Genomic DNA, 72,089 nt, shown 5'->3' with positions numbered 1-72,089 from the left:
TTTTATCTACTACCTTCCTTCAAAACACAGAGCTCCAAAGCAGAAAAGAATCTGACTTTTTGTTGTTGTTGTTCCAACTCTGGTCTGGTATCCTCATCACTCTAATTTTTCCAATACTCTCCTTTTACCTTCTATGGGAACCAGGAAAATCAATAAAAGACAAGAAAATCAGAGGAGATCATAAGAGAATTTGTGCTGAGCAAGAAGCAAAGTGATCTTTAAACAACCTTATCTAAGTGTACAGGAACCAAAGGATAAGGGGGGTCGGTCTTCTGACGAGGGTCACAGGCGACAATGAAGAACTTATATTGGACGTTGTTACTGTAGCTGCAGTTAGGATAGCTTCCCGCAGTGAGATTGCACTGAGTCAGGTTGACACGGTTTGAACTCTGGTGACAGTTCATCGTTACGTTATCCTTACAGGTGATGTTGGGCAAATTACAGACAGCAGTCACATCTTGGAAGGAGCTGTTCAGAAAGGTGTTTGTAGGTTTACAATGCCGAGTGTAGTTATTGACACCACGCATTGCCGTGTTGCATTGGAGAGGACTTGGGAGTATGTGCTGAATTTCAAACCAGCGAGCCTTTGTGAGACCTCGTGGCACAGCACAAAGTGGACGTACTGACCACCACATTCCCAGCAGCAGTAACAGAAGAGAAGAACGTCCCAGAAGATGTGGCCCCATCTTTTCTGTGCAAGGAGAAAGAAAATAGATCATAGCAGTAGAAACAATAAGAGAGAAATTATTGCTTATAACCATTCAGATTTTTACTCTGCCTTTTAAGATTTAAGCTCTTTTTTTTTTAAACCATCTTCTTTCCCACTTGAGTCTCACAATTTTTAAGAAACTAAAGCCCAGTGAGGAGGAATTTGAGGTAAGACAACCTTTACTTGAGAAATCTGTATGCAGATCAGGAAGCAACAGTTAGAACTGGACATGGAACAACAGACTGGTTTCAAATAAGAAAAGGAGTACATCAAGGCTGTATATTGTCACCTTGCTTATTTAACTTATATGCAGAGTACATCATGAGAAACGCTGGACTAGAAGAAACACAAGCTGGAATCAAGATTGCCGGGAGAAGTATCAATAACCTCAAATATGCAGATGATACCACCCTTATAGCAGAAAGTGAAGAGGAACTAAAAGCCTCTTGATGAAAGTGAAAGAGGAGAGTGAAAAAGTTGGCTTAAAGCTCAACATTCAGAAAATGAAGATCATGGCATCCGGTCCCATCACTTCATGGGAAATAGATGGGGAAACAGTGGAAACAGTGTCAGACTTTATTTTCTGGGGCTCCAAAATCACTGCAGATGGTGACTGCAGCCATGAAATTAAAAGATGCTTACTCCTTGGAAGAAAAGTTATGACCAACCTAGATAGCATATTCAAAAGCAGAGACATTACTTTGCCAACAAAGGTCCATCCAGTCAAGGGTATGGTTTCTCCAGTAGTCATGTATGGATGTGAGACTTGGACTATAAAGAAAATTGAGTGCCAAAGAATTGATCCTTTTGAACTGTAGTGTTGGAGAAGATTCTTGAGGGTCCCTTGGACTGCAAGGACGTCAAACCAGTCCATCCTAAAGGAAATCAGGCTTGAATATTCTTTGGAAGGACTGATGCTGAAGCTGAAACTCTAATACTTTAGCCACCTGATGGGAAGAACTGACTCGTTTGAAAAGACCCTGAATCTGGGAAAGATTGAAGGCAGGAGGAGAAGGGGATGACAGAGGATGAGATGGCTGGATGGCATCACCAACACGATGGATATGAGTTTGAGTAAGCTTCAGGAATTGGTGACGCACAGGGAAGCCTGGTGTGCTGCAGTCCATGGGGTCTCAAAGAGTCGGACACAACCGAGCAACTGAACTGAAATGCTTACTCAAAATACCTACAATGAGAAGCTACAGTTAACCTTCCATATCCACAGGTTCCCCATCCTCAGACTCAACCAACTATGGACTGAAAATATTTGAAAAAAATTCTAGAGAGTTCTAAAAAGCAAAAATTTTAATTCACTGTGTCCCAGCAACTGTTTACATAGTATTTACATTGTATTAAGTATTATAAGTAATCTAGAGATCATTTAGGAGAAGGCAATGGCACCCCACTCCAGTACTCTTGCCTGGAAAATCCATGGATGGAGGAGCCTGGTGGGCTGCAGTCCATGGGGTTGCTAAGAGTCGGACACGACTTAGTGACTTCACTTTCACTTTTCACTTTCATGCATTGGAGAAGGAAATGGCAACCCACTCCAGTGTTCTTGCCTGGAGAATCCCAGGGATGGGGGAGCCTGGTGGGCTGCCGTCTGTGGGGTTGCACAGAGTCGGACACGACTGACGTGACTTAGCAGCAGCAGAGATCATTTAAAGTATAGGGAGGATGTGTGAAGATTATATATTAGTACAAATACTATGCCATTTTATATAAGGGGCTTGAGCATCGGGTTTAGGTTCCTTGGCAAGTCCTGGAACTAATTCCTGTTGAATACTGAAGGACTACCCATAATCTATGATTAATGAATGCTATATCTTTTTGTCAGTAACTTCAACAAATGGGAAGCGCCATGGTGGCTCAAACCGCAAGGCGTCTGCCTGCAATGTGTGAGACCCGGTTCGATCCCTGTGTTGGCAAGATTCCCCTGGAGAGGGAAATGACAATCCACTCCAGTACTCTTGCCTGGAAAATCCCATGGATGGGGGAGCCTGGTGGGCTACAGTTCATGGGGTCGCAAAGAGTTGGACACGACTGAGTGACTTCACTTACCTTACCTTCAACAGATGGGAAGCAATTGCACTGCCAACTGAAAACATGCTCGTATATTTAAAAAATGTTCCGACAGCTTGAACTTAAAGCCATCCCCTTATTTTGAAATGCTTTTCACTCTCTCCTTCAAACCAATAGTTTCCCTGCACAAAGACACAGGAAGCCCGGGTTCTCCTTCTACGGACTTAGTGCTAGTGTACTTTTCCGTTCAGACAGAGCACATAGGTTTAGTTCTGTCCGCAAGGCTAATTATAAAAGCAGGTGATGGAGGGAAGAGATTAATCTACCAATTCCTTCATAACAAAAGATTTTAGGTCTAGAAGTGTGAAACTTCTTTAGTAACAGAAGTCAATGGTTAAAGGAGGATGAAGCCCACATGGAAATAAGGATCACTCTTCTACCTCCAGGAAGCAGAAAACACTATTGACTGAGGGAGAATGGGGACAAAGTCCTACTGGCCTACCTATATTTCCAAATAAAAACAGACATGAAACATTCAGTTTTCAACAGATTCTGGGTTTTGTGCCCATTTGCTCTTTCCCAATTGGAGAAGGAAATGGCAACCCACTCCAGTGTTCTTGCCTGGAGAATCCCAGGGACAGGGGAGCCTGGTGGGCTGCCATCTATGGGGTCGCACAGAGTTGGACACGACTGAAGTGACTTAGCAGCAGCAGCAGCTCTTTCCCAGGTATTTCAGTGTGTTCTGAGAATAGCTGACAAAGACTGTTTGCTCAAATACAGATTCAGTAAACACTAAAGAGGGATTTCACCAGCCTGCTGGGGTCCACTTTCTCAGCCGTCTAGTTTATGAATCACACTGGCAAATGCTTCTAACAGTAACTGGGTGAACCTCTTAGCTTTGACTGCTTATACACTCACATCTGCTCTTTTAACAATAGCCAGAGCCATTCCTCTTTTTCTAGAATGATTTTCCCAAGCCAAACTAGTTTGGCTCAAAAGAGGATGTTGAGGGTGGGGAGGGTCAGTTATGGAAAATTACCAGGAAAAGCACGATAAACAAAAGTAGGGTTGTTACGCAACTTAAGTCTTTGCCTTCTCCAGTTGGCAAGAGTTTGTAGAGATTTGGTCATCATCTTCTTCTGGGTACAGCAAGGGAGACATTCTTACAAATGGAGGTTTCCCTTATAAATGTAAATATTTCTTGTTACAAAAAGGTAACTCCTACTAGGTTTTCAGGATTTTCTCCTTGTCTACTGTTTTTTAGAAAACAACCAAGTTAAAATAATATGCCAAAGAGACATTTTGGGGTGGCAAATTCTGCTCCCCTACAGCTCACTTGAGATTTCCCCAGGCCCCCAAACACTGTTGAAAATCGCTTTTACTGCCCCTCCTAAATAAGCCTGTGTCCTTATCATTTGGTGTGCTGTCACAGAGTAAGAAAGTTGAGGATCCCAAGGTTCCACTAAGAAAGTTTAGATAAGAGGTTGCTGGCGAAGTGTCTCAAAGAATTTCACAACTCAGGCTGAAGGTGGGTTAAGGGGGAGAAGATAGAGGAAAGGAAAACACGAGTTCCCAAATGTCAGTTATGGTTGCAAAATCTTGACAAGTTATGGTTCGTAAATCTGGCGATCATCCTGTTTTCCTGAGGAAGTGTAGCCCTCCTCGGATTTCCCTTCGGTTCACCAATTCTGCGGTCACGCTTACAGCCTATGTTCTAGGCAACAGGCGTTTCATGCTGGCGGCTCTACTCAGCTGCAGACAATAAGCAGCGGAGTAGGAATGTGGGCTGGAAGAGGGCAAGGCAACCCACTCCAGTATTCTTGCCTGGAGAATCCCAGTCAGAGGAGCGGGGTGGGTCACAGTCCGTGGGGTCGCAGAGTTGGACACGACAGAGAGGCTAAGCACAGGAAAGTGGGACCCCTAACTGTAGAAGAATGGAACGTTTACCTTCCTTCCCATTCCTCAGCCCCTCCAGTCCGCAAACGCCTCCCCACAGAGCTCCGTACTGTCTCTGCTGAAAAGGGACTCCCTCGCCCAAATTCCCGGATAAAGCTACCAAAAAAGGAGGAGAGGAGGAGATGAAGGAGCGGGAGTGTGAGCCTACCTCGGCCTCAGAACAAGTCTGCAGAAATGGGCAAGACGGTGGAAACAGAAGTTTTTCTCACCCGCTTCTTCTTCCCTGCAACGACAACGTCGAGTCGGGAGAAGATGCAGAGAGGTGGAGAAGGGTCGGGGTGCGAGGCTTTTTGTAGTTGGGACAGCGCCCCACTTCCACGAGGCGCTTCCCGCCAGGACCCGCCTCCAAAGCAGGCCTCAGAGCAACCCCCGTTCTAGGCGGAACTGGTGGTTTTCTGACTGGGCTGAGGTTGAGCTTGGAGGTCCGAGCTTGGAGGTCCAAGCCCGACGCTCACTGGCCAAGAGGACACGGGCTGAGGTGGCCGCAGACCGCAGGATCCTGGCCCCTGCTCCAGGGAGCAAGGCTGCCTCTCCCAGGCGTCTGCTGGCAAGAGTCCAGTAAGCCAGGCGGTTTGACCCCGCACACATAACCAGCTCCAGCTACCGCATGTTCGATCAGTGTACATCTTTTGTAAAACAGTTCAGAACGTGGGAAAATTTGCACAGAACAGAGCTTTTTTGAACCTCAGACGGCAACCTAAATTCAGTTAGACCATCAAACTCACAAGTTCTTCAGATGGTTGGAAGAGTTAGTGCTCACTTCCCCTTTTCTGAAAACCGTACCCAACAGGACCGTTTTCGAGATAACAAAACCATCTTTGTAAAGGGGTAAGGTCTGGAGAAAAATACCCTAGAACACTTAAAACGATGTGAGAAATTGGAGAGCAAGCCTCACCAAATGGTTGCAACCCCCCAAATATTCTTTTCCTTCGAGCTGGAATTGAATCAGCAACGTAAGGTTGTCCATACTCGAAAGTACTACAGTCCTCCGCTCTACCAGCTGAGCTATCGAAGGAAGCACCAGTGTGAACTACTTAGAATTTTCTATTGAGAACATTGATAAACAGAGGTTCTGGCACAATAGCCTACTAGTTGCCAATGTGTGGATAGCCGACCATTTTAGGAGAAAGTCCTTCATCCACACTTGTACGGACAACCCCTCTAGAGCTGGATTTTCCTGCTTCAGAGAGGGGCTTTCAAGCAGGCCTAACCTGTGAGCTTTTCCCTGGCGTACCTAGAGCCTGTGGATCTCGAGGCCGCCCCAAGCCGTGGCGATCTGCTGGTCTGTTGTCTTCACTTAACGCCCTGCCCTGGGCCTCCTGGCCTGACGATGTGTGTCTAAAGTGGGAGCAGACACCCGGGCATTGGAAAACTAAGGGCTGAGGTGGTGTAACACACAATTCTGATCGCGCAACTGCGAGCCCAAAAGGGCCGGTCTTAAAGCTCTGGCCTGGGCCTCCCTTTTCCTCACTTCCCATGCTCGCCTCCAAGATCCAGGAGCGTTTGCACAAGTGAGCTGCTTCTCCCTTCCGCTTACACGTCCACAGACTAGCGGAGGGAGAGGCTGTGACGTATAACACATGGCTAAGCCCAGGGTTACTATGAGAATTGACTCTTGGAGAAACTATTTTAAGGTTTTCAAAGAGGTAGTCACAGATTCTTTGAGTCAATAATAAATTTAGTGACACGAGTCTCGACCCTGATTTTCCTGCTGAGATACTGAAGTGTTCGAAAACCCAGTGAAACATGGAACCTTGTCGGACAGCCTATATTCTCCCAAACGCTTAATCGCGACAGTGGACGCTGGGGAGAGGACTTGGAGCAGGACTCCAGACCTGCTCAGAGCGGGTGTAAGGCTTCACTGCTCACCGCCCTTGTGTCCCGCCGCGGCACGGGCCGCCCCCACGGCTCTTGCTGTGGTCCCGCAAAGCCAGGGCGTCCTCGGAGCCTTGGCAGCACTTGCCACAGTTTGTAACAGACTACCACAATCAGGGCGGCAAAGCAGCCCTTGCCCCCTACTACTGGAAGCTAAAAGTAACTGTTCTGCTCGGGTGTTTATTTGGGACATCTGGAAACTGGCGGGAAATTATAATTAGCGGAATTTCCGCTGGAGTTCAAGTTTCGCGAGAGAGGTGGGTAGCTGGTGAAGGAGATTTTAAAAAGAGTGAAAGTTCTGATGAGATGGATGAAACTGGAGCCGATTATACAGAGTGAAGTAAGCCAGAAAGAAAAACACCAATACAGTGTACTAACACATATATATGGAATTTAGAAAGATGGCAATGACGACCCTGTATGCAAGACAGGAAAAAAGACACAGCTGTCTATAACAGACTTTTGGACTCAGAGGGAGAGGGTGGGATGATTTGGGAGAATGGCATTCTAACATGTATACTATCATGTAAGAATTGAATCGCCAGTCTATGTCTGATGCAGGATACAGCATGCTTGGGGCTGGTGCATGGGGATGACCCACAGAGATGTTTGGGGGAGGGAGGTGGGAGGGGGGGTTCATGTTTGGGAACACATGTAAGAATTAAAGATTTTAAAATTAAAAACTAAAAAAAAAAATAAAAAATAAAAGTTAAAAAAAATAAAAAATAAAAAGAGTGAAAGGATTGCCCAGTAGGCCCCAGCAAGATTTGAACTCGTGACCCCTGGTTTACAAAACCAGTGCTCTAACCCCAGAGCTATAGGGCCCTACAACTGATTATCATCCCTTGCTCTCTAAAACAGCTTTTATGCTGGACCTTTATTAAGGTGTCTGTGTGTACTGGGCAAAAAAACCTGGACGTCGTTTCAATCTGTTGTTGCTCAGCCGCTCAGTTGTTTCCCATTCTTTGCAACCCCATGGACTGCAGCAGGCCAGGCTTTCCTGTCCTTCATCATCTCCCTGAGTTCAGCCAAACTCATGTCCATTGAGTGATGGTCCATTGGTGATGCCATCCAACCATCTCTCCCCTTCGCCTCCTGCCCTCAATCTTTCCCAGCATCAGGGTCTTTTCCAGTGAATTGGTTCTTTGGATCTGGTGGCCAAAGTATTGGAGCTTCAACTTCAGCATCAGTCCTTCCAATGAATATTCAGGGTTGATTTCCTTTAGGATTGACTGATTTGATCTCCTTAGAGTCCAAGGGACTCTCAAGACTGTTCTCCAGCACAGTTCAAAAGCATCAGTTCTTCAGTGCTCAGCCTTCCTTATGGTCCAACTCTCACATCCTTGCATGAATATTGGAAAAACCGTACCTTTGCCTATCTGTTCCTTTGCCAGCAAAGTGATGTCTCTGCTTTTTAATACGCTGTCTAGGTTTGTCAGAGCTTTTCTTCCAAGGATCAAGAGTCTTTTAATTTCATGGCTGCAGTCACCGTCCATGGTGATTTTGGAGCCCAAAAAAATAGTCTCTCACTGTTTCCATTGCCTCCCCACTTATTTGCCATGAAGTGATGGGACCAGATGCCATAATCTTATTTTTCAGAATGTTGAGTTTTAAGCCAGCTTTTTCACTCTCCTTTTTCACCTTCATCAGGTGGCTCTTTACTTCCTCTTCATTTTCTGCTATTAGGGTGGTATCATCTGCATATCTGAGGTTGTTGATATTTTTCCTGGAAATCTTGATTCCAGCTTGTGCTTCAGCCAGTCCGGCATTTCGCGTGATGTACTCTTCATAGAAATTAAATAAGCAGGGTGACAATATACATACTCTTGACATACTGTTTTCCCAATTTGGAACCAGTCCCTTGTTCCATGTGTGGTTCTAACTGTTGCTTCCTGACCTACATACAGGTTTCTCAGGAGGCAGGTAAGATGGTCTGGTATCCCCATCTCTTTTAAGAATTTTCCACAGTTTGTTGTGATCCACACAGTCAAAGGCTTTAGCGTAGTCAAAGAAGCAGAAATAGATATTTTTCTGGAATTCTTTTGTTTTTTTCTATGATCCAATGAATGTTGGCAATTTGATCTCTGGTTCCTCTGCCTTTTCTAAATCCAGCTGGTACATCCGGAAGTTCTCAGTTGAAGCCTAGCTTGAAGGATTTTGAGCATTACCTTACTAGCATGTAAAATGAGTGCAATTGTGCAGTAGTTTGAACATTCTTTGGTGTTGCCGTTCTTTGGTACTAGAATGTAAACTGACCTTTTCTTGTCCTGTGGCCACTGCTGACTTTTCCAAATTTGCTGACATATTGAATATAGCACTTTAACAGCATCATATTCTAGGATTTGAAATAGCTCAGCTGAAATTCCATGCCCTCCACTAGCTTTGTTTGTAGTGATGCTTCCTAAAGGTCCACTTAACTTCCCACTCCGGGATGTCTGAGTCTAGGTGAGTGATCACACCATCATGATTATCTGGGTCACGAAGATCTTTTTTGTATAGTTCTTATCTGTATTCTTGCCACTTCTTCTTAATCTCTTCTGCTTCTGTTAGGTCCACACCACTTCTGTCCTTTATTGTGCCCATCTTTGCATGAAGTGTTCCCTTGGTATCTCTAATTTTCTTGAAGAGATCTCTAGTCTTTCCCATTCTATTGTTTCTATTTCTTTGCATTGCTCACCTAGGAAGGCTTTCTTATCTCTCCTTGCTATTCTTTGGAAATTTGCATTCAGATGGATATATCTTTCCTTTTCACCTTTGCCTTTTACTTCTCTTCTTTTCTCAGCTATATGTAAGGCCTCCTCAGACAACCATTTGCCTTTTTTGCTTTTCTTTTTCTTGGGGATGATTTTGGTCACCGCCCCCTGTACAATGTTACAAACCTCTGTCCATAGTTCTTCAGGAGCTGTGTCTATATAGGATCTAATCCCTTGAATGTACTTGTCACTTCCACTGTATAATCATAAGGGATTTGATTTAGGTCACTATTGGAACTCTGTAGTCTCTTGTTGGGGACAGCACAATATGGGGTCAGTGACAGGAACTACCACTAGCTTAAGAATGCAGAAATTTGCCCAATCCAACATAGTCTAATGCAGTGAAAGTTTTCCACCCTCCACCCTCTGCACATTGTGAAAACCAAGAAGGGAAATTCTACATAGGGGAAATTGTCGACCACAGATCTCTCAGACTAAATTTTGACATCCACATTTGGTTTTCTGTTTGACTTAGGACATGCACCAAGGGGCAACTGCCTGCCCCAAGTTCATTAGATTAGGGATTTCTCCACAGCTCAAGTCTTAGTGCCAGAACAGGCATTCGTTAATTCGTTCATCCCTTTATTGGATAAACACTGAACTCCAATTCTGTGCTAGGCGGAATGAGACCTCTAGATTTGGTTTTTACTTTGAAGCCAGTGGCACAGTCTTGTGGTATAAAAGAATGTTCGTTTTCATGCAAGAGAACAATGAGAAGCAGCTGTGCCGACTGTGAGAGAGCGGTAACAGCGCTAAGGTTCACAGACCTGCAGAGTGAGCCATCACAGAGGCAGCCTTCAGGAGGGGATGGAACTTGAACTGCACTTTGAGGGCTAGTTAAGACTTACACAAGTTTGGGGACTGAGTAATCCTTGGTAGAGAAAAAAATTATGAGCAAAGTTGGAGAGAAAGACCTTGGCATTTAAAGTGCCAAGGCAGAACACTGGCTGGGGCAGATGCCAGCCCTTGTGGAAGTGAGGTATTTTAAAATACGTTAGCAGGAGACTTAGAAAATTCTGGAAGGAAGTTATACCCCTTTAAAAATTGAACAGGGAAATTCACAAGGCATGAATGTGAAGATTGGATTGAAAGGGAGAGAAAACAAAGTCAAGGGGACACCAGAGACTGGCCATGGTACATACTGTCAAACATAAAATGTAGGAGAATTATAGTTATGGGATTGGAAAGGAAGGAATAAATGAGAGAGATACAGGCAAGGGAAAGTCTGCTGAAGCTAGATATGAATGAAGAAGAAATAAGAGACAATAAAGAGGAAAGAAGGATGATTCTCAAATATCATACTTTGAAGAAGCAAAATGATACTGAAAAAAGAAAATCTAAAGGAGAGATGGGTATCTGGAGAAGGCAGAGGGGTGAAGAAATGTTAGAATTTAGGCAGGCTGGATTTGAAATGGAGATGGAGGATATAGGAATTTATGACAGCTAGGGTACCCTTGTGTCTAGAGTTCTGTAGATTGTTAAGTCAAGGTTAGATCAAATTACAGAGGTCATTCATTGAGTCAGAGCCTGTAAGAATTATGTGCTCTTGAAGGAAGAGAGTACAAAGAGAAAACAGCAGACACCTGAAAATAAGCTTTCTGAATAGCCCCATTGCAGGCCTTTGTCCAGAGAAGGCAATGGCACCCCACTCCAATACTCTTGCCTGGAAAATCCCATGGATGGAAGAACCTGGAAGGCTGAAGTCCATGGCGTCGCTGAGGGTGGGACACGACTGAGTGACTTCACTTTCACTCTTCACTTTCCTACACTGGAGAAGGAAATAGCAACCCACTCCAGTGTTCTTGCCTAGAGAATCCCAGGGATGGGGGAGCCTGGTGGGCTGCCGTCTCTGGGGTCGTACAGAGTCGGACACAACTGAAGTGACTTAGCAGCAGCAGCAGCAGACCTTTGTCATATGAGTGTGTCCAACATTTTTTTTTCATTCAACATTTTTAAAACATTTTCCTTACTTTTTTGTAATTTCAATATTATTAGTAAGATTGTCCTAGAAAACTTGCTTTCCCACCTGGCAGCTGAGAGTGAGGATGTGACCTAGCCCCACCAATCAGATGCATCCAGAGAAGATTTCAGTTTAGAGGTGTAAATAATCTTCTTTACTCCTCTAATCCAGGAGTTAATAATTCCACAGGGAAGTCCCATATTTGTCCAGTGATGAAGGCGTCAGGTTCTTGGGTTTGGGATTTCTTAAATCTATAGATTATTGCTTTTCTTCCATTCTGGAAAATTCTCATCCATTATCTTTTTAAGTTTTTTTTTTCCTCTACTTTTCTTTCTCCATTCATGAAATGAATTAAATATATATTAGACCTTCACACCCTGTCCTTCATCGCTTAACCTCTCTTTCATATTTACTGTCTTTTTGTCTCCATACTCACAATCAACTACTGCTGTATTTAACCAGCTGTTAAATCTACCCACTGAGTCAACTGTAATTATAAATTGTAATTTTCAATTTTAGACGTTTTGCTTCTTTTTCAAAACTGCTAAGCCAAATTCTATAACTTCATATTATTTGCAGATATCTGCCAGCTTTTTAAAAATCTCTTTAAACATAGCAATTATATTGTTTTAATATCTATGATAATCTGTATTATGCTATCTGTTGCTTATAGTTGATTCTTACTCATGTCGAATTGTTTCCTGTGTAACTGTTCATCTTTGAATGTATACTGCTCAATATCTTTGCAAAATTATAAGCAGTGAATTTTGAGGTCAAGATGAAAGTTTCTCCCTGGAACAAAAAAAATTACATAGCTTTTGTTTCACATATGTACCTGAACCATTACCAGCCCAAAAGGACTCTAAAAAAGGTTCATGGTCAGACATTCCTTGTGCCCCCAAGATGATGTAAGGCCAAACTGCAAATCAGAGAAAAAGCATACCTGTGGTCCTAGCTTCCCAGTAAAAGTTGAAAGCTCTTCTTTTTATTTTCCCTTTCTAAGCTCAGCTGATTTCTGCTGAGCTCCACAACAGTTACTGTAAATGAAAGGTTAATTTCTTATTCATTCTTATCTTGTGGGCATAGCTCTTTGGGGTCCCAACTTAATATTTGGAAGAGTATCTTAGTGAATTTCCACTTTTCCTGGGTGCTGAACCTTGACATCTGCCCTTCCTTTTTCTCCCACCCAAAGGTGCTGCCAAAACTATAACCCAATTTTGCAGTAATTAGCAAATGTCTTAAGAGCTACAAAGATTAATGCTTTCCTTACCTCTCAGATTTCATCTTTTCCTTAGATTCTGGCTTATTAGTCTCTTGTTATCATATTAGTACTTTGGTGCCTTTACAAAGATTTGGTAAAATCTTATCCAATATTTTTATCATTTTTCCTCAAGGAGGTTAGTCCAATTTAATTAGCCCACAAGTACTAGAAAGGAGATTAGAGTGGTAGGAGCTATAACATCAATCGTATTCTACCACATGGACTGAGAAGCAGAGAATGCATTACTCTATAAAGGGCCTAAGGGAGAGAAAGCACAAAAAAGAGAGCAGTGATAGTAAAAAAGGAAGCCTGTGTACCTTCCAAGTCCCTAGTTATGACTCACTCCAGAGGCCTCACTGTGTTCCCTCTTAGAATCTATGAGACTTCCCTGAATTTTTACAGCAATTTTCCCTTCTATTTTAGGAAAAATTATTTTCAACTTAAAATACTCCTAAATAACACTGAAGGTATTAATACATGTCTCTACATTATAGCTTTTATCTTCTAATATTTGGATCAATATTTATCAAATGGCAGTTATATGTTGGCCACATATACAGACCTCTACTCCAGTCAACTTGGTCCACTTATAATTCCCCAAATATAACTCACACCTTTTCCAGTTGTGATCACTTGTTTATGATTTCTTCAACTAGAATGATTTTTCATTTCTCCATACCCGTCAAACACTACTTATCCGGAAAGATTATCTCAATGTTCTAATTCACAATATCTGCTTTTTTACCAAGTAGATTTCATCTCATTTCCCCTCTGAAACCTATGAACCTCTTTCATCTTTGCTATTCCTTCTTCTTCACACTCTCTCTCAGGATTTTGAACAGGACCCATGTAATGGAGGTGTTCCCTAGCACCCAGAAGTAAGCATCCAGAGTGCCATTACTCATTCAACTACACTCAGGCAGTTATGGAATTATCAGACTGTTCTCTCCCTCCCGAATTTCTTCATCTTATATGATATACTGTTGAAAGAATGCACCCTTTTATTTTTTTAATCTTCCAGAATTACTTCTAAATTCTGTTTTCCTATCTATGTCCACCTTTTGGAAATGCTACAAAAGATACAAAGAAAGAACTGAATGAGATGGAAAAGAAAAAGGGAAGGAGATTCTACTACACTTAGTTATAAACTGCTTTATCTTGTTTTTAGAATTCAGTGTGTTAGTATACCATCCGCAGTTTTAGTACACTATCAGCAGTATGTGAGCCAAGAACTTTCAGATGTACAAGCTGGATTTAGAAAAGGCAGAGGAACCAGAAATCAAACTGCTAACATAAGCTATATCACCAAAAAATCAAGGGAATTCCAAAAAAACCCCACAAAACATGTACTTCTGCTTCATTGACTACTCTAAAGCCTTTGACTGTGTAGATCACAACAAAATGTGGAATATTCTTAATGAGATGGGAATACCAGATCACCTGTCCTGACTTCTGAGAAACCTGTATGCAAGCCAAAATGCAACTGTTAGAACTGGACATGGAATAACAGACTGGTTCTAAACTGGGAAAGGAGTATGTCAAGGCTGTATATTGTCATCCTGTTTATTTAACTTATATGCAGAGTACATCAGGCGAAATGCTGGGCTGGATGAATCACAAGCTGTAATCAAGATTGCTGGGAGAAATATGAACAACCTCAGATATGCAGATGACACCACCCTAATGGCAGAAAGCGAAGAGGAAGTAAAGAGCCTCTTGAGGAATGTGAAGAAGGAGAGTGAAAAAGCTGGTTTAAAACTCAACATTCAAAAAATGAAGGTCATAGCATCTGATCCTATTACTTCAAGGCAGATAGATGGGGAAAATGTGGAAACAGTGTCAGATTTCATTTTTTTGGTCTCCAAAATCAGTGTGGATGGTGACTGCAGCCATGAAATTAAAAGACATTTGCTTGGAAGAAAAGCTAAGACAAACTTAGACAGTGTATTAAAAAGCAGAAACACACTTTGCCAACAAAGGTCTGCACAGTGAAAGCTATGGTTTTTCCAGTAGTCATGTATGGATGTAAGAGTTGGACCATAAAGAAGGCTGACCGCCGAAGAATTGATGCTTTCAAACTGGTGCTAGAGAAGACTCTTGAGAGTCCTTTGGACTGCAAGGAAATCAAACCAGTCAATCCTAAAGAAATGAAACCTGAATATTCATTGGAAGGGCTGGTGCTGAAGCTGAAGCTCCAATATTTTGATCACTCATTGGAAAAGACCCTGATGCTGGGAAAGATTGAGAGCAGGAAGAGAAGGAGGCAACAGAGGATGAAATGGTTGGATGGCAACACGGACTCAATGGATATGTGCAAACTCAATGGATATTGTGCAAACTCAATGGATATGTGCAAACTCAATGGATATTGTGCAAACTCAGGGAGATAGTGAAGGACAGGGAAGCCTGGCGTGCTGCAGTTCATGGGGTCGCAGAGTCAGACAATACTTGGCGACTGAACAACAACAAGCAGTTTTATGCACTGTATTCTCAGCTCCTTGAGGGGAAGGTTGTATGGGTTTCCAAAATACCTAACAAAGTGACCAGCACACAGTGGTATTAATAAATACTTGAAATGGAAAGCAAACTACTACACAGATATGTTCAGAGTAAAGGATATTATTGCCCCCAGAAATCTGGAACCCAATAGATTCTTGTAGTTTCCTCTTCCCGAAATTGTTGGTAAAACAAGCACTGAAAATCTCTAAGGGACTTCCAGCTCTCATCTAATTTAAATTCCAGGATACTAATCTGAATTCAGGGGCCAGTTCTCATTTTATATGATCACTAAACGGTGTACCTAACACTAACAGAGATAAATGCCCCCCCGCCCAACACACACAGAGCGTCCTTACAGGAAAGAGGAGAAGTTACCTAAAAATAAACACATGGTTACCTATTGAGACTGAGAATATATAAGATAATGTTTATAACAAAAGACTGGGTGAAATCCGTTTAATGTGGCATGTACATTTAGCCCTGCTGGGGCAGATTTCCTTTGAAAAATGTCTGATCTCCTTTCTCAGGCTAATTCATAATTTCAGACCCTCAAGCAGACACACTTTTCAGTGAGAGAAGCCCCACCTAAAAAACTCATTTGCCTAACAGGGCAACCTTTGTTTCCTACACATTTGTTCAGTGGAAAGTATGTCTTCCTGAGGGTCTGGCATCACACATTAGGACTGTGAAGGAAAGTCAGGCATTTCTCAAAGGAAATTTGCCCTAGTAGGGTTGAATACTGGAAAAGGCAATGGCACCCCACTCCAGTACTCTTGCCTGGAAAACCCCATGGATGGAGGAGCCTGGTGGGCTGCCATCTATGGGGTCGCACAGAGTCGGACACGACTGAAGTGACTTAGCAGCGGCAGCGGCAGCCGCAGGGTTGAATACATATGTTAGGAAAACAAGGAACACTTTCAATCTAATTTTATGGAGCCAGTATCATGCAGATGCCAACAACAGACAAAGACACTACAAGAAAGGAAAATTACAGGCCACTCCCAATGCAAAATGCTAACAAACTGAATTTAACAGTATATTAAAAGGATCATCAAAATGACCAGGTAGGATTTATCTCTGGGATGCAGAGATGATTCAACATGTGCAATCAATCAATATGATAACCTATACTAACAGAAAAAGAGCCACATGACCTCTGTGCTATGCTTAGTCGCTCAGTCATGTCTGACTCTTGCGACCCCATAGACTGTAGCCTGCCAGGCTCCTCTGTCCATGGGATTCTCCAGGCAAGAATACTGGAGTGGGGTGCCATTTCCACCTCCAGTCCAACTCTTTAGGACACCATAGACTGTAGCCCTCCAGGCTACTCTATTCATGGAATTTTCTAGGCAATAATACTGGAGTGGGTTGCCATTCCTTTCTCCATGACCATCTCTAGATGCAAAAAAAGCGTTTGCCAAAATTCAGCATCCATTCATGATAAAAAAAAAATACTCTCACTAAAATAGGTATAGAAAGGACTTATCTTGACACAACAAAGGTCATATATGAAAATTCCATAGCTAACACCATAATAAACCTGAAATCTTTCCCTCAGAGATCTGATACAAGGCAAGGATGCCCACTCTCACCACTTCTATTCAACATAGTACAGGAAGTCCTAGTCAGAGCAATTAGACAAGAAAAAGAAATAAAAAGCATCCAAATTGGAAAGAAGTAAAATCATCTCTGTTTAGAGATGACATGGTCATATATGCAAAAAATCCTAACTACTGAGCAACAACCAAACAAACCTGTTAGAACTAATAAGTGAACTCAGTATAGTTTCAGGATATAAAGTCAACATGCAAAAATCAGTTGCATTTCTATACAAATAACTATGCAAATAGGAAATTAAGAAAACAATCCCATGCACAACAGCAATAACAACAACAAAATACTTAAGAATAAACTAAAGAGGTGAGAGCTTGAACTTTCTGACCTGTATCAAACTCAAGGACATCACTAGTCAAGTTCAAAACAACATCTGATAGCAAGTTCTAGCTACAAGCTTGTAGTTTCAAAGTGTCCCCCACCCATTTCACAACTGTGTTATCATTTCAAACCCCAATCAATCTTTATGAAATAAGCACCCTCACTTCTTCTAATTCTTGACAAACAACCTGTGTAACCCCACACTTTTTGCCTCCCTAAGCTTTCCTCATTTTGTAATCCAGTGAACACAATTCAAGCGCTTTTTTGAATTTGTGCCTCCTGGGCTGCTGTCTTAACAAACCCTCAAAAAAGCATTTTTTTTTGGTCTCAACCAGGTCTCTGTTCCTGGAATTCTTGGTTAACAAGGAATAAGAAACAAAGAAAACATAAAGAGGGATCTTATTGTAGGATGATACAAATGTTTTAAACCTTGATTATAGTGATGATTGTACAACTTGATAAATTTACTAAAAGAGTCATTAAATTGTACACTTACAAGGATGAATTTAGGTATATAGACCATATCTCAATAAAGTTGTTTTTAAAAAGTATTGATGGGAATAATAGAAAGAAAATAGCAGTCAAGAGACTTAATCTCCTTTGTTTCAGAAATTACATTTAACATAAGTGAAACAAATACTGTTGTTAAAAGAAAAATTGCTAGATTGAGTAAAATTAGGTCTAACTCTATGCTGTTTATAGAAAACATATTTTAAATGTAAATATGTGTGTTAACAGAAATAAGCAATAAACAACAGAAATAGAAAAGAGTTTGATCTGTGCCAAACCAAAGATTATAACCCAGGAGACACAGATTCAATAAGCTCTTGAACTGTGTTGCAGTGGCCTACAAAATGGGAGAAGCTTACATAGCCAAAAACTGCAAAGTTATGTAAGTTGTTTGTCAGGGTTTAGGATTAGATCTGGCAAGAAATAACAGTGTTTGTTAAACAAGGATTGCTGCTGCTATTGCTAAGTCACTTCAGTCATGTCCGACTCTGTGCGACCCCATAGACGGCAGCCCACCAGGCTCCCCTGTCCCTGGGATTCTCCAGGCAAGAACACTGGAGTGGGTTGCCATTTCCTTCTCCAATGCATGAAAGTGAAAAGTAAAAGTGAAGTCGCTCAGTCATGTCCGACCCTCAGCAACCCCATGGACTGCAGCCTTCCAGGCTCCTCTGTCCATGGGATTTGCCAGGCAAGAGTACTAGGGTGGGGTGCCATTGCCTTCTCAGACACTACTGGCCAACGACTAATCTTTCAACTATGTTCACAAAAAAAAGGAAAAGGATCTTTTCTAAACACAAATAACATATATTTTATAGGAACATCCCAAGTTACTTAAACCAGACTTGTTAAAAGCCCTGTTTACCCTTCTCCCACTATTCCATCTTTTCTCCCATTCTCCTGTCCAAGAACTCCTCTATCCAAGATTAGACAGTAAATGGTGTTTTCCCCAGCTTCCCACATGCCTAATGTAGGAATCTCTCTTTTTTTTAATCTTTGCCTCACATTTTAATCTTAGGTACAACATTATTTCCCTCGTCCTATTTCCTCTTTTCATATTCCAGTTTTTGTCCAGTCATAGAAAACCTCCTCTTCTTTCTCTCTTGTTAAAAATAGTACAGTTCTAATTACAGCTTCTAAGCAAAGTGTAGAAAACATCACACATGCCAAATCCCACTCATAATTCAAGTCACCCATGAAGGGAGCACAGCTGTAACCTAAGGAAGAGTTTGTTATCAGAACATAAGATCTCTGCGGGCAAGGATTTTGTCTATTTTGTTGGGCCTCCTGCCTGGAAAGTAGAAAATGACAGCCCACTCCAGTATTCTTGCCAGGAAATCTCCATGGACAGAGCAGTCTGGCAGGCGGCAGTCCACGGGGTCGCATAGAGTCAGACAGCACTGAGCACTGAGCACACACACAAGAGCGGGGCAGCCTACAGACTAAATACTATTAAGTTCTACCAATTGTTTTACTTCTCACTGCGTTGGTAACCTAAAGTAAGTAAAAGTAACAGGAAGCTCCTCATATCTAAATTTTATCTCCCTTATATTCTATCTTTTTAGAGTCACTTTGAGTTTATTTCCTCTTTGTAAGAGACCAAGAAGGGCCATCTGTGTTCAACAGATAACGCCAGTTCGTTAACTCAAGTACTGTTTTAATCTGAAGAAGGAAAAACTCTTTGCCAAGACAAGTTTAAGCACCTATACTCATAAGAATATCTATTAACCATCCCTTTTCAAGGTTAGGAGTGCACTTATACATACCTATGTCAAGAAAATGCCATTATACATTACTCTCAGTAACATTACTCTCAAGCTTTCAAAAATGCTTTGAAATCCTTTAGAACATCACAAATTTATCAAACCTACTTCTCAGGTATATACTACTTATCAAACAAAATCTATACACCTGGCTTTTTTCTTATATAACAAATTCAATTATACCTAATGACATAACCAAGTTTGTCACTGAAAACTGTGACAAGTTTTCCAGGAAAAGGTTTTCCATGTTTTTCATACAAATGCACTTTTCATTTACCACCTGTTTTGAAGTGAAGGTCATTCTACAGAGATTAAAAACAGAGCCAGACAGACACAGGTCTGACCCTTCCTAAATGACTACCAGTAATTGGTCCCATCTCTCAAAGCGAGACAAGTTCCTTAATATTAAATAGAAGTCTTCCAATGTTTCTCTCTCCTCTAAACCTCAGACCATGTTTTAATAGATCTTTTGTTCAAAAGGATGCAAAGCACATATTCCAACTAGTATTATGTCTCTAAACTTTAAGATCTTTAATTTTCAAGAAATCAATTTAAAGCCAATAAACATAATCTTGATATTTCAACATACTCCAAAAGAAACCTCTGAATCCATTTTCACATAAGTTTACCATTACACTTACTAAGTCATAAAAGCTTTAAACTGGCAAACTATGCTTTAAATGTTACAAACCAATTAAATGTTTAATTATAAGAAGTTGAATGCTACACTTGACTGTTAAACTACTGGGTTCCAAAGTTAAATAAGTTATTATGAAGAGTACAGAAGGTGTGGTCAGAAGCTAGCTGCAGAAAAAGGGAAAAAACTTGAGAAACTCTGTATCATGACTAAACCATAATTCAGAGCAAAATGTTTATGTCTGTTGTTAACATTGAGGGTAGAAATAAAACACTCTGAACACCTGAAAAAAAAAAGGCATAAGCAACCATATGTACTTGTTTCCTAGGTTGCTAGATGATATTAAAAACTAAATCTCAAAATCATCATAAAGTCTGATAAATGAAACTACAGTAGACAGACTACACATTTAAAAGTTTTGTAACTTTAGCAAGAATTCAGTGAAGACTTATTTTTATAACACTGATTCGACTACTTGATCAAATCATTCTAAACGGTGGTGGTTCGGGGACAAACCAGAGAAAACGCTGAAAAGTGTAACTCAAGTCAAATATACACAAGGAGGTTAAATCACCTTAGAAATATTTCACTTGAAAAAAGATTCCAAAATGGCTAATCAGAGACACTAACATACTTAAATTAGTTTAAAACACTGAAAGTTATTTTATGTTAAATCAATGTTTTGATGTAAAGAAGTATCACCACTTAAAACAAGAATAAAATAAAATGGATAGTGAACTCCATGTATCTTTTTCTTCACCTATACTTGTGAGGTCAGCTGCTAGAAGCTGATGACAAGCTCAGTCATTCTATAAATTTTATGACAATCAAAGCAAAAACTATTAAAGTCAATACTTCCCAATCTACAATATTTTACCTTGACTGTTAAGTTTGAGTACAGGACAGCAAGATGGATGGTAATCTAGATTACACTTCTGGGGTTTTCTCAATTTCCAGGAATCTTATCTCAAATCCCCAATTAATCAATCCTCCTAATTCACAATTCTGATAGAATATATGATACATTCTAAAGTAAAACTTTAAGGTTGCTAAAATAAATTCGGCATTTAGTTTCCATCCAAATTCTGAAATTAGCTCACTAGGAAAAATTAAAAGAATCAGTTACAGTGTGAAAAACTCATTGAAAATCCATATTCCTCCAAATCCTCTTACTGCTCCCTGTAATTTTAAACCAAGTATTACTTGAAATTTTTGTAATTTGAAAAACTTGTAACTCTTAGAACTCTGAAACTGTCCATTTTTTTCAACTAATTTCTTCTTAAAATCAGTGAACTATGAAAGTCATATTTCACAAAAAAGTAAAATACTATGAGTTCTATTTTAATAAATTAATTTTATTCATGCTATTAATATCTTATGAAGGACTATTGTAGAGTTGCTGCTGCTGCTGCTGCTAAATCACTTCAGTCGTGTCCGACTCTGTGTGACCCCATAGACGGCAGCCCACCAGGCTCCTCTGTCCCTGGGATTCTCCAGGCAAGAACACTGGAGTGGGTTGCCATTTCCTTCTCCAACACATGAAAGTGAAAAGTGAATGGGAAGTCGCTCAGTCGTGTCTGACTCTTAGCGACCCCATGGACTGCAGCCTTGCAGGCTCCTCCATCCATGGGATTTTCCAGGCAAGAGTACTGGACTGGGGTGCCATTGCCTTCTCCGAGATTGTAGAGTTAGGATCATACTATTTTATTACTTTCTATGTTAGATGTTAAAAAATATTTCTAAATAATTACACATAGTATACAAACATTCATATAATGTAGACAAAATGTGTAACTAACACCAATGAGTGTGTGTGTGTCTCTGTGTTAAGGGGGAACATTCGCTTCCAGTATCATGTGTAATAAATGTTTAGCAATCCACCTACAAAGACACGGTTGCAGTTCTTCCATTACAGGCTGATTGCTGCTAGCAGATGCTATTTTGAGAACAGCTGGTGGTGTCTTTGAGTCCCATACAGTTAAAACAAGCAAACAACAACAACAACAAAATTCTAGTTCTTAGATTCAGGAACATGTCTGAAACCATATCCACAATGGCCACCCAGCTCCATTTTGAATGCCTAAACCACAGTTACTTCATTTTGACTTAAAAATCTATTCTTTTCTTTAATGGTTAAAGGCAGATGTACAACCCATATTTGACAGGTCGTAAGACAGACTGTTCTAGTTAGCATAAAGTTCAAGCCAAATTGTGTATAAGCTAGAATAATGTGCCTATACCTCAATATATGAATTTTTTTCCATCATACAGATATGTTAAAAGTAAAAAATGGAAAACACATACTATGAAAATCTTTTAAAAAAAAGCTGATGTAGCTACCTCAGTCCAGTTCAGTTCAGTTCAGTTCAGTTCAGTCGCTCAGTCGTGTCCGACTCTTTGCGACCCCATGAATCGCAGCATGCCAGGCCTCCCTGTCCATCACCAACTCCTGGAGCTCACTCAGACTCACGGCCATTAAGTCAGTGATGCCATCCAGCCATCTCATCCTCTGCTGTCCCCTTTTCCTCCTGCCCCCAATCCCTCCCAGCATCAGAGTCTTATAAAACACTAAAACTCAAAGTCTATCACTAAGGAGTTGATAAAATCTACAGAAAACAAGGCAGCCACTGAACTTATGTTGCAGAGTGATAATTTGGACATGGAAAAAATACAAAATATATGAAGTCAAAAAAACAGTTTATACAAGTACCCACCAACAGATATGTGAGATATATGTGTGTGTATATCTATGTGTGCATGTGTGTCAGTTGCTCAGTCATGTCCAACTCTTTTGCAATCCTATGGATTGTAGCCTGCCAGACTCCTCTATCCATGGGATTCTCTAGGCAAGAACACTGGAGTGTGTAGCCATTCCCTTTTCCAAGGGATCTTCCCAACCCAGGGATTGAAACCAGGTCTCCTGCATTTCAGGCAGATTCTTTACTATCTGAGCCACCAGAGAAGCCCATATATTACCTGTATGCATATATGTAATGGAATATAACTCAGCCATAAAAAAGAATGAAATATTGCCACTTGCAGCAATGTTAGTGGACCTAGAGAATATTATGTGCAGTAAAAGAAGCCAGACAGAGAAATACAAATACTATATGATATCATATGTTGGGCCCTAAACAATAATACAAATGAATCTAATACAAACTGATAACCTTCTTCTTGTCACAGAAGGTAGTGCTTCTGAGTTTTCAAAATTTCCAAAGGGAAGAGAGGATTTTTTTAACCTAATCCTTTGAAAAACAAAATCCAAGTAATATAAAGATTCTATTGTTATGCCAATTTTATTGAAATGTGTTTGTTGGTGGATTTTAAATAAGATAGGAGTTAATAGATGGGTTATTCCAAACTAATTGCAAAGCAGCTAACATATATACCTTGCATAGGTTTCCTATAAGTTTTTCAAGAAACAAAGCAACTTATATATTGGTATTTTCTGTCTTCTGTGCAGTCCTGGGATTCATGAACAATTCAGCAGCAAGCACCGTGACAGAGTTTATCCTCCTTGGTTTCCCTGGTTGTCAAGAGTTACAGTATTTCCTCTTTTCACTGTTCTTTGGAATCTATATATTTACTATCGTGGGAAATGGGACCATTGTTTGCGCTGTGAGGTGGGACGAAAGGCTCCATACTCCAATGTATATTCTCCTAGGGAATTTCGCTGTCCTTGAAATCTGGTACATTACCTCCACTGTGCCCTATGCTAATCAATTTCCTCTCAGAAACAAAAACCATCTCTTTTGTTGGCTGTTTCCTCCAGTTACGTTTTTTTTTACTTCCCTTGGTACAACTGAGGCATATTTGCTCTGTATCATGGCATACGATCGGTATCTTGCTATCTGCTGCCCATTGCACTACCCAACCGTCATGACCCATCAACTCTGCTCTGTTTTGTTGTCTCTTTGCTGGGTGTTTGGGTTCCTCAGTTATTCTGTCTCCACCGTGCAGCTCTCTCAGTTGCCTTTCTGTGGGCCCAACACCATCAATCACTTTGTGTGTGACATGGACCCACTGATGGCCCTGCCCTGTGTCCCAGCTCCTGTCACTGAGATTGTCTTCTACGTCCCGAGTTCCCTCATTATCATGCTAACTCTTCTGTGCATCCTCGGCTCCTATACCCTTTTATTGATTACTGTGTTTAAAGTCCCTTCAGCAGCAGGCCAACAGAAGGCCTTTTCTACTTGTGGATCACATCTGACAGTGGTGTGCTTATTCTTTGCGGCTGTTTTGGCAATGTATGTGGGCCCTACAGCTGATAACCCAGCTGAAATTCAGAAGATTATAACTTTTGTCTATTCCGTGGTGACTCCCTTCTTAAACCCCCTGATTTACAGCTTAAGAAACAAGGGGATGAAGGCTGCACTGAAGAAAGTCCTGAAAATAGAATGAACATAAACTGATCTACATGAGAACAAGCAAACCATTGCCCAGGCATAAAAGATTAATTTAAAAAGACTTCATATACTGCTGTTAATTTTCCAGTGCACACAGTAAAGAAGACTTTTTTAGTGGATTCCATCCATGTTTTATTCTTCAACTAACCTGGCAGAGCTAAACCACAGCTGATTCAGATTGCATCCCAAGTATAATAACAATATTTTCAACATGAATAACTTCTTAGATAGTAATATGAGGGCACTATATTAGTCCTATTTCACACACTGTTTAACTTTTGATTATTAGGGGAAGGAGGTAAAGCTAGACTAAGAGAAGATATCCTAGGTGAATCATCATCAGTGTACTGAAGCCATTTCTTAAGACAGTACAAGATCCTTTAAAGTGAATAAATAATCTAATTTAAATGTCTGATGCATACATAACCAAAGGATTTAGTAATAGAAAAAGTTTCTATCCTCTTAGCTCCTCATGATCCAGAATCTTCCAGATTAGGGACAGACTGAAAGTTTCATACTTATATAAGTTATGTTTTAACATCATTTAAAATAGCAATTTTTTCAATTCAACAAAAATTTATTGAGCATCTACTTTATTCTAGATACTTTCATAAGCATTAGAGATACACTATGACCAAAATGGTCAAAACACTCTATGTGTGGAGTTTATTTTCTAGTGAGGGACAGACAATAAAAAAATAAAATAAGCAAAAATATAGTTATGTTGGAAAGTGATAAACAATATGGAGAAAGGGAAAGGGAGACAGGAAGTGAGGGAGAAAAGGTTGAAATTTTAAATAGGACCATCAGGGAAGGCCACCAGGAGAAGGTATCATTTAAACAGAAGCTTGAAGGAGATGAGGGAATGAGCTGTGTGCATAGCTGAGGGAAGAGCATTGCATGCAGAGGGAGGCAAGTTCTCCATAAGATCCTGAGGCAGGATTGTGTTCCAGTAACAGCAAGTAGTTTGGTTTGGTTGGAATAGAGAGATTAAGAGGGAAATATCAAAGATGAAGTCAAAGAGAGCATACAGAGGGCCAAGGTGTACAGGCCCTTGTGAGCCATAGTAAGGATTTTAAATTCTGAATGAGATGGAAAGCCTTTCTGAGAAGAGTTTTGAGCAAAGGAGTAGTAGACTCCCATTATATTTTTAAAGGGTCATCACCATGGTTGTTTCATTGACAACAGACTAAATAGAGGCATGGGCATTTTTAAAATTCTTTATTTCTACTTGTCAAATAAAACTTTGTATTTCTTTTAAAAGGAATTTGTATCTGCAACCTTGGGGATATATATTGGGGAGGAGTAAAAGTCAAGGAACTGGTTTGCCCAAGAAGAATGGAAAGTCCTCCTAGACCCTCCACAAGGAAATTCCAATTCTGGAATGATATTTCCATAACAAACTGGAGAGATAATGGAGCTAGGAATCCACTCCTGAGGCTCTTCAATCACAATCATATTATGATTGTGTAGATATTTGCAAAATATTTTCCTATTATTTCATTCTCATGTCAGCCCTATGGAGAACACAAAGAAGATATGTATCTAATATTTGAAGAAATGAACTCAACAGGCTATTACAGCTAGTAAGTAAAAGCACTCAGGCCAGGACCTTGATTTTCTGTGTCCTAGCTTTCCATCTCTTAGCCCACCACTTTCTCTTTAGGTTCAACTCTATTCAAACCCAGTGCCCCCTTTTTAATCCCAGGTCATTCCCTTTCACATGATGCCTGAATAATCTTTTACACCATTTCCCTGCCTATCCCAGGTCTCTTTCAAAAGTCTCCCAGATGCCTAAAATTCTAAGCCTGGTTTTCTATATACAACATTATCTAAAACTCAGCTTCAGATGTCAGTTATCCCTACAAATATCATTCTTAATCCTTTCTCCAAACCATGCTCAAGTAATTCCTGATCAAACTGAAATCTTTCCCAAACTTAGAAGCTCCTTCAAACATACCTATCCTTAACCCAATCTTTAATGATCTATACAGTGGTTGTCAACTTCAGCATGCAGCCGAATCACATAAAGGTTTGTCCAAAAAGGGGGTTTCTGGGCCCCACACTGAGAGTTTCTGACTTACTAGGTAGGGGTGGGACCTGAGAATTTGTATTTTAACAGGCTCTCACGTGATGTTAACACTGCTGGGACAGGGACATTTTCAGACGTTGTTCTGTCCTTATACATCCTCACTCGTAAACTCAGTAGTGTTCTCTGCTTGAGTTCTTGCTATGATTGAATTCTTCCCCTCAGGTTCTTTGCCTCTTGCTTGTTCTCCTTAACCTGATATCAGGGAAAGAAATCATACTTCCTGCCTCTGAACCATTTACAGTGCTAAATTTTCATTTTCACTAATATTGTATTATGTCAATCAATAATATTACACATCCACTTTTACAAAAAACTCAATTTTTTCAAACAAATATGTTCAAATTATCCTTAAAATTTTAAAGGGAGATTCTTTCTTGTATGTAAAATATAACAAATTTAAGTAACTTTGTATAGACAAATAATTTTTTAACTTAAGTCCTTACAGGTTAAATACCAAGAATGAAATGGATGTACTTTGGAGAAAAGATCGCAGACACAAACATACATATACACACACTCTTAAATGCACACACATTCTTTCTTTCTCTTTCTCTCTCTTTTTTTTTTAATCTCCTCTCTCATTAACCTGTCCCACTCTCTACCTCCCTTCCTGCATGCAGATCAGTTCTTTAGAGGAAGGTTATCGCCACAAAGAAAATTTTCCTGGCTTCTCTTGGATATTTATCCAGACCTCTGTATCTCACTAGTTAAACCGCTGGGGAAATACAAACAAATATAGGGAGGATTAGATGGATGCACAGAGATACATGCATAAGGAACCAGGTGCCTACCAATGAGCACACTAGGGAACTATAGATCCTATTCAAGAGGGACTTGCAAACTTAATAATCATTAGCATGAAAAATACACTTCATCTTGTTCAGAATACTAAAAGAAATGAGTCTCTGGAGCCACAAATGCTCCTATCCATGCATGAATGAGCTTTTAGATGGGGTAATGAGGACAACCTTGTGGCTAGAAATTCTCTCACATCCTCCTCTTGGAGGCAGAAACATCATCAGGTACGTAAGGAAAGTCTGCCTGCATCCTCCTGTACGCCCACTGCTGTAAGAGCACGTTATTCTTCCGTAAATCTGTTAGCTCTTTATTCTTTATCGGAACAATGTGTTAAGGCCTGCAGTTCTCTTCTCCCAACACACTCCTAAGGAGTTCTTGGGTGAAATATTCACATTAAGGGCTCACTCTGGTATCACAAAATTCCCACTATATAACTCACTTAAGGAAAATAGTGCTCAAATGTCTTGTATATTCTGGAGGGAGAATTAACTATCCTTCAGTTAGAATGCAGCCTGAGTCTTGAATCACTTTCTTTCTAATATTGGTCAGTTAAGTTTTGACTGACAAATACCTTCAGCTAGAGCAATTAAAGCAGGTTGTTATTCCTTTGGAGTTGTCAGCCAGTGACAAGTGATGAGTAGAAACTGAAAAAAGTAAGTAGGCCAGCAGACTCTTCTGTCCTTTGGATTTATCTATAGGTTAACCTTAAAATATAAATATTTAAAGAAAGAAGAATCCTTGCAATTATAATTTTTAAAGTGTTCTCCTCTGAGCAAAGTAGCTTAAATCCTAAGCAAGTGTTTGGAGTTATAGACGAGGACCTGGCTTCCTTGTTAGTTCGTACAGAAAGAACTGCCCAGGTTCCTTTTTCCTCCTCTTCTGTCTGACTATTCATTTGTTGTATCACTTGAGGTGAATAGTAAGATGTGGACTTACATTTATCATTTGAGAGACTCCCCTGACGGTCCAGTGGTTAAGACTCTGCACTTCCATTGCGGGGAGCCACAAGTTCAATCCCTAGTCAGGGGAACTAAAGTCCCACATGCCACACAGGCCAGCCAAAATAAATAAATAAATTCATCATTTGAACTTATAATAGATATACTTTGGAGGTGGAGGCAGTAGAAATGGATGCAGAGATTCCAAATTATCTGTGAAGCTCATTTATACATGTTTCTCTGATCCTATATTCCATAGTAACTAAAATTTCACTGTAGCACAAACATCAAAAGGTCATAAACATTATGAAGTCAAATGACCAAGTGGGAGTTAAGATTTATGAGACTTGATTCCAGGTCAAAAACCATGAATTGAAATTACATATCTCATATTGGTGCCAAGAACTTTCCAGTAGATGAATACAGTTAATCAATTCATGTCTCATGTCACTGGCTTCTGTCTTAAAAAGCTGAAAATATCTCACTTATGTCAAATAAAGTTTGTTATCATGCTACTGCATTCACTATGTAGATTTATCTAAGTTTAGTTCTAACTGGAATAAATGTCTTTTTTAGGTGCATGGCACATAATTGGGTATATGGTGAAACATACAGTTAAAGGAAGCTCCAGTCACATACAGTGTGACTATACAAATGTAGGTGACAATATGGATAGTTTTTATAAACCATAAATTTCAAAAAGGGATGAATTTTATTTCCTATGTTTACCATTATTCCAGAATTTGCACACTGCTAGAAATATAATAAAAAGTAAATAAACATTTATGAAATGCACAAATGAATAACATGCTACAATTTAAATTCATTATTCAACATTTTTTGCTGAAAGCCTAGTAACTGTATTTTCCAAGCAAAATGACAGCATGCGGCCTAGCAAATACAGGTATAGTTATGGAAAGCATATTTGAAATTATAACTCTCCTATAAGTTTTAATACATATGGCCATTACAATTGTGGTCCATTGAACTAAACTGCTTGGACAAAAATTAAATTTTCATGTTTATGAGTCATGCTTATAGAGGCAACCTTTGTCATCATTCTAAAAATACTGTTAATCAATACAAATATCCAAAGCTACCTTGGCAATAAAACATTTATCCTCTGAGTTTGCTCCAGGTTTGCTGAACTACTGAGAGTCAAGCCTTTTGCACTCTGAAGATTGTATAAACTGCAAAAGGATGAAACTTTGTGAGTATCTTAACGACATTAATAATATAGCCAATTATCCTACTTTTAGTTAATATATTATGGATTTTAAAATATTGATGGTGGCTTACCCAGTCAAATATTTTGATCTTTAACCAGGAAACTCTAGGACATAGAAATGAACCTATACCAATAGTTTTAGGGAGGTTTTTAGCAAGTTATCCAAGTTTATAGTTCTGTCCCAAATCCTAGATCAGCCAATATGATAAACATCTTTCTGGTCTTAGCACAACCTAAAGTAACCTCTCTATTCATTATTAAATTAAATTAGGCAAAAGCAAGATAATGAGCAGACAAGTGATATTTAGGGCTTAATTCCTAGCAAAAATGAAGTCATGCAGTTTTGCATTCTAGAGAAATTGACATGTCCAGCTGCAAGTTACCTCAAGAGCTCAGTTATGATGTGAAATAGTGCAGCTTGTGGGACGCATACCAGGAAAATGATGGCTTCCTAAAGAAATCATGTATAGAGGACATAATAGCTGCCATAAGTTATTTAAGCCCCCACCATCATCACAGTGGAAGAGGAATTAGACTTATTTTGTGTAGCTTCAACAAGGGGAGTCCCAAGTAATAAAGGAGATTTTTTTTTTCCCAACAAAAAATAATGCTTTGGGAGAACCAGCTCTTTAGGAGGGGATTAGGCTGAACTGTTCACCAAATCCAGAAGCCACATAACAGAATGTGACCTAGAGAAAAATGGATAGATGGTTTTCAAACCATTTTATAGAATCCTGGGGATCTGCAGCACCTCCTGAGAGCAGCAAAAGCAAGCAGGCTCAAGACTCTCACCCTGCATTTCCACTCTTACCTGCTTTTAACTGGACTTCTACGGCTATTTGCTTCAAATCTATACTCAACTTTATTTCAAAGTAAAAAAGATTGTCTAAAGTTTATATTTGTATGTAGGCTATCCAAGGGATAATGATTTAAAATGATTAAAATGTTAAAAGATGAAACATTACTAAGACTCAGGGTTATAGCAATATTTGAAATGAAGTGGGATTTGTTTCAAACCAGTCTCCAAATAAGCCGGTGTATCTAGAAGTTACTGGTTTTGCACATTCGCGTAAACTCGTTAAATCTGATATTCCATTTTCTTATCTATTAAAACAAAACAACAACAAAATAGGATAAAGCACTCTCCTCCCTACTGCTCAAAGGGGTATTGAAAGTGAAAGCGAACAGTGAAAGTGTTAGTTGCTCAGATGTGTCCAACTCTTTGCAACCCCAACCTTTGTACCTTTCCAAGCTATTTGTTAGCAAAATCTGCAAATGTTCATGATTATTCATGCTCTGTTAACTTCCGTTTCTCTAACAGCTTTGGGATCCCAGAACACAACAATGCATTTTGTGACTGAGTTTGTTCTTCTGGGTTTCCCTGGTGAAAGGGAGATGCAGATGTTGTTCTTCTCATTAATCCTGGTGGTCTACCTCCTGACGCTGCTGGGGAATGGGGCTATTGTCTGTGCAGTGAAATGGGACAGGCGGCTTCACACACCCATGTATATCTTCTTGGGAAACTTCGCCTTCCTAGAGATCTGGTATGTTTCCTCCACTGTCCCAAACATGCTGGTCAGCATCCTCTCTGATACCAAGACCATCTCCTTCACTGGCTGCTTCATCCAATTCTATTTCTTTTTTTCACTTGGTACAACAGAGTGTTTCTTCCTATCAGTTATGGCCTATGATCGGTACTTGGCCATCTGTTGCCCACTGCATTACCCCTCCATCATGACTGGGAAGTTCTGTGTGGTCCTAGTCTGTGTTTGTTGGGTGAGTGGATTTCTCTGCTATCCAGTCCCCATTGTCCTTATCTCCCAACTTCCCTTCTGTGGACCCAACATCATCGACCACTTTGTGTGTGACCCAGGCCCGTTGTTTGCACTGGCCTGCATCCCTGCTCCTTCCACTGAGCTTATTTGCTACACCTTCAACTCAGTGATTATTTTTGGCCCCTTCCTTTCCATCTTGGGATCTTATACCCTGGTACTCAGAGCTGTGCTTCGTTTTCCCTCTCATGCTGGTAGAACTAAAGCTTTCTCCACGTGCGGGTCCCACCTAATGGTGGTGTCTTTGTTCTATGGAACCCTTATGGTAATGTATGTGAGCCCAACATCAGGAAACCCAGCAGGAATACAAAAAATCATCACTTTGGTATACTCAGCAGTGACTCCGCTCTTAAATCCACTAATCTACAGTCTCCGAAACAAAGATATGAAAGATGCCTTAAAGAAAGTCTTGGGATTAAGAATTCATCAAAACTGAGACATCTTTAAAAGAGAAGCAGAATTAGTCATTTATGACCTTAACTATTTATAGTAACAATGATAGAGAATGGCTACAATAAGTCATATTTTGGCTCACAATAAAGGGAAAGTCTTGTTTTTCACAGTTCCTTAGCAGGTAAAGTTCAGCTCTTCAATGATAAATGCTGAATAAACATTTTAAACATGTACAACATCACTGAGTAATTATACGGTGTTATTATATAGATAACTAGATTTTTTTATCTAAGTGTGATGTATCTTTGCTAGTTTAATCTTATCTGGTGAAAGAATCAAATGAATGTGTACTGGGAGCCTTTCAAGAATGGGTGCAATCCTCTAAATTCAGAAAATAAGTGTTCTTAAAGAAAATGGGTCAACAGGCCACCAAATAAAATACATAGTAATGGATATTATCCATTGTTTGAGGTTGTCGTCACACCAAAAACAGAATATACTTCATACCTCTATCACTTACAGATAAAGTACAAACTCTTCTTCCTGCTTTCCAAGTGCTCACTTGATAGATATTCCATTCAGTCTTCTCTCCTGTTCGTCCACGAAGGCCCTGCACTTCACAATGGTCGATCTTCTTATTTTACCTTGAATAATCTTTCTCCAAATTGTGCATTTTTACTCACAGTGCTTCCTCCTAAATCAATTGTGACAACCCCATTACCACTTGTAGTATGGAGTAACAATGCCTTAAACATATTTTTATGCTTCTCAGAAGGCTATCAGACAAAGTCTAAGAAAAATATTTAGAGGAAATTATACCGATAACAAATTCGATTTTTTGTGCCCAAACCCCGTGCTGTGACAGGAAAGTCAGAAACTAAGAGGCCAACCTACTTAAAATGAGAGAACCCTCCTTAGTTATGGCCACACTGGGAATGAAATTAGGTGTTCATAGGGAGAACAGGGAGATAGGCCTATTGGTGCTAGGCGATGAAATACTCTAATGCAGTGTTTCTCAAACCTTTCCACCACCAAAGCATGTTTGCCACCAGTGGTCAGAAAACATGGGACATGTAGAGACAATATTTCTTTTAAATTAAAAATTTAATCTTAAAAATTATACTTTTTGTTTCATGGCATATACACATATTTGGCATAATACAAAGTTATCGCCTCTGAGTAAAACTGACCCTTCCTCAGAAGATATTAATTAGGCACTTTTTGTATCCCACAGCACAAAATCACATACACTTTCTTGAAAAACACAGACTTAAGAAGACTACAGTGTCCCCCCAGAGTCAATGTAGCACGTTATTTCTAATAATCCCTATGAGCCAACCTATCAGAAATATTAATGAAACCTCCAGGCAAGAAGTAAGAAGGTCCTTAGGGGAAACATGAAAAGTTATAGGATCACATTTAAGAAAGAAAGAACTGAGAATTCCCAACAGCGGCCAAAATGATGCATACCTGAAGACCAGCACATAGTTACAACATACTCTGTAGGAAGCAGACCACCAGAATCATATGGTGCAAGAGAAGTGAAATAAGATATGCATGAGATTCTCACCCAGGGCTTCCACATTAAGACCAGTGAAGGAGAGCCTGTGCATTCCCCAGGATGATCTAGGAAAGCGTCATTCTATTTAGGAGACATCTTCCCTGCTGGGTACTGCTGCTATTATACACCACAGGTAGGCCTATTTTCCTGTACATCTGTACATATGATATACTCAAGAGATTGGTTTCTCTTTCAGCTTAAGAACCAAAAAAAAAAAAAAAAGCTCAGAGAATTTAGATCACCATGGAACTCACATTCTCCAAAATAAGCACTCTAAATGGTACCAAAGTCATCCACGTGTCTTTCCCTTCTTAGGAAGTTGCTGGGTCATCAGCAACGGTATCACTTTAATACATACTTTGAACAAAATAGTATGAAAGTGGCTCGATCCACTGGGGCTGAACCCAAGAGAAAATAGAAGTGGAGGGCTTTTCTTGGTATCCTCTCTTAGCTTCTCCACCTTTGTCCACCCATCTGCAACTTCAGGAAAAGTAGCATTAAGAAATTTTTCTAATAATAAAATCAAATCAGTGTACATGAAGACTGAGATTCACATAGGGTTTGGTGGTGAATATATTAAGTATTGCTTCTCATAATTATGTTGGAAATTATCTGTGGAATTAATTTACAATGCTTTCGCTACAGTTGAGTGATAGTTTTTCTGTAAGGTTTTGTTTTTTTGTTTTTTTTTAATGTCAAAAACATGGTCTATAGCTCAAATACTTGAAGCTTTTGAGTCATAGTCTGTGACTCAGACTTGAATTCAAGTCATCTGTTGCTGCTGTTTCAGAGGTAAGTGGCTACTCTGTTTCACCACTTTCTTGTGTTGTTAAGAAGAGTGGACACTAGCTTAAAAAGCACCAGTTTCCAACAGTAAGGAGCCATCCTTTCAAATGTCTCACCAAAATTGGCATCAATGCAAGTGAGTTTAGCTCTTCATAACCATCCCAATTTAAAAAATCAAAAAGAATTTACCTCCATCTTTGAATTGCCTTCTCTTCCTGGTTTCTTGTTCACAAGACTACTAACTGTTCTGCACATCCAGCTCAATGGGAAGCTTACGTTTGCTTCTAGATGAGGATTATAGTTCACTTTATGCATTACTAATTTAATGAGCCTGCAATATCTATATCATTATAAATATTCTTAAGACATATATATTAAGTATATAGCCTTGCTGAATAGAAGGAATTTTTTCTATTTGATTATGTTAAATGAATACTACAAATATTCTATATATACCACTTCACTTTCACTTTCATGTACCATTTTACCAAAATTATTTTTAAGGAAAATTTCCTATTAGTCAAAAAAAAGCTAAAGATATCTTGCTAAAAGATGTCTAGAGATTTCATTGTGTTAAAGCCATCATTATTAACTTTATTCTGAATTGTGTTTGATTCTTAAAAAGATATCTTCTTTGGTGATGATATTCTAAAGGAAATAAGGACAAATTTTGGAATGTTGGTAAATAATTAGTTTTAAAACATCTTTGATTCAATTGTTTTCTGCTATTTTGAAAATTGAGAGATATCATTTAAATAAAGTGGGAGTTCCATGGTGGCCCAGTGGCTGAGATTCTGAACTACCAATGCAGGGGGTCTGGGTTCAATCCCTGGTCAGGGAACTAGACCCCCACATGCCACAACTAAGAGTTCTCATGCTGCGACTAAAGACCCTGCATGCCACCACTAAGACCCAGTGCAGCCAAATAAATAAATATCTTTACATAAATAAGTTCCCTGGTGGCTCAGATGGTAAAGCGTCTGCCTACAATGCAGGAGACCTGGGTTTGATCCCTGGGTGGGGAAGATCCCCTGGAGAAGGAAATGGCAACCCACTCCAGTACTCTTGCCTGAAAAATCCCATGGATGGAGGAGCCTGGTAGGCTACAGTCCATGGGGTCGCAAAGAGTAGGACATGACTGAGCGACTTTGCTTTTCACTTTACATAAATAAATAAACAGACTAAAATACAATCTTTCAAATAGTGAATTTTAAGGGAACTTGTGATAGTAATAAGAAGAGCTTTAGAAGAAAGTCTCTTGATTATTTAAAATTTTTTTTTTGCAGTACATCTCATATGTTATATTCATCCTTCAGTTCAGTCACTCAGTATCTCTGACTCTTTACAACCCCATGGACTGCAGCACACCAGGCCTCCCTGTCCATCAACTCCCGGAGCTTACTCAAACTCATGTCCATTGACTCGGTGATGCCATCCAACCATCTCATTCTCTGTCGTCCCATTTGCCTCCTGCCTTCAATCTTTCCCAGAATCAGGGTCTTTTCAAATGAGTCAGTTCTTCGCATCAGGTGGCCAAAGTATTGGAGTTTCAGCTTCAGAATCAGTTCTTCCAATGAATATTCATCCTTAATGACATATATTTTAAGTGTATATGAAACCAGATAAATTAAGCATTAGTCGTTCAGTCATGTCCGACTCTTTGAGACCCCATAGACTGTGGCCCGCCCCACCTCCTTGGTCCAAGGGATTTTCCAGGCAAGAATACTAGAAAAGTTGCTATACCCTTCTCCAGGGAATCTTCCCAACCCAGGAAACGAACCTGGGTCTCCTGCATTGCAGACAGACTTTTTACTGTCTGAGCAACCAGGGAAGCCCTGTGATAAATTATCATGATAAATTAATCATAATGGGGTGACTAATAATGATTTTCACTGCAAACAATAAAGGATTAAATACCAAGTTGTAAATGAGCTGTGGTGCAATATGAATGTCTTTAAATAAGAGATCGCAAAATATATAAATAATTTATCTGAATACTCTTTTTTATTTTCTTCTGGTATCATAGGGGAAAAATGATAGAAAATCTCCTAATGAAAATAGTTCAAGAAAAAGAGAGAGAGAATCTGAATAATAATGCCAGAGCTAAAATCACTTAAATCTGTAGCAAGTGTCAGATTCAATCTATCTTTAAATGATAGCATATGTGTCCTCTCATTTTGAACTGAACGGAATTAATTGCCCTTATATATGAAGCTTTTACTGAAAAAAGAAAAACATAAGACAGATAATTTTTATCTCTATTTCAAGATTTCTATATTTGAAAAGAAGATGAAATTTAACAGATTTGGTCCACTGGCAAAGAAAGTTCAAGCAGCCGAGAATTATACATTTATAAAGAGTCAGGGCCAAAGGGCTTATTCAGAATAGGACAAGATTTACCCAAGATATGTTTTAGAATATTTGATACATTTTCCTGAATGAATCAAACTGCCTGCCCTAAGAAAAATTTCAAATGCCTTAGCAATAAAGTGAGTTGTCTATCTGTCTTCTCTCCACAGTCTGGAGACCATGAATAAGTCAGGAATATCCACTGTGACACAGTTTGTCTTGTTGGGCTTTCCTGGTCCCTGGAAAATGCAGATCATCTTCTTCTCACTGATTCTGTTGATCTACATCTTGACTGTAACTGGGAACATAGCCATCATTTGTGCTGTGTGGTGGGACCACCGACTCCATACCCCTATGTACGTGTTCCTGGCCAACTTCTCCTTTCTAGAGATCTGGTATGTGACCTGCACAGTCCCCAATATGCTGGTCAATTTTCTTTCCAAAACCAAAACCATATCCTTCTCTGGTTGCTTCACTCAATTCTACTTCTTCTTTTCCCTGGGCACAACTGAATGCTTCTTCCTCTGTGTCATGGCTTATGATCGCTACCTTGCCATCTGTCATCCATTGCACTATCCCACCATCATGACTGGGAAGCTCTGTGCCATTCTAGTGTCTCTTTGTTGGCTCACTGGTTTCTTGGGACATTCAGTTCCTATTCTCTTCATTTCTCAACTACCCTATTGTGGTCCCAACATCATTGATCACTTTCTGTGTGATGTGGACCCTCTGATGGCATTGTCCTGTGCCAGCTCACCCATAATAGAGCATGTATTCCATTCTGTGAGCTCTCTTATCATCATTCTGACCATTTTGTACATCCTTGGATCCTATATCTTGGTGCTCAGAGCTGTGCTTCTGGTTCCTTCCTCAGCTGGGCGGCAAAAGGCCTTCTCTACCTGTGGATCCCACTTAGTTGTTGTATCTCTGTTCTATGGAACCATTATGGTGATGTACGTGAGCCCCACATCTGGCAACTCAGTTGCTATGCATAAAATCATCACACTGATATACTCTGTAGTGACACCAGTCTTAAATCCCCTCATCTACAGCCTACGCAATAGGGACATGAAATTCGCCCTCCGTCAGGTCATCTGTGCAATGAGGATTATGCAAACCTCATGAAAAGGTTTTGTGAAACTCGATGACTCTCTTCCTGCAAGTGGTAAAATAATCCTCTTCTTCCAATCCAAACCAATTTGGTTCTATCATAATCATCATGGTACTTTTGTGAACAGCAAGATTCATCACATATTTGATTATATTCTGATGCACTTTTAGTTTCATAAATGTGGTTCCATAGGAAGAGACTGCCACCTGACCATATGGTAAAAATAACTCTTAAAAATTCTTAATATTTGCTTCCAGGAAGATTTCAACTTTTTCAATGTGAAATCTCTGGCCACACAACTTTAAAAGATGCAAATCAAATTGGTTGTTTGCTTACATGGCTGTCTAACACTTTGTTTAAAGGACACATAACACAGAGGCTTCCCTGGTGGTCCAGTGGTTAAGACTCTGCTCCCAATGCAAGAGACGCAGGTTAGATCCCTGATCAGGGAACTAGATCCTGCATACCGCAACTAAAGATCCAGCACAGGGCAACAAAGATCCCATGTGCCACAACTAAGACCTGGCATAGCCATATAAATTTTTTAAAAGACACATAACTCATAAGATGTCCATTGTCCTGAATTTTTGGCAAAACCCCACACATCGCTGTCAAATACACTAAGAGATTATTAAGCCAGTGTTACAATTTTTAGTTCATCATCTTCATCAATAGTATACAAGGGGAGGGCTAGGAGTTTGTTTGAAGCTATGAGTAAGAATATTGTTGGTGAGTTGTCAGTATGCAATCCTCATAAGGAAAATTAAAATTACATCAAGAGATCCACTCAGAGAGCTTGCCCTTGTCCCCTGAAGTTTAAGAGACACATGTTCTATCCCTAGTTCACACCTGGGGAAAAAAATATGTAAAGACTATAAAAGAGCTGGCTATGAGAGCAAGGTAGAAAGAACTGGGCTATAACTGGTAGAAACTGAATTCTCACCAGTAATATCACAAATACAGAAATTTTCGGCCTAGTTGAAACTCATAGAAGGTAACAAATTTGAAACATCTTGAAAGAGATCCCTCCCAAAAGTACTACCTGAAGAAGTAAGGCAATCCCCAAAGTTAGTCTATACGGAATGGGTCACTAGAATCCAGAAATGAAAGAAATAATAAGTAGCCAGTCAATTGCCCACATCGGGGAACTGCAGTTTAGTATGCTCCCCCTCCTCACCAAAAAAATAAAAAAATCCATGAAATAAAAATTAACATACAAACTTTTGTCAAGCCTGTAATACAACAATACTAGTAAAGGAAAAGCCTTTCTACCGATAATTCTCTCCCCTCTCAAACCTAAAGTAACCAGAGGCAGTACAGACTTGTGGGAAGGGAGAGATGAAAGAGCAGAAGGGAAAGAAGTGGATCAAAGAAGTAGAAGCCTGAGTCAGACTGTCTTGAGGAATAATTTAATTTGTACAAAAAAATAAAATTTGGTTTCAGATTGCACCTGGCTTTTGAAAATCCATGTATTAATACTAACAGTAATCAGAAACACTATCATATTTGTCCAAGATAATACCCACATGTGGAAACAAACAGAACATCAGAAAGTATTTGCAGTAGACATGGTCAGAAAACTAAAGTTTCTTTATGTTTATACCCTCCAATATCCAAATCATACCATTAAATAGTTACAAGTACAAATGTTTAAACATTGCTGTAGTTCAAAAATGGGATAAAACTCTCACCTGAAGACCAAAAGGTATCTCTTTGAAAGTCCTCCTGGGCAACTGAAGAGTACTATGCCTCAAGGGTGGGTTCAGTTCAGTTCAGTTCAGTCGCTCAGTGGTGTCCGACTCTTTGTGACCCCATGAATCACAGCACGCCAGGCCTCCCTGTCCATCACCAACTCCCAGAGTTCACTCAGACTCACATCCATCGAGTCAGTGATGCCATCCAGCCATCTCATCCTCTGTCGTCTCCTCCTCCTCCTGCCCCCAACCCCTCCTAGCATCAGAGTCTTCCAATGAGTCAACTCTTTGCATGAGGTGGCCAAAGTACAGGAGTTTCAGCTTTAGCATCATTCCTTCCAAAAGAAATCCCAGGGCTGATCTCCTTTAGGATGGACTGGTTGGATCTCCTTGCAGTCCAAGGGACTCTCAAGAGTCTTCTCCAACACCACAGTTTAAAAGCATCAATTTCTTCAGCACTCAGCCTTCTTCACAGTCCAACTCTCACATCCATACATGACTACTGGAAAAACCATAGCCTTGACTAGACGGACCTTAGTTGGCAAAGTAATGTCTCTGCTTTTGAATATGCTATCTAGGTTGATCATAGCTGAGAAGCTCTATACAGTCAGCAAAAACAAGACCAGGAGCTGACTGTGGCTCAGATCATGAAATCCTTATTGCCAAATTCAGACTTAAATTGAAGAAAGTAGGGAAAATCACTAGACCATTCAGGTCTGACCTAAACCAAATCTCTTATGATTATACAGTGGAAGTGAGAAATAGATTTAAGGGCCTAGATCTGATAGATAGAGTGCCTGATGAACTATGGAATGAGGTTCGTGACATTGTACAGGAGACAGGGATCAAGACCATCCCCATGGAAAAGAAATGCAAAAAAGCAAAATGGCTGTCTGAGGAGGTATTACAAAGAGCTGTGAAAAGAAGAGAGGCGAAAAGCAAAGGAGGAAAGGAAAGGTATAAGCATCTGAATGCAGAGTTCCAAAGAATAGCAAGAAGAGATAAGAAAGCCTTCTTCAGCGATCAATGCAAAGAAATAGAGGAAAAGAACAGAATGGGAAAGACTAGAGATCTCTTCAAGAAAATTAGAGATACCAAGGGAACATTTCATGCAAAGATGGGCTCAATAAAGGACAGAAATGGTATGGACCTAACAGAAGCAGAAGATATTAAGAAGAGGTGGCAAGAATACATGGAAGAACTGGACAAAAAGATCTTCATGACCTGGATAATCACGATGGTATGATCACTCATCTAGAGCCAGACATCCTGGAATGTGAAGTCAAGTGGGCCTTAGAAAGCTTCACTACAAACAAAGCTAGTGGAGGTGATGGAATTCCAGTTGAGCTGTTTCAGATCCTGAAAGATGATGCTGTGAAAGTGCTGCACTCAATATGCCAGCAAATTTGGAAAACTCAGCAGTGGCCACAGAACTGGAAAAGGTCAGTTTTCATTCCAATCCCAAAGACAAGGGTAGGTAGAAGGATCTAAAAAAAGGTAAGAAAAGGAATCAGAAAATGTGCTTGGAAAGCTACTAAAGACAGCTTGAAATATCCATTACAGTTCTACCTTAATTGAGCCCCAATATTTTAATGACTCAGCTGAACTTATTAGCTGAAAAAGGAACAGAAATATTTTGTATAAAACTCAGCAGGTCACAAGTATCCTACTGTTGCAACTTACTAGATGTTGAATGTGTATTTATATCTTTCATTAAGATTCAACTCACATATCACTTCCACCAGAAAAACCTTTCTAATATCAGCAGGTTCAACTGTGTCCCTCTGTAATGCATCTAGAATACACCAGATCATATTCCCTCATTGTACTTGCAAATGCTTTGAGGTAAGTCTATTATGTGTTTGCGTGTCTTTCCTTAGACTATAAGCCCTATTTTTCATTTTTATCCCCAGCATCAGCATGTTAACTAACTAGTAAGCAGGTAGTGAAAGAAACAGGTTTTGGAGATGGATGAGTGAACTAGTTCTTGATCAGTCCTCACTAGATTTAAATGCTTTAGTCTCAAAGCTAACTGGTTATTTACATTTTTAATATTTAAGAAGTTATCTGTTTTTAAAACTACATTTGGATACATGCTTTTATTGCAAAATAATGTACACTTGTCATAAATTTTTCAAACAATACATACAAGTATAAAATTAAGGGTAAATGTTCCCATCCTTCTTTCTCACAATCCCATTTCCTACAAATAACAAGTTTAATACTGGTCAGTTTCTAACATACATAAGCATGCAAATTCATACACATATAATGGTTTTAATTTCTTTAAACTGATTATATTATATAAATATTTTTAGTTCTCTTAAAATTTTATAACTTTGTAATCAAATGAATACAAACATATATGCCTCATAACTTAAAATTGTTTTCTTTGTGAATAAACAGTAGGGTTTTCCTGGTGGTTCAGATGGTAAAGAATCTGCCTGCAATGTGGGAGACCCAGGTTCAGTCCCTGAGTAGGGAAGATCCTCTGGAGAAGGAAATGGCAACCCACTCTAGTATTCTTGCCTGGAGAATTCCATGGACAGAAGAGTCTGGCGGGCTACAGTTACATTAATTTTTCCCCTATTGCTAGATTCATTTTTAAACTGCCTTGTTCTCACATAGGTTCAAGATATTAAAGAAAAACACACAACAGTTCTAGGAAGGATCTTGTTAGAGGCAATAATAAATCTATCACAAATCCATTTTTAAATTATATGATATGCCATGCATACATAAACATCTATGTAATATAAAAAGAATTTTATAAGTTTAAAGAATATGAAATTCATAAATATCTTTGAATTTCTTTATTCACAGTAGAAAAACATGGAATGTTATCCACACTTTATTAGCAGCCTGTGAACCTGTCACCAAAATCAATCTCCCTACGCAACAAAGGGGGAAAGAGAATTTTTGTGTTAATTTTCTTGCTTTTCTTTAGCTTTACCACTCATCTCTCAATAAAAATGATAGAGCAGGAAACTCCAAAGACCCATCCCTCTACAGAGAAACTGAAAATACAGGCAAAAAATTATCAGAATCAGCTTTATTAAAATTCTGGAAAATATTCAAAAATTTGCAACAATCAAATGAATATTCATCAAAAAAAAAGGCAAACAAAACATGGTAGGAGAACCTTGTGACATTTTAGCTTACCTTTGCCACATCCCCTTTGCCCAGATAGCCTCAGTTCAGAAGCATTTTAAAGATGGCAGGCCATATTCCTAGAAGGGATTCCTGGTTCCAGAGGAAACAGAATGGACCTCATTCTCAAAAGTTTCCTGTTTGTTTTGACCTATCTAGGGGTTCCCTAAAACATTTCAACAAAGGGTTTGCCTTCATTTCACCTAACTTAGAATTCTTTCAGAGAAACAGCGACATGGAGGATATTCCTCAAAAACACAAAGGCAAACTAAACAATCGCTGCCACCCAGGGCAAAGGGTATCAGTTGAGACAAATATTAGACACACTAGGGCTCTCATGGTGGTCTAGAGGTTAAGAATTCACCTCACAGTGCAGGGGAAACCTGTTTGACCCCTAGTAGGGAAGATTTCAAACGCCAAGGCCATCACAATGAGAAGCCCAGGCAGCATGACTAGAGAGTAGCCCCCTCTTGCCACAACTAGAGAAAGCCCGTGCACAGCAATGAAGACTCAGCACAGCCAAAAATAAAATAAATAAATAAATAAATATTATAAAAAAGAAAAAATAGCTGAAAACTTCCCAACCTAGGAAAGATATAGTCATCCAGGTACATGAAGCCAATAGGTCCCAAGACAGATTCAACTCAGAGAGGAGTTTATCCATTCATCTATTGATGGACATTGGGTTGTTTCCAATTATTAGTCATTAGAAGTAAACTGCTAGAAACATTTGTGTACAAGTCGTTTGGGGGGAATATCCATTTTTTCTTTTGGGTAAAAAACTAAGGGTGAAATTGCTTTATCAAATAGGACATGCATGCTTAACTTTGTAAGAAGCTGTCAAACTGTCTGATCCAGAAATTTCACTCCAGGTATATCTAAAGGAAGCAAAAACACTAATTGTAAAAGATTCATGCACCCCAAATGTTCACAGCAGCTTTATTTACAATAACCAATATATGGAAGCAGACATGAGCACCCATCAACAGATGAATGAATAAAGAAGATGTGATACACACACACACAATGAAATACCACCCAGCCATGAAGAAAATGAAATTTTGCCATGTTCAACATCGTGTATAGATCTGGAGGATATCAGCTTAGTTAAATAAGTCAAGACAGAGAAAGACAAATACTATATGTTATAATTTATATGTGAAGCCTAAAAATACAAGAAAAATGAATGAACATAACAGAAACAGACTCATAAATACATAGACCAAACTACAGTAGTGGTTATCGTGGGGAGAGGGAAAAGGGGAGGGGCAAGACAGTGGTAGGGCACAAACTTCTATGTAGATAAATAAGTAACAAGGATATATTGTACACCACAGGGAATTATAGCCAACATTTTATAATAACTTTAAATGAAGGATAATCTCTTATATTGGAGTATAGTTGATTTACAATGCTGTGTTAGTTTCAGGTATACAGCAAAGTGATTCAGTTATACATATACATATATCCATTCTTTTTCAGATTCATTTCCCATGTAGGTTATTATAGAATATTGAGTAGAGTTCCCTGTGCTATACAGTAGGTCCTTGTTGATTACCTATTTTATATACAGTAGTGTGTACACACTAATCCAAAATTCCTATCCCTTCCCCCTCACCATGCTTCTCCTTGGTAACCATAAGTTTTCGAAGTCTGTAAGTCTGTTACTGTTAGTAAATAAGTTCATTTGTACCATTTTTTAGATTCCATATATAAGTGGTATCATATGATACGTCTCTGTCTGACTGACTTCACTTAGTATGATAATCTCTACATCTATCCATGTTGCTGTAAATGGCATTATTTTGTTCTTATTTATGGCTGAGTAACAATAAAAAATTGAGTGAAAATATACAAAATACATCATTATGCTCTGGAACTGTAAGACGTTTTCCTCATGCTAATGCACAGATAGCAATGGTAAAAACAGCAGCCCAAAGGTAAGGATTCTAATTACTACTGTTTAGTATATAGTCCATGAGATCACAAAGAGTGGGACACGACTGAACGACTTCACTTTGACTTTTCACTTTCATGCACTGGAGAAGGCAATGGCAACCCACCCCAGTGTTCTTGCCTGGAGAATCCCAGGGACGGGGGAGCCTGGTGGGCTGCTCTCTATGGGGTTGCACAGAGTCGAACGTGACTGAAGCGACCTAGCAGCAGCAGCAGCAGCAGCATTCCATTGTGTATATGTACCACATCTTCTTTATCCATTCCTCTCTTGATGGACATTTATGTTACTTCCATGTCTTGGTTATTGTAAATAGTGCTGCATAGAGCATTGGTTACATGTATCTTTCTGATTTGTGGTTTTCTCTGGATATATTCCCAGGAGTGAGACTGCTGAATCATATGGCAGTGGTGGTAGTGGTTTAGTCTCTAAGTTGTGTCTGACTCTTACAACCCCACGGACTGCAACCTACCAGGCTCCTCTCTCCATGGGATTTCCCAGGCAAGAAAACTGGAGTGAGTTGCCATTTCATTCTCCAAGGGATCTTTCCAATCCAAGGATCAAATTCGGATCTCCTGCATTGCAGGTGGACTCTTTACTAACTGAGCCACCGAGAAAGCTGAATGACATAGTAGTGCTATTTTTAGTTTTTTAAGGAACCTCCATAGTGTTCTCCATAGTGGTTGTACCTATTTACATTCCCACCAACAGTGTAGAAAGGTTCCATTTTCTCCACACCAATACTGGTTTCCAACTCATGAACAAGTTATATTTTTACATTTATTTACCTTTCATTTCCCACAGCTATGTTTTTGGCTTCCATTGTATAGGTCTTCCATATCTTTTATCAGGTTTACCTTTGTCAATGGAATTTTCCAGGTAAGAATACTTGGGTGAGTTGCAATTTCCTACTCCAAAATTCTTAATTTCTCATAGCTATTATTTTTTCATATCTTTTATCAAGGTTATTTCTATTTAATATTTTTGAAGCTACTGTAAATAGCATTTTTATATATCATTTTCTGCTTACCACTATTACCTGTATATACAATACAAGATATTTTTGTATAAGATTCTTTGATCTTAAAATCTTTCAAATTCATGTTGACTTGAAACAAGACTGCCAGATATTTCTCCAGAAACAAAAGGAGTTTATTCAGGATCACTGAACTAGAATTGCAGTTCAGTGTCTACAATCATGATGACCCACATCAGCTCCCTACATGGTCAAGAGGAGAAGGCTACAGAAAATAGAGTCCATGGTCTTTCATGGGCTGAGTGCTTGCCAGGATAGAAGAGGAGCTTATCTTGTTGCTGCGCTCTACTACCGTGGCAGGGCAAGAAAGTTTCCTTTCTGGTTGCCTAACTGTTTCATTGAAGTTTATGTTTATTAATAGCTTACACTCACTTATTAATTCTAGTAGCCTTTTTGTAGATTTCATTGAATTTTCTATATAGATTATCATTTCATAGCCAATGAAAACCAATGTACTTCTATCAATGTAGATGCCATTTATTTCTTTTCTTTGTGTGATTGCAGTAACACTTCCAATACAATGTTGAATAGAAGTGGTAAACATTTTTGCCTTGTTTCTGAGTTTATGGGACAAGCTTTCAATTTCACCATTAAGTATTAATATAATGTTAGCTATCAGGTTTTTGAAAATGCTCTTTTAAGAAGTTTCTGTCTATCCAAGTCTGCTTATTAAGCTTTAATTGCTTATTATCTGTCTATCTGAGAAGAATGTAAGCTTCTCAAAGGCAGGGACCTCATCTTCTATACTGATACAAACCCAGTGCACATAAGGAGGTAAATAATTGTCTTTATTTTTTATCTTATTATTTTTAATATAAATTTATTTTAATTGGAGGTTAATTACTTTACAATATTGTAATAATTGTCTTTAAATGAATGAATGAAATGTATCAACCCCAGATGCCAAGTGATTATTTTTTTTTACATTTTCAATAGGATTTTGTTAAAAAAAAAAAAAAGCAGCAGATCAGCATTACAATTCAAGAACCTAATCTATATATGCACTTGACAATGAAGCACATCTGCACAAGGAGTGAAAAAAGTTTTCCAAAAAACCGTCAAACATACCATCTTCAAATACCCAAATTACAAATCACTTCTGCAGGCCTTTTGTTGACTGGAATCATAAACAAAGAACATATTTATTGCTGTGAAAACAAATCTGTAGTAGAGTAAGTAGTATGAATCTTGGTTGTAAAGCATAATCAGTTGAATCAAGTTAGGAAGTTGAAACTCTAATAAGAAATTTGTATGTGAGAGAGGAAAGCCTGTAAGCTGGTTGACCCAAGAACAGCTGAGATATCTAACTTGTTCAGTAAGACCAGACACAACTTTAAATCTCCATTTTTTGAAAGGAATTAAAAATTACAATTCCAATAGCGCACAAACAAACAAACAACAACAACAACAACAAAAACTGTAGAAAGCAATTAAAACTATGTTCAAAGAGTCACTTTTTTCAGCTCAATTTCAGCACTCCAAGGGGGAAAGAAATTCATGACTATCATGGATGACAACAGAATGAATGTCATTGGAATCAGTTATTTTCCCCCACTGAGGTATAAAATCTATATAGAAATTTGGTACTATACTGTAACAAATTGTACTTCTCATAGTTCTGTTTTAATTTCCTTTAAATCCTGTTTAATATAGTTTGTCTTTTTAATTGTAAAAATGTTTTCATGCTTCTGAATCTGGTTCCAGTTCTTTTTCATTTATTTTTATATCAGTATTTAATATACTGGCTACCAGTTATAATCAGAAAAAAATTCTTAGATGTCTCTTCATTATGACAGCACATTCAGCAGAAATCACTGACGTGCAAGCAAACCATAAAAGGTGCAGCTCTCTGGAAAGCACAGTTCATAGATTATTTCAGTCTGAGTATTCTTTATGATGATTCTTGATGAACCACTCTTTCAATCTTGTAAACATTATTGTGCACAGTCTCGCTACTATGTAGTTGCATGTCCTTGGAAAGGAAGACTGGTTCAGAGCTAGTGAAAGTGAGGGCAGTCTAAAGTTTTAATGGCTGATAAACTGTACATTCTGTAGGAGGAAAGCACTTCTTTTTTGCTACTTAAGAATGTGGCAGAGATGTATGCTGAGGTAGCTCAGTCAATCCTTATGTTTTCCTTTTTTTTTGCAAATTTGGTCTCAGAATATTTCTGGAAGGGTGACATTTCGAAGAAGCCACTGCTAGAACCGGCTTCCATTGCACTATCTGATACTGGGTACTTGGCTGTCCTCATCTGTAGCTTTATCCAGGCACTGGTTACTATTCACATGCTACAGGGTCAGTTTCACTGGGTCATACTCTCACAGCTGGTTGCCTTTTAGGTGGTGGCATTTGAGCATTGTGACTGGGTCATTAAGTTTGGAGACATCCAAGCAAAGGTCATCTGTTCTAATTTCTTTGTTGGCAATGTAAGAGAAAACCTGATTACCTCCCATACCATGATAGTTAAATCCCAGCTTTTTCAATCTCTTTTCTAGCCATGTTATCTAGGCTCTGACTTGTTTCCACATTTCATATCTCTCCCAAAGAGAAATAGTGATGTGAAATCTGAGAATCAGGATAAATATTCTCTAGGTACAAAGAGATTGGTCTGCATTTGAGTTTGTGCCTTAGACCAAGTCTTGATGATATAGCTCCATAATCTACCTTTGTAATACCTGGAGAAATTATAGAGAAGAAATTCTTGAATTCATCCATCCACACTTCTGCAAGTCGTCTGTTATTTTTATTGATACTCTGCCTCCTGGAAATGTGTCGGGTGTATCTTTCTGAAACACATGTCCAACATGTGAGCAAGTTCAGTTCAGTTCAGTCGCCCAGTCGTGTCCGACTCTTTGCAACACCATGAACCACAGCACGCAGGACTCCCTGTTCATCACCATCTCCTGGAGTTCACTCAGACTCACGTCCATCGAGTCCATGATGCCATCCAGCCATCTCATCCTCAGTCATCCCCTTCTCCTCCTGTCCCCAACCCCTCCCATCATCAGAGTCTTTTCCAATGAGTTAACCTTTCGCATGAGGTGGCCAAAGTGCTGAAGTTTCAGCTTTAGCATCATTCCTTCCAAAGAAATCCCAGGGTTGATCTCCTTCAGAATGGACTGGTTGGATCTCCTTGCAGTCCAAGGGACTCTCAAGAGTCTTCTCCAACACCACAGTTCAAACACATCAATTCTTCGGCGCTCAGCCTTCTTCACAGTCCAACTCTCACATCCATAGATGACCACAGGAAAAACCATAGCCTTGACTAGACGGACCTTAGTCGGCAAAGTAATGTCTCTGCTTTTAAATATACTATCTAGGTTGCTCATGACTTTTCTTCCAAGGAGTAAGCGGCTTTTAATTTTGTGGCTGCAATCACCATCTGCAGTGATTTTGGAGCCCCCCAAAATAAAGTCTGACACTGTTTCCACTGTTTCCCCATCTATTTCCCACGATGTGATGGGACCTGAAGCCATGATCTTCGTTTTCTGAATGTTGAGCTTTAAGCCAACTTTTTCGCTCTCCTCTTTCACTTTCATCAAGAGGCTTTTCAGTTCCTCTTCACTTTCTCCCATAAGGGTGGCGTCATCTGCATATCTGAGGTTATTGATATTTCTCCCAGCAATCTTGATTCCAGCTTGTGTTTCTTCCAGTCCAGCATTTCTCATGATGTACTCTGCATATAAGTTAAATAAGCAGGGTGACAATATATAGCCTTGACATACTCTTTTTCCTATTTGGAACCAGTCTGTTGTTCCATGTCCAGTTCTAACTGTTGCTTCCTGACCTGCATACAGATTTCTCAAGAGGCAGGTTAGGTGGTCTGGTATTCCCATCTCTTTCAGAATTTTCCACAGTTTATTGTGATCCACACAGTCAAAGGCTTTTGCATAGCCAATAAAGCAGAAATAGATGTTTTTCTGGAACTCTCTTGCTTGTTCCATGATCCAGCGGATGTTGGCAATTTGATCTCTGGTTCCTCTGCCTTTTCTAAAACCAGCTTGAACATCAGGGAGTTCACGGTTCACGTATTGCTGAAGCCTGGCTTGGAGAATTTTGAGCATTACTTTACTAGCATGTGAGATGAGTGCAATTGTGCGGTAGTTAGAGCATTCTTTGGCATTGCCTTTCTTTGGGATTGGAATGAAAACTGACCTTTCCCAGTCCTGTGGCCACTGCTGAGTTTTCCAAATTTGCTGGCATATTGAGTGCAGCACTTTCACAGCATCATCTTTCAGGATTTGAAATAGCTCAACTGGAATTCCATCACCTCCACTAGCTTTGTTCATAGTGATGCTTTCTAAGGCCCACTTGACTTCACATTCCAAGATGTCTGGTTCTAGATTAGTGATCACATCATCATGATTATCTGGGTCATGAAGATCTTCCAAAGTTCTTCCACACTGCCAAATCCTAAAGGAAATTTCTAGGTTTTCTCCTCCCCAAATATCCATTCCAGCATCATACATTCCAATTTCCTGAAACTAATCTCTGTCTATAGAAAAAGGCCTCCTGCCATTGTATGTGTTCTCACAGGAAGTCTGATCACCTTTCCTTCTGTCCATTTCTCTTTGGGGAATGGGATACCAGTGAAAGTGGAGCTTCCAGTTGAATCCACCATAGGTCATGTCAGAACCTGCCATGTACTCAAAAGTATCATCACTGATCACATCTATGATAGGACAGACCACTGTCTTCCTGTCATGTTTGATCCTGGCTAAGAGAGGCTCCAGCCACCCCACTGTGCATTCACAATGCACCTCTAAAAAGGTGATCACTTTGCCTTGAGACAAAGCAGCGCCTTTTAACCTAGCTCTGATCAATCCAGAACCTTGCTCCATTCAAACAACGTGAACAGGTACTTTTAATTTTTTCACATAACTCTCTAGAGGTCTTTTCAAAAAAGTCTCTTTCACTGGCATCATCTACTAGAACAATTTCTTCTAGCATGTGTCTTAGTAAGCGATTAATGATGCTATGAAGAGTTTGCAGAAGTGTGCTCCAAGCCTCATTTATGGAAAACAATCACCACACTGGTTGTAGGAAGGTTGTCTGGATACACCTTTGTTTGACACCCTTCTAACCTAACATCTGGTAAAGATCTGTTGAGTGCAATCATCTCACTTGCCATTAGATTGAACTTATTGACTTTAAACATCTCTTTCATCTTTTATTGATCCTCTTTAGGAGTGACAACTGGTTTCTGCATTTCTCCAGGCCCTTCATGGGGCTTTTGTACTGGCTCTTGAACATCCCCAGCAGGAAGTTCTCTCTCTTTTTTTTTTCCATCACATCTGTTGCATTCACTGAAGTAAAGCAGCAGGAACATATCCAAGAGTACCCAAATCCAGAGGTGGCTAGGACCATCTTGTAGTATGCAAATTTTCTCATGGCACTTTAAGTCAAAGGCAAAATTTTAAAATATATTACATATATATAAATATATAAAGATCATGAAAATTATTCCAATCGTTTCATCAGAAATCACTTTCATAACCCCGAAGTGACTTTTCAAGTGAGTTCACCTCCCAAATCCACATGTCCCGCATCTCCAGCTCTCTGCAAGCGGCGGCGGCGGTCCCGTTGGCCACAGTACAGGTGCTACTCTCGGGCCGCTGTCCACTGCGCCACCTTCTCGGCCACGCAAGTCATTTTTGACCAAATGGTCAGGTCAAATTACCTGGACCTGTCATCAATTTCCTCTTCATCTGTCTTGTTTCAGCATCTCAAACATCACTGTCTTTTGCTCTTTGTCTGCTTTTACCTTTTTTGGGTGGTGCACTCAACATCTTCCTTCAGGTGAAACTAACCCAATTTTATAGCCACTACATGCTAATCCTTTTTAAATGTAAGCCTATTTCCAGGTATCTTGCAAAGTTAGAAAAGGTAAGAAGATGTACTCTATTTCTTATTTTTAAATGGGTTTAAAAAGAGGCAGGAAAAGTAACTTCTATTGCTACTGTCATGAGTGTTTGAGTCATCTATAGTATGCCCCATAATTTTTTACACTTTTCCCAACCAAAATAAGATTTTTATTTCCCCATCACATATTTATTTTAAATAGTGACTCCATAAGATTAATCTGTGAACTGGTGATGATTTAGGTGTACCAGAATTTCTTGAGTAACATTAAAATAAGGATTTCCAGGGTCCACTTTAAAGATTCTGATTTAAGAAATTTGGCAAAAGGCTTGCAAATCTATTCTTTTAAAAAGCTCCCAAAGTAATAATGAAACAGATTTGGGAGATAGTGCTTTCAGTTCAGTTCAGTTCAGTCACTCAGTCACGTCCTACTCTTTGCGACCCCATGAATCACAGCACGCCAGGCCTCCCTGTCCATCACCAACTCCCAGAGTCTACTCAAACTCATGTCCATCGAGTTGGTGATGCCATCCAGCCATCTCATCCTCTGTCATCCCCTTCTCCTCCTGCCCCCAATCCCTCCCAGCATCAGAGTCTTTTCCAATGAGTCAACTCTTGGCATGAGGTGGCCAAAGTACTGGAGTTTCAGCTTTAGCATCATTCCTTCCAAAGAACATCCAGGGTTGATCTCCTTCAGAATGGACTGGTTGGATCTCCTTGAAGTTCAAGGGACTCTCAAGAGTCTTCTCCAACACCACAGTTCAAAAGCATCAATTCTTCAGCACTCACCCTTCTTCACAGTCTGGATAGTGCTTTGGACCATTATTAATCTTTTGGATGTCAATTAAGTAAAAATTTTGGCTCAATTTTTCTATTTCCACCCTTCTGGATAAAAAGGTGTGAATGCTCTACTCTCCGTCAGGAGTAGAGCAGAGAGAATAGACATCTTTAGGTCAGAAAAATCAAGTGTAAGAATGGATACACTTAATAGAGGTCAAAAATGCATGAGGTCAGGAACAAGGTAGGTCATCACCAATAAAACGCAAGTGCTTCCTGGAGACCAGGTTAGAAGAGTCTAATGTCCAGACATCCAGGACATTTAATTCAAATTACCATCCACTAAATCTGACTTAGCAACAAGGTCTGATTTAGTTTACTATATTAATTTTATTATTGAATAGGCAGCAATAGATCATTTTAAGTCTGCATCTCTAGGTACAAATGAATAAAGACCTATTTTTAAATGGGGAATAGAAGCAAGTATAAATAATAATTCTCATCTTGATCCACTCATGGTCTCTCACTCACTTTGACTAATTTTTGTGCACTTCTGAATTTTTCTCAATGCAGCCTTCATGTCCTTGTTCCGGAGACTGTAGATCAGTGGATTTACAAGTGGAGTCAAGGAGGAGTAGAACAAGGTTACAATATTCTGTATCCCAGCTGGATTTCCAGAAGTTGGGCTGATGTACATGACCATGAGGGTTCCATAAAACAATGACACGACTACCAAGTGGGAACCACAGGTGGAGAAGGCCTTACGTCTGCCAGCGGCTGAAGGGACATGCAACACTGCTCTGAGAACCAGGGTGTAAGACCCAAGAATGAAAAAGAAGGTGATAAAAATAATAAGAGAGCTCAATATAGAACAGGAAAGCTCAATTCCAGGGGCAGGGATGCAGGACAGAGCCAGAAGGGGACCAGGGTCACAGACAAAATGGTCAATGGTATTGGGGCCACAAAAGGGGAGTTGTGTGATGAAATAGATAGGGACTGGATAGCAGAGGAAGGCTGTTACCCAGCAGAGGCCCACCAAGTTCATGCAGAGACGGCTGCTCATGATGGTAGGATAGTGGAGAGGTCGGCAGATGGCCAAGTATCGATCAAAAGCCATGAGGGGCAGTAAGAAGGTCTCGGTGGTGCCCATGGAAAAGAAGAAATAGAACTGGAGGAAGCAGGCAGTGAAAGAGATGGTTTTGGTCTCAGACAGAAAGTTCCTTAACATATTGGGAACAGTGGTGTTGATGTAACACATCTCCAGGAATGAGAAGTTGGCCAACAGAGTGTACATGGGAGTGTGGAGTCTGTGATCCAGCTTCACTGCAAAGACAATGGCCCCATTTCCCATCAGTGTCAGGATATAGGACACAGAGAAGAGTACAAAGAGGAGGACTTGAACCTCTCTAGAGCAGGGAAAACTCAGTAGTATGAATTCAGTCACCGTGTTGACTCCTGACAGATTCATGGCTTTCTAAAGGGTGAAGAGAAAAAAATTACAATCACAAAGATAACTTTATTCTTCAATCCTCAGGAATATTTCCTCTTAAGAAGGTTCCAAAGCTCTCAAGATCCTATTATTTTATTAAATAAATAATAACCTAACTATACTACTGAAGACTGTCAAACTTTAAGAATGCTTGATATGATCTGACTTTGAAATTTGGACTTTCTCATTCCTCTTTCAGTATTTTCTCAGATACAGCAATGACAGGATCTTATGCAACAAGCAGCTTGCAGGTTAGTGACAATACTTACAAATGTAAGTAAGTATGATAACTATGTATTTTTATCTATAGAATAAAATATAAAAGATTCTTAATATTGGACACAGAATTTCAATTACTCAGATCTTTGGAATTACAGACACAAACGATACGAATTGGAAGAGAAAGGTAAAGGTAACATAAGACATTGAAATCTTTATGCATTTCATTTTTATTTTGGATCAGTGTTGCAACTCTAAGTGTTGACATCTTAACACAATCTGATAACCAAGACAAAAAAATGTCAAATGTGCTATCCTCTCTTCAGTATTCATCATTGTAGTTCAAGAAAAGTTTGAAGTCCAGATACCTACATAAAGACTTCCATCTGGTCTCATCTTTTACTTACTGAATTAAAATATTTCTTTAAAACTTTGGTCTAAGTCAAAACTCTATTTTAGAACAACTTTTTGTTTTTAACGTGAGCAATGTATCTGGTGTATCACTTAAGCATTTTTGAGGTTTTTGCCTGAGGTGTCAGAATTCTTGAAAGTCCCCTATTCTGGTTTAGGGACAGTTTCAGAAAATAACAAATACTTACAATGCTATTGTCAGTAGTTTGGTCATATTCATTTGTTTTCTGAATCCCCTCTGTTAGTGAGGGTCAGTTATTATTTGCACCAAAATGACCAGAAGTGACATGACTGAATCATGATGCTTATTCAGGAAAATATACACACAGAATACAGACCCAGACACTTTTAATAAAAGTTTTCCAGCTAAGAATGTTTATTAATGTATTAGTTATAACACTGATTACTTTCCATATCACATAAAGTTAGAGCTTTAAGAATAATCTTGATGATTGCAATTAGCGACACAATGCATGAGAGAAATTCAGAATTTTTCATATCACACTGCAAGGCTTCTCTTCAGTCTGTGAATAGATCATATATGGCAGAGCAATGCTGTGAAGAATTCCCTGAAGCAGGAATTGAGAGCTACCCAGAAGCCAAAGCAACCTTGAGAAAAGGGTGGAAATAGCAAGAAGTATTTGGTGCTAATGTGTAGGAGGATTCCAATGGCTTTAGAAACCATGTGGGAGTGAACTCACCAATCTGAGTTGCTCAATCGCCTTGCTCTCCCTCCTTGCAGCAGAGACCATAGGCTCTGTGGCAGAGCCAAACACAGCTAAAAACAGGGAGGCTTAAGTACAGGAAGGGCTTAAACATGGAGGGCTCCTCCTAACTGCTTTGCCAGTTATTTCCAGATGTCACTTTGCTAACAACTATTTTCCCCCCAAAAGTTCTGACTGGGTACAACTCCTTGATTAATAAGGACAAAATTTACATATGGCTGAGGTTCCTTCCTCATCTTCAGCTCTCTCATTTCCCTTTTTCCCAGCCCTCTTAGTTGTAAGGATGAGTCTCTTTACATTAATTCATATATCTTGAGGTGTCACTATTTTTACGGTCATACAAAAGAAGGCAGAGCTAAAAAGCACACTTAGAATTGTCTTATTCTTTTACCTCTTCTGAACCAATCTCCTTGTAGAATTCATGAGTTTGACTTCTCATCTTCTGTTTTTGCTGCAGCAAAAGGCAGGCAAGATGAAGGGCGTGCCATGCTTGGGAGCCAACAGCCCAGAGAGGGAGTTAACCTTGCTGGACACTGATACTCGTTGGGAGAGAAATTGGCATATTTGCTGCACAAGAAAGACTTGTCTATGTTGCTCTGAAACCTATTATATTCCTCCAAAGGGTTATAGTCTTCTATGAATTCCAAAAGTGATAATTTATGAGGAAAGATTGTCAATAATATTCCAAATACTCCCTTCCCTCAGGAGTCCGCTAATTGGAGCCTTTGAGACCCAGTTTCTCCAGTGATGAGGGATGATCTCATGCTATTTTTAGACCAGATGTTTATTTTGTCCTAAGGACGGGTTACTCTCATCATGGTGCAAACACTACAGCAACACCAGCTTAAACACAAGTTTTGTGTTTATCTTATTCCTTTACATTTCTTTTACTCATTTTTGAGGCTGTTTGAAAGTTTGGAATTCTTATTTGTCAATATCAGTTATATCATCTGAGTTCTCATTCTCTTTCCTATTGGACTCACTCAATAGTTTGAAAAGGATTATTCCTGTTTTTTGGTAAAAGGTCTTCTTTCCTGGGCCACCTTTGTGCTTCCAGCATGATCCTGGTAAGTATATTTCATGTTGAATGGGACCCAGAAACAGAGACAATGGTGCAAGTGGTGAGATGCCAAATTTCTAGAAGATACCTCCCCATCTAGCCTTTTATAGTATTTCAAGCTGTGCTCAGCAGGTGTCCCTAAAAGTTGGCATAATTTGTGAAATTTTCTTGCTTATTTTAGATAAAGCATTCCTGAGAGAAATGACTCAGACTTTTGGACCCCTTTCTTTTCTTTTTCATTGAAGTATAATTGACATATAATACTATATTAATTTCAGCATATTATAATGATTTAATAGTTGTATGTATTACAAAATAATCGCCACATCTACTTAATATCCATCACTGTATATAGTTATAAAAGTTTAATTTATTTATTTTTTAATTGAAGGGTAATTGCTTTATAGAATTTTGTTTTCTGTCCAACCTCAACATGAATCAGCCATAGGTGTGCATATGTCCCCTCCCTCTTGAGTCTCCCTCCCATCTCCCTCCCCATCCCACCCTTCTAGGTTGATACAGAGCCCCTGTTTGAGTTCCCTGAGACATACAGCAAATTCCCATTGGTTATCTATTTTACATATGGTAATGCAGTTTCCGTGTTACTCTCTCCATACATCTCACCCTCTCCTCCCCTCTCCCTGTGTCCAAAAGTCTGTTCTCTATGTTTCTCCATTGTTGCCTTGTAAATAAATTCATCAGTATCATCTTTCTAGATTTCATATATATGCATTAGTGTACAATATTTCTCTTTCTCTTTCTTACTTCACTCCGTATAAAAGGCTCTAGGTTCATCCACCTCATTAGAACTGACCCAGAGGGATGGTATGGGGAGGGAGGTGGGAGAGGGTTTCAGGATAGGGAACACATGTACACCCATGGCAGATTCATGTTGATGTATGGCAAAACCAATACAATATTGTAAAGTAATTAGCCTCCAATTAAAATAAATAAACATATTTTAAAAAAAGAACTGATTCAAATGCGTTCCTTTTTATACAATGTTTTCTTGTCATAAGAACTTTTTAAGATCTATTCTCTTAAAAAATTTTCAGATATACAATAAGTATTCTTAACTAAGTCACCATGCTATATATTACATACCCAGGACTTATTTTATAACTGGAAGTTTGTACCTTTTGACTCTCTTTACCCTTCTCACCACCCCACCTCAAACCTCTGGCAACCACTGATCTGTTCTCTGTATCTATGAGCTTGGTTTGGGACAGGGGGTGGGTGTTTTGGGGGTTTTTAGGTCCCACATATTTGTCTTTCTCTGTCTCATTTATTTCCTTCAGCATAGTGCCCTCAAGGTCAGGCCATGTTGTTGAAAATGGCAAGACTTCATTCTTTCTATGGCTGAATAATATTCCATTATATATACATATATATAAACATCTTCTTTATCCATTCATATGTTGATAAACACTTAAATTATTTCTATAAGTTGGCTATTGTAAATAATGCTCCAATGACATGTGGGTGTATACCCTTTCTAATTAGTGCTTTCATTTCCTTTGGATATATTCCCAGAAGTGAAATTTCTGGATCATGTAGTAGTACTTTTTTAGTTTTTTGAAGAATTTCACACTGTTTTCTGAGGTTGCTGCACCAATGTGCATACCCAATAGTGCACAAAGATTCCATTTTTTTCCCATCCTTGTCAACACTTGTTATTTCTTGTCCTTTTTATAATAGTCATTCTAACAAATGTGAATTATCTCATTGTGGTTATGATTGTAACTTCCCTAATGGTTAATGATGTTGAGCATCTTTTCATGTAAAACGTCTATTTACTATATCATGTCTTTCATCAATATTGTTTATTTACTTGTGTTACTGCAAATGTTTTGGAACTTTCATGTTGAATAATAATAATAACAGTTTGAACACCATGGGCATCTTTATCTCATTTCTATTTTAATAAAAATGATTCAAGCAACCCCCCCAAAAAAGTATATTTAGATTTAGATCTTATGCCCATTTTTAATGGAATTACTTTTCTCTTTTTTCTTTTCTTTTTTTTTTTTTTTCTATTCAGTTGCACGGGTTCTTTATCTACTTTGGAATATTAGCCCCTTATCAGATATATGATTTGTAAATACTTTCTCCCATTCAGTATATGTTGCCTTTTTCTTTTGCTGATGGTTCCTTCACTGGGCAGAAGCTTTTTAGTTTGAGATTTTATTGCCTTTGCTTTTGGTGTCACAGACAAAAATCATTATGAAGACTGATGTCAAGAGGCCTATTGCCTGTTTTCTTCTACAGGTTTTATGATTTCTGGTCTTACATTCAAGTCTTTAATCCATTTTTAATTAATTTTTGTTTATAGTGTAAGACAGTGGCCCAGTTCCATTTTATTGCATGCGGCTATCCAGTTTTTCAACGCTATTTATGGAAGAGACTATGCTTTCCTTTTTGTATACTTTTGCCTCCTTTCCCATAAATTAAACCATATATTTGTGGATTTGTTTCTGGGCTCTCTGTTGTGTTCCACTGATCTGTGTATCTGTTTTTATACCAAAACCATACTGTTTTCATTACTATAGCTATGTAATGTAGTTTGAAATCAAGAAGTGATTTCAACTAATTATCAGAGAAATGCAAATCAAAAACAAAATAAGGTATCACCTCACACCTGTCAGATGGTTATTATCAAATGAACATAAATAACAAAGTTTTCAAGGATGTGGAGAAAAAGGAAACTTGTACACTTTTGGTGAAAATGTAAATTGGTATAGCCATATGGAAAACAGTATGGAGGTTCCTCAAAAAACTAAAAATAGAACTATCCTATGATCTAGTATTTCCACTCCCAAATAAATATACAAAGAAAATGAAAACACTGATTCAAGAAGACACAAGACACAAGTATAAACTCTATATATAAAATAAATATGTTACAAGGCTATATTGTGCAGTACAGGGAATATGGGCTTTCCAGGTGGCTCTAGTGTTAAAGAACCTACCTGCCATTGCAGGAGATGTAAGAGGCCTGGATTCAATCCCTGGGTTGGGAAGATCCCCTGGAGGAGGGGACAGCAACCCACTCCAGTATTTTTGCCTGGAGAATCCCATGGACAGAGGAGCCTGGTGGTCACAGGAGGTCACAGGAGTAACACATGACTGAAGCAACAGAGCATGCACACACAGGGAATATAATCAATATTTTATAATAACTTTAAGTAGAATGCAATCCCTAAAAACTCTGAATCACTATATTTATACATCTGAAACTAATAAAATATCACAAATCAACTATACTTCAATAAAATGAAATTATTAATTAATAATTGTAGACTCAAACACATCTTTATTAATCAAAATAGGAACCATTACAGTCAACATTTTTGCCAATGAGAAATAAGTTGGTTTATTTCCATAGCATAAAAATCCATGCTTCAGGACTCAATGAATTGGAAAGCATTTTCTGCCTCCTGCTACTTTTGGAAGCATTTTTCCTTCAAAAAGTTCTCAAGGTGCTTGAAAAAGTGGTAGTCAGTTGGCAAGAGGTCAGGTGAATATGGCAGATGACGCAAAACTTCGTGGCCCAGTTCGTTCAACTTTTGAAACATTGGTTGTGGGACGTGTGGTCGGGCATTGTCATGGAGAATTGGGCTCATCCTGTGACCAATATCAGCTGCAGGCATTGCTGTTTTCAGTGCATCTCACTGATTTGCCGAGCATACTTCTCAGATGAAATTATTTCACCAAGCTTCAGAAAGCTGTAGTAGATCAGACAGGCAACAGACCACCAAACAGTGGCTGACCATGACTTTTTTTTGGTACAAGTTTGGCTTTGGGAAGTGTTTTAGAGCTTCTTTTGGTCTAACTACTGAGCTGGTCTTGCTGATTATTGTATAAAATCCACTTTTCATCGTACATCATAATCTGATCAAGAAATGGTCCATTGTTTTTGCAATGAATAAGAGATGACACTTCAAAACAATTTTTTTGATGTATGATCAGCTCATGAGGCACCCACTTATGAGTTTTTTCACCTTTCCAATTAACTTCAAATGGCAAAAGACCAAAGAATGGCTGACACTGAGTTCTTTGGCAACTTCTCTTGTAGTTTTAAGGGAATCAACTTCGATCATCCTCTCAATTGGTCGCTGTCAACTTGCATTGCCCAGCCACTGTGCCCCTCATCTTTAAGTCTCTCGTCTCCTTTGCAAAACTTCTTGAAGCCCCATGGCACTATACATTCATTAGCAGTTCCTGGACCAAATCTGTCGATGTTGCAAGTTGTGTCTGCTGCTTTAGGACCCATTTTAAACTCAAATAACTTGTGGAGTGCCTGGAGGAGGCACTGGAGGCACTGGAAGAGGTAAAAATAAGTGCCTGGAGGAGGGCACAGCAACCCATTTCAGTATTCTTGCCTGAAGAATCCCATGGATAGAGGAGACTGGCAGCCTGCAGTCCATGGAGTTGCAGGAGTGGGACATGACTGAAGCAACATAGCATGCACACACAGGGGATATAACCAACATTTTATGATAACTTTAAGTGGCATGTAATCCCTAAAAACTCTGAATCACTATATTACATATCTGAAACTAATATAATATTATAAATCAACTATATCTCAAAAAATAAAATTTTAAATTAATTTTTAAATGCAACAATAAGAAAACAAATCAAAAAAAATGGGCTAAATAGACACTTTACCAAAGAAGACATGCAGATAGCAGATAAGCATACTAAAGGATGTTTCACATCATATGTCATCAGAGAAATATAAATTAAAATAATAAGTAGATACTGCTACACCCCTATTAGAATGGTCAGAATCCAGAACATGATAAGATCAATGCTGGTGAGGATGTGGAACAACGGGAATTCTCACACAATGCTGGTTGGGAATGCAGAACAGGGGAATACAAAATGGTACAGCCACTTCAGCAGACTATTCAGAGGTTTCTTACAAAGCTAAGCATATGCTAACCATATGATCCAGCAATAACATTCCTTCCTATTTACCCAAAGGAGTCTAAAAATGTCCATACGAAAACCTGCATGCAGATGTTTATAGCAGCTTTAGTCATTATTGCCAAAACCTGGAAGCAAGTGAGATGTCCTTCCCCAGGTGAACAGATAAACTGTGGTACATCCAGCAATGGAATATTACTCAGTGCCTAAAAGAGATTTGCTCTCAAACCATGAAAAGACAGGCGGAATCTTAAATGCACATTCCCAAGTGAAATAAGCCAATCTAAAAAACCTAGAAACTATATGATTGCAACTCTGACATCCTGGAAAGAGCAAAACTATGGAGACAATCAACCATTAACTCAGGGAAGGGCTCAAAAATACCCACACAGTGGCCTTTCCACAGAGTTTCTCAAGATTCAAACCATTCCACTCAGGGTTTGTAACTTCCCCCTCAGGAAAACATGAGTGGCAGTGAAAGGCGGAAACGTTAAAAGTGCTCAAACCGTAAGATTAAAAGTCAAAACACCCAAATGATGCGGATGTTCACGCCTCAGTACCTCGGGGTTGACCGGCTTCTCTCCACATATTCCCACAGGAAAATGTCATCTGGGTTCTGCTCTCCCGCCACTGACTCCCATACGCCCTCTGGCGGCGGAGACGCGTGTGCCTGACAAGCGCGTGAAGGCCACCGTGCATCACTGGCGCCCTGCTGACCGGCGCGTGGATCGCAGTACTGGACCCCAGCTGCCTGTTAGCATCTCCCCTCTGCGGTTATGCTCTCCAGTATGAGCCGAGTGTCAGGCTGATGCCTTGCATCCCTGTTTACTGCGCCAGCACTGCGGTTTACAGATGAGAAGAATCTACTTTTCTTCCCCCCCTTCATTCTTTCTCTGCAGTAATAAATCCCACTATGGAGCCCCCAAAAAGAAAAAAAAAAATTGTTTGCCAGGACTGGATATAGTCTAAAAACCATAGAATGTACAATACCAAGAAAGAGTCCAAAGGCAAACTATGTATTTTGGGGTGATTATGATGTGTCAATGCAGTCCATTTTAGTGAGTGATGTCAGTAAAGCGGAAGGTTATCTAGGTGTGTGGGTAAGAGGCATTCGGGAAATCTCTATGCCTTCCTCTCAATCTTGTTGTAAACATAAAAGTGCTCTAAAAAATAGCCTTTGAAAAACAAAGGCTATCAGACTTATGTCAGAAATATAGTAGATATGCATGAACTCCCCAATAAAGAACTAAAAAATATAATAAAATATATACTACTTCAGAACACTCATGATACCTAAGAAACAAGGTATTGAATGAGACATCATAAACAACAAACAGATCAGACCCTAAAAAATAAAACTTTCAGTTTCGGAATAAAACACCTGGTGGCTCAGAAGGTAAAGAATCCGCCTGCAATGCGGAAGACCTGGGTTCGATCCCTGGATTGGGAAGATCCCTAGAGGAGGGCATGGCAAACCACTCCAGTATTCCTGCTTGGAGAATTCCCATGGACAGAGAAGCCTGGCAGGCTACGGTCCATGGGGTCGCAAAGAGTCGGATATGACTGAGCAACTCATTTCAGTTCAGTTCAGTTCATTCGCTCAGTCGTGTGTGACTCTTTGGACCCCTTGGACTGCAGCATGCCAGGCCTCCCTGTCCATCACCAACTTCCGGAGTAATATAATGAGAAAATGTAAGTCAGAGAAGCAGAATTTTACATAGCATGATACATCAAAAAGAACTTATTCAATTAAGTTCCCCATGGTTTTACCTAAAAAAACTTTTTACAATTTTCTTACAAAATACATGACAGAAAATACATAAAACATTTATGCTAAATACAATGAGTATAAAGAATAATTAAAAAACAAATATCCCATAGCCACTATAGAAGTCAAGAAAGAGGGCATTGTAAGAACTCTGGAAGTCTTATCATACTTTTTTCTCCCACTAATTTCTATTGTAAACTTCTTTGCTTTATAATTTTTATTTATCTACTAAAAATAGTTTAGATATACTTGTTTTAAAATTTCACTTAAAAGGAATCTTTCACTTAACATAGGCTATTTTAAATTTTTTACATACAGTAAAATTCACTCCTTAAATTGATTTCACTTTGACCAGTTTTTGCTGATGTATTTTGACCAGTTTTTGCTGATGTATTTTGACCAGTTTTTGCTGATGTGTTTTGGAAATCTGTTGTCAGGTATGCCATACATTTGGGATTGTTATACCTTCCTGCAGAAGTGACCCCTTCTGAATCATGCTGTATCCTAATCCCATAGACAGGAGACTGGTGGGCTAGTCACACAACTGAGTGACTGAGCACACACTGGTATCCTACTTTACTCTTGGTAATGTTCCTCATTCTGAAGTCTACTTTGATATTAATACAGCTACTCCACCTTTCTTTTGATTAATGTTCATTTGGAGTACTTTTTCTAATATTTTACTTTTAATTTGTTTTTTTAATTTAAAGTGGACTTCTTGTAGAAAACATATTATCTTGCTTTTCCCCCCAGTTTACATTATCACTCTTAACTGGATTCTTTAGATCATTTGTATTTAGTCTAATGGGCTTTACTGGGGACTCAGCGGTAATGAATCCACCTGCAATGCAAGATACACAGGTTCAATCCCTGGCTCAGGAAGATCCTCTGGTGATGGAAATGGTAACACTCCAGTATTCTTGCTGAGAAATCCCATGGACAGAGAAATCTGACAGGCTACAGTCCATGCGGTCACAAAAGAGTTGGACAGGACTTAGCAAGTAAACAAGAATGACAATTTAATCTAATACCTGAAATGGTTAGATTAAGATCTACCATTTGGGGACATCCCTGGTGGTCCAGTGGTTAAGACTTCGCCTTCCAATGCAGGGGGTGTGGGTTCAATCACCAGTTGAGGAGTTAAGATCCCACATAGCTCATGGCCAAAAAAAAACAAAACATGAGACAGAAGCAGTATTGTAAAAAATTCAGTAAAGACTTTAAAAATGATCCACATCAAAAAAGTAATCTTTAAGTAAACAAATAAAATCTACCATTTTGCTAACTGCATTCTATATTTATCTATTCAGTTCTTTTCTCCCTCTGTTTCCATAGTCTTTGGCTTATTTTTTATGAATCCATTTAACTCCATTGTTGCCTTATGACTTGTATCTCTTTTTTAAAGTTTTTAAATGGTTGTCATATGGTCTACAATATACATACTTAATCAGAGTCAACTTTCATACTACCTCATATGTTGTATGAAGGATTTATACAATTTTCCCAACTCCTCACTCTCACCCTTTGGGCTATTTTTTTGTCATGGATTTTACTTTTATCCTATAAAAAACACACAAAATATTGGTACTATATGTATTTCTTTCATTTCATTTCCAGTGCTTTTCATTTCCTTGGTGAAACCATGTATCTGTCTGGTAACAAACTTCTTCTACCTGAAAAAATTAAACATTACTCCTACTACAGGTTTATTGGCAATAAATTCTCTAGTTTGCATAAGAAAGTATATACTTCTTCATTTTTTTCTAACTTTATTGAGGTAAGATGATAAGTATAAATTGTACTTTGGGATATACAACATGGTGATTTATTAATAATATATGCAAACTTTATGAAATGATTACCACCTCAAGTTAGTTAACACATTTATTGCCTTAGGTAGTTACCTTTTTTGTGTGGTGAGAACTCTTAAGCTTTCCCTTAACAAATTTCAAGTATAATACAATATTATCAATTATAGTCACCATGCTGTACTTTAGATCCCTGGAACTTATTTATTTTACAACTGACAGTTTATATCCTTTGACCAACATAGCCAACATCTCCTGAACTCTCCCACTTCCTAGCCTCTGGCACTCATTATTCAGAGAGCTGGTTTGGTGAGTTCACTATCTTAGATTTCATATGTAAGTAAAATTATTCAGTATTTATCTATCTGGGTTTCACTTAGCACAATGTCCTCCACATTCATCCATGTTGTTGCAATTGGCAGACTTTCCTTCTTTTTTTGTGGCTGAACAATATTACGTAGCTTTGGATTTTTGAGTCTTTTGTGGTTTCATAAAAAAATTAGGATTGTTTTAGTTCTGTGGAAAGTGTTCTTGGAATTTTGGTGGGGTTTGCACTGAATCTGTAGATGCTTTGCTGCAGTATGTACGTTTTAACAATACTAATTCTTTTAATCTATGGACACAGGCTAGATTTCCATTTATTTGTGTCTTCTTCAATTTCTTTCATCAGTATCTTACAGTTTTCAACGTACAGATCTTTCACTCCTTGGTTAAATTTATTTAACCTAAGTATTTTTACTTTTTGATGCCTGGTGGCAGGAGTATTTCTCACCTATGGCTAAGAGAGGCTAGAGTTGAGTTAAAAGGCTGTTTCAGGATTTGTAGTTGGACCAAGGTTAGAGGGCCTGCCTCAGAGACATAGTCTTTTCTGCCACTCAGTCCTTGGACAGGCACAACTGGAGGCTAAAAGGAGCTGGAACTGGGTCACAGATTACTTCAGGATTCACAGGCAAACAGCTTGGTGGGACTGTTACCTGGGCAGAGGTGAACATGACTCCTGCTGGGTTTCTTGGAGGAATGGCACTGGTGGAGACCAAAGACAAAAATGATTGAGCTGAGCCAACAGGAAGATGAGGCTATTTCTGAATCTGCACCCAAGACCTAAGTCAGGGAGTCTACATCTGTGTGTCAGCCTGCATTCTTTAAACAGCATTCATTGGTCATGGGCTTCCCTGGGGATTCATAATCTCATCTGGATCCCAAAACTCCCACAGAGGCACTTTTGTACTTGTATTGCTGCCAAATTATTGTTGCTGATGGGGGAATATAAGGCCAGCATTATCCTGATATGAAAGCCAGATAAGGATACCACAGGAAAAGAAAAGTACTGCCAATATCCCTGATGGATATACATGGAAAAATTCTCAGCAAAATATTAGCAAACCAAATTCAACAACACATTGAAAGGATCATACATCATGACCAAGTGGAATTTATTTCTGGGGTGCAAGGATGGGTGAACATAAGCAAATTAATAATATGATACACCACATTAACAAATAGAAGAACAAAAATCATATGATCGTCTCAACAGATACAGAAAATGCATTTGACAAAATACAACATCCTTTCACGATTAAAAAGGAAAAAACTGTTAACAAATTGAATATGGAAGGAATATACGTCAACACAATAAAGGCCATATTACAACGAGTAAACAGCTAACATCATACTCAAATGTAAAAGCTTAAAAGCTTTTCTTCTAAGCCCAGAAACAAAACAAAGGTGTCCACACTCACCATTTCTAGTCAGCATGTACTGGAAGCCCTAGCCAGAGCAACCAGTCAATAAAAAGAAATAAAAGTCCTCCAAATCAGAAAAGAAGGTAAATTTTCTTTGTTTGCAGATGACGTAATCTTATATATAGGAAATCCTAAAGACTCCAACAAAAATAAAAAAAGAATTGTTAGAATTATCGATAAATTCAATAAAGTTGAAGGATGCAAAATCAGCATACAGAAATCAGTTTCATTTATATACACCATGAAATATCTAAAAAAGAAATAAAGAATCCCATTCACAGTAACATCAAAAACAATGAACTAATAAGAATAAATTTAACTAAAAAGATGAAAGATCCATACACTGAAACAGAAAGACATTGATGAAAGTAATTGACGAAGACCCAAATAAACAGAAAACTAGCCTTTCATGGATTGGGAATAATTAATACTGTTAAAATGGCTTCCCTGGTGGCTCAAACAGTAAAGAATCTGCCTGCAATGCAGGAGACCCAGGCTCAATCCCTGGATTGGAAAGATCCCCTGAGAAAGACATGGCTACCCACTCCAGTATTCTTGCTGGAGAATTCCAGGGACAGAGGAGCCTGGTGGACTACAGTCCTTGGGGTCACAAAGAGTCAAGCACAACTGAGCAACTAACACACACACCCAAAGCCATCAGGTAGATTCAATACAAGTCCTATCAAAACTTCAATGGATTGTTCGCAGAAATAGAAAAAACAACCCTAGTATTTGTCTGGAACCACAGAAAACCCCAAATGGCCAAAGCAATCCTCAGAAAGAAGAACAAAGCTGGAGGCATCACACTTCTTGATTTCAAACTATACTACAAAGCTATAGGAATCAAAACAGCATGGTATTGGTATAAAAATAGACACATAGACCAATGGGACAAAATTGAGAGTCCAAAAATAAACCCTCAGATATATAAGCACAACTAATATTTGACAAGGAAGTCAACAATACTCAATGGAGAAATGTCATTGGGTGCCAATGAAGTGTCAAATTCACTTATAAGCTGCACTGGTAACCATCAGTGAAGATTTTCTCATTGACTATCATTCACCTTTCCCTAGGAGTAATACTTACAGAACTGGTTTAAGAGGATCCTAGAAAGAAGCCCCAATTCTTTTAGAAGAAAAACAAAAGACCAATGATTAAAAATCTCATCACATTTACACTGGTTTCAAATTCCCCATTCATAGAAAGTGAAATCAGAGTAGATATTGACAAGTTGACTAGATAAGTCAAGTGAATTGCTTCTGCTATCTTGGATTTCCCTCCACAGCAAGTAAGGTCATTCCACATCATGATTAGGTCACTCAAGGCAGTTCCTACCTAGTACCAATCACCTGATTATTACAGTGAAAGACTCCAGGACATTTAGTGGATTTCATTATAAAGTGGCCAACAGACTACAGTTTCCTATATCTCCATTGCTTCATTCAAGCTAGAGGGGAAATATTTGTTCACAAGCATGTCTCAGTTTCAGAATTAGAGTCATGGGAAAGAAAACTTCCATTTATTGCACTGACCCCCACAGAAGGTGATTCCTCGATGGAATGCAATCCCTGCAGTGAAAAGCCTCCTGAAATTTGCTCAAGATTTCCCCTGGATTCTCTCTTTTCTTGACTCTAGCCACCTCATAGGAGCTAATCTACTAAAACCTGGATGAGTCCCAAAGATTGAAAAGAGGAGGCACTCCAGGGGAAGCAAGGAAGCCACTGAGACCACTTGGGGAGAGACATAGATTTTTAGAGTAACCCCTGAGAGGAAACATGGATTAAACACTGTTTCATATGTTAAATGTCTCAGCAAACAGAAAATAAACCTCTGGAGGCTCCAGGAGGGAAGTAAGCCCAGTCATCCACATAAAATGCCCTCACCTGGAGTTTTTCTCAGTCAATGAGGAGGACACGCTTTTATGTTCAGCTCTACCATACCCATGCTGCTGCTGCGCTGCTAAGTTGCTGCAGTCGTGTCCGACTCTGTGCAACCCCATAGACAGCAGCCCACCAGGCCCCCTCATCCCTGGGATTCTCCAGGCAAGAACACTGAAGTGGGTTGCCATTTCCTTCCCCAGTGCATGAAAGTGAAAAGTGAAAGTGAAGTTGTTCAGTCGTGCCCGACTCTTAGCGACCCCATGGACTGCAGCCTACCAGGCTCCTCCAGCCATGGGATTTTCTAGGCAAGAGTACTGGAATGGGGTGTCATTGCCTTCTCCGACCATACCCATATATCTCTTCAAACTGAGCCAGGAAATCCAACAGTGTATGTAAGAAAAAAAAGCACTAACTGTTCATGTTACAGCCACTGATGTGATATACTATAGAGTGCCTTTTACTTTATAAATCTGGTTAGTCATTATTCCTCTGTATCAGTATAGTGTAAACATTCTGTATGTGAACATAGAACATTTTTGTTGATTGGATAAAAAGCCATGGACCCTTTATGAAGCCTGTTTGTGAAATGAACAATTGGCATAGATCATCTGCACCATTTTTTCCTATTGTATGATTTTTATGATTATTAGAGACGATCTTTCTGAAAGCAATCTCACTTTCCAGGTAGTATACTCTTCCTTCAGACTACATGAAAGGACAGAATACCAAGTGAGGAGCACACAGAAGGAAGCTGTTTAATCAAGCTACTGTTCTTGAAGTGGGTGGACTGGTGAGTTGACTGGTCAGCTGGCTGGTCGGTTTCTTGTATTGGAAAGAAGAGTATGAAAAAACTGGCCCCTAAGTTTGTCCTCATGTAATGATTTATGAATCCCCAAAGCATAAGAAACTGTGTGTATGGCATAAATTTGTGATATTCCATTCTAATACCCTAACTATTCCCAGCAAGTAATTTTGGAGACTTTGGAGGGTGGAGTTATGAAGAACTTAATTGAGTCAGTTTATTCCATCAATGGTAAAAATAAAAATTAACAACTCTAGACTTTTCTATCAAACTTCCCACTTTTTGACCATCCCACTGCTTATCTGCATTTTCACCAAAAGCTGCAGGAAAAATAATGTCGCTGCCAATAAATCTTATAGGGCACTGCGGTAGAAAAGATGAAGTGAGATGTGAAGTTGTCAAACCTAGAGTGTCCCAAACTGTTGTTTACATTAAGCAGACATATTTCATTTTTTCGTAAAGGAAAACAGGAAGCACAGGTCTCGTGATTCTGGTTTAAGTCTGTGAACTTGGATTTATTTCTGACCTATTACAGAGAAAGTGATTTATTTATGCTTTGTAAATAAAAGTCTGGGAATCTTCTACCAAGCACCTTATTCAGTGAAGATGGTAAACAAATATCTTTTGGATTCAACATTGACTGGAAAACTGGACAGCTTTAGACTTAGATGCTCAGACTTCCTTTTCATGCTTCCTTAAAAACCACCAGCAGGAATATTCCAAATCTTGATTCATAAGTATCATCCATGATCCTCCTTTCAATTTCTCTGTTCTTTTTTGCCTTTCAAATTTCTTTATCTCCTATTCCTAACAAAGTTAGGACTGGTGATTTCTAATATACAAGGCAGGAGATCTGAATTTAACAAGAAAACTGAATGTTGAAACTATTATTTTTAGGTCTCTTGTTGTTCAGTCGCCAAGTTGTTGTTGTTGCTGTTGTTCAGCTGTTCTGTCACCAAGTCATGTCAGACTCTTCACAGCCCCATGGACTGCAGCACGCCAGGCTTTCTTGTCCCTCACCATCTCCCAGAGTTTGCCCAAGTTCATGTCCATTGCATTGGTGAGGCCATCCAACCATCTCATCCTCTGTTGCCCTTAGGCCTCTTAGTGTTTTCTTAATATTAATCAATTACAAAATTACTGTTTGAAATATATAAAGATTTATACACTTTTGTACAATTTTTAAATGTACAAATTTTAAATGCATGTACTGAAATGTACATGTCTGTCCAAATATTTGAAAATGTCCTCACTTTCTTTTCAGAGAACAAAATTAATTCTACCAGATAAAATTGCAGATAAAACCCTGTTTGACTGTAGATTCCTTTAGTTGTCTTTATCATCCAAAAAACTTTTATATTGAAAACACCGTTTTCTTTATCTAGGTAGGATCTGAATATAAAAAGCAAGATAGTTTATTTTTTATAGTATGTGTAAAAATGTGAAATTAAACACATGAATAGGGATATTTTAAAATAATAGCAAATATTTATGATATACTAGGTCTCTTGTACTTTTTTTAGGCATCACTCAAGTGGTCGGACACAACTGAGTGACTTCACTTTCACTTTTCACTTTCATACATTGGAGAAGGAAATGGCAACCCACTCCAGTGTTCTTGCCTGGGGAATCCCAGGGACAGGGGAGCCTGGTGGGCTGCCATCTATGGGGTCGCACGGAGTTGGACACAACTGAAGCGACTTAGTAGCAGCAGCAGCAGCAAGTGGTTAGAGTGATACTTTAAAAGAAAATTTTAAAGGAATTTAGGAATAGCCTCGAGTCTTGAGTGTCATGATATCTGTCACAAATAACTCAGTTGATTAGGTTATTCTGAAAAGGCAGTGTTCTGGAGTAATTTTTATCTCCATGTGTAAATCAGCTAACTCTGGTCTGTTGCCAAAGGCTTAAGATCAACTTCACGATAGCTGTCCTCAAATTATGACATTGTTGTTTTGTAACAATGTATGCTGAATAAGAGAAAGTGGAAGAGTTTGTACATGAAAATCTATAGTCAACTTTAGAAAAAGACCAAAATTAGAAAGCATCTTCTTAAGGATCAAAATTAAAAAGGAAGAAATTTTCACCACTGGTTGTACAAACTGATGTGGATCTTTCTGCATTGGATTCTAACAAAATAGTACTGAGATTTAGATCCACAGTCAATTCAAAATAAGGTGAGATTTACTCCCACTTCATTTCAAAATACCTCATATATTTTAGGGTAGGGTTTAAGTTCCCTTCAATAAAATCCTTAGGCTATGTAAGAAGCAAAGTAACTTGGGTTCTCTCACGTCTTTCTTCTTTGTAGATTTAAGACCCATGAACAGGTCAGCAGCACACATTGTGACTGAGTTTGTTCTCCTGGGATTCCCTGGTTGCTGGGAGATACAGATTTTTCTCTTCTCACTATTTTTGGTGGTTTATGCCTTGACTTTGATGGGGAATGGAGCCATTATCTGTGCAGTGAAATGGGACCCACGACTGTACACCCCCATGTACTTTCTGTTGGGAAACTTTGCCTTCCTTGAAATCTGGTATGTTTCCTCCACTGTTCCTAACATGCTAGCCAACATTCTCTCCAAAACGAAGGCCATCTCATTTTCTGGCTGCTTCCTCCAGTTCTATTTCTTCTTTTCCCTGGGCACAGCTGAATGTCTCTTCCTAGCAGTAATGGCTTATGATCGGTACCAGGCCATCTGTCACCCACTGCACTACCCCATCATCATGACTCGGAGGCTCTGTGGAACACTGGTATCTCTCTGCTGGCTCACTGGATTCCTTGGCTACCCAATCCCCATTTTTTTCATCTCCCAACTTCCCTTCTGTGGACCCAATACCATCGATCACTTCCTGTGTGATATGGATCCACTGATGGCTCTGTCCTGTGCTCCAGCCCCCATTACTGAATTTATTTTTTATACTCAGAGTTCCCTTGTCCTCTTTTTCACTATTACGTATATTCTTCGATCCTACACCCTGCTGCTCAGAGCTGTTTTTCAGATCCCTTCTACAGCTGGCCGGAGAAAGGCCTTTTCAACCTGTGGTTCTCATTTAACTGTGGTGTCTCTTTTCTATGGGACAGTCATGGTAATGTATGTGAGTCCTACATATGGCATCTCAGCTTTGATGCAGAAAATCCTCACATTGGTATATTCAATAATGACTCCTTTCCTTAATCCCCTGATCTATAGTCTTCGCAATAAGGACATGAAACTTGCCCTGAGAAATGTCTTGTTTGGAAGGAGAATTAGTCAAAATTCATGAGCCAAAAATGTGTCATACTTCCAAGTTCTAATGAATAAGGTGGAAATGTGTAAGTTCTTTCAGTGGTCTTAATAGGCTTTACTCTGAGTAGTTAGAGGCCATTTTTTTTTTCCTGGAAATGTGCCTAGCTTAAATATC

At 39.1% G+C, this 72,089-nt stretch overlaps 5 protein-coding genes and 2 pseudogenes across 5 annotated transcripts in view; 4 read left to right on the top strand and 3 right to left on the bottom strand.

The window, feature by feature from the left end:
* Window positions 1-4,951, bottom strand: part of LOC101116991 (ribonuclease K6-like) — a 5,055-nt gene extending 104 nt beyond the window's left edge. The window contains exons 1-2 of the mRNA XM_004010395.5: window positions 4,836-4,951; window positions 1-691 (exon numbers count right to left, since the gene is read on the bottom strand). The exon at window positions 1-691 is cut by the window's left edge and continues 104 nt beyond it. Of these exons, the coding sequence (XP_004010444.2) occupies window positions 219-686 (468 nt within the window). The 5' untranslated portion in view covers window positions 687-691; window positions 4,836-4,951 and the 3' untranslated portion in view covers window positions 1-218. The remainder of the gene's footprint in view (window positions 692-4,835) is intronic.
* Window positions 4,952-23,351: 18,400 nt separating this feature from the next.
* On the top strand, window positions 23,352-24,281 carry LOC101119053 (olfactory receptor 11H4-like; annotated as a pseudogene).
* A 6,336-nt stretch (window positions 24,282-30,617) lies between these two features.
* Window positions 30,618-31,610, top strand: LOC101116732 (olfactory receptor 11H6). The gene has a single exon (XM_015096758.2). The coding sequence runs from the start codon at window positions 30,618-30,620 to the stop codon at window positions 31,608-31,610; it is 993 nt and encodes a 330-aa protein (XP_014952244.2).
* A 4,827-nt stretch (window positions 31,611-36,437) lies between these two features.
* On the top strand, window positions 36,438-37,388 carry LOC101118791 (olfactory receptor 11H7). Its single transcript, XM_012181098.3, has one exon. The coding sequence runs from the start codon at window positions 36,444-36,446 to the stop codon at window positions 37,386-37,388; it is 945 nt and encodes a 314-aa protein (XP_012036488.2). The 5' UTR covers window positions 36,438-36,443.
* Window positions 37,389-47,365: 9,977 nt separating this feature from the next.
* On the bottom strand, window positions 47,366-50,600 carry LOC101116482 (polypeptide N-acetylgalactosaminyltransferase 1-like; annotated as a pseudogene).
* A 1,771-nt stretch (window positions 50,601-52,371) lies between these two features.
* On the bottom strand, window positions 52,372-53,316 carry LOC101118533 (olfactory receptor 11H6-like). The gene has a single exon (XM_012181097.4). The coding sequence runs from the start codon at window positions 53,314-53,316 to the stop codon at window positions 52,372-52,374; it is 945 nt and encodes a 314-aa protein (XP_012036487.4).
* A 17,669-nt stretch (window positions 53,317-70,985) lies between these two features.
* Window positions 70,986-71,951, top strand: LOC101118279 (olfactory receptor 11H4). Its single transcript, XM_012181095.3, has one exon. The coding sequence runs from the start codon at window positions 71,007-71,009 to the stop codon at window positions 71,949-71,951; it is 945 nt and encodes a 314-aa protein (XP_012036485.1). The 5' UTR covers window positions 70,986-71,006.
* Window positions 71,952-72,089: the final 138 nt, after the last annotated feature.

Source organism: Ovis aries, chromosome 7 (assembly GCF_016772045.2).
Source record: "Ovis aries strain OAR_USU_Benz2616 breed Rambouillet chromosome 7, ARS-UI_Ramb_v3.0, whole genome shotgun sequence".
Lineage (NCBI taxonomy): Eukaryota > Metazoa > Chordata > Mammalia > Artiodactyla > Bovidae > Ovis > Ovis aries.
This window is presented reverse-complemented; position numbering and strand designations above follow the sequence as displayed.

What these genes read in the sequence shown, in the direction of transcription:
- LOC101116732 (XM_015096758.2), top strand. Translation starts at nt 30,618, where the DNA reads ATGTTCATGATTATTCATGCTCTGTTAACTTCCGTTTCTCTAACAGCT.
- LOC101118791 (XM_012181098.3), top strand. Translation starts at nt 36,444, where the DNA reads ATGAATAAGTCAGGAATATCCACTGTGACACAGTTTGTCTTGTTGGGC.
- LOC101118533 (XM_012181097.4), bottom strand. Translation starts at nt 53,316, where the DNA reads ATGAATCTGTCAGGAGTCAACACGGTGACTGAATTCATACTACTGAGT.
- LOC101118279 (XM_012181095.3), top strand. Translation starts at nt 71,007, where the DNA reads ATGAACAGGTCAGCAGCACACATTGTGACTGAGTTTGTTCTCCTGGGA.